This window comes from Prosopis cineraria, unplaced genomic scaffold (genome assembly GCF_029017545.1).
Source record: "Prosopis cineraria cultivar Desert tree isolate PC_DT_omini unplaced genomic scaffold, ASM2901754v1 PC2, whole genome shotgun sequence".
Classification (NCBI taxonomy): Eukaryota; Viridiplantae; Streptophyta; class Magnoliopsida; order Fabales; family Fabaceae; genus Prosopis; species Prosopis cineraria.
The window spans coordinates 40,853,331-40,925,419 of record NW_026555333.1 but is presented as its reverse complement, the minus strand read 5'-3'; the positions used below and the strand labels follow the sequence as shown (position 1 = coordinate 40,925,419).

At 31.0% G+C, this 72,089-nt stretch overlaps 3 protein-coding genes and 2 long non-coding RNA genes across 6 annotated transcripts; 1 reads left to right on the top strand and 4 right to left on the bottom strand.

Moving 5' to 3' along the window:
* Positions 1 to 6,389: 6,389 nt before the first annotated feature.
* On the bottom strand, positions 6,390 to 7,412 carry LOC129298613 (uncharacterized). Its single transcript, XR_008590394.1, has 4 exons — positions 7,199 to 7,412; positions 7,002 to 7,086; positions 6,884 to 6,918; positions 6,390 to 6,568 (listed from the first exon to the last, which is right to left on the bottom strand). It is a non-coding gene; the product is annotated as an uncharacterized LOC129298613 (long non-coding RNA).
* Positions 7,413 to 19,073: 11,661 nt separating this feature from the next.
* LOC129301692 (uncharacterized) lies at positions 19,074 to 20,715 on the bottom strand. Its single transcript, XR_008591072.1, has 3 exons — positions 20,476 to 20,715; positions 19,746 to 19,811; positions 19,074 to 19,196 (listed from the first exon to the last, which is right to left on the bottom strand). It is a non-coding gene; the product is annotated as an uncharacterized LOC129301692 (long non-coding RNA).
* Positions 20,716 to 31,821: 11,106 nt separating this feature from the next.
* LOC129302490 (heat shock 70 kDa protein 17) lies at positions 31,822 to 48,223 on the top strand. Its single transcript, XM_054941425.1, has 15 exons — positions 31,822 to 31,955; positions 32,105 to 32,906; positions 34,584 to 34,816; positions 41,932 to 42,091; positions 42,862 to 43,107; positions 43,225 to 43,361; positions 43,485 to 43,824; positions 43,924 to 44,085; positions 44,554 to 44,628; positions 44,711 to 44,811; positions 44,913 to 44,982; positions 46,612 to 46,668; positions 46,762 to 46,823; positions 47,328 to 47,400; positions 47,511 to 48,223. The coding sequence occupies exons 2-15, from the start codon at positions 32,145 to 32,147 to the stop codon at positions 47,760 to 47,762; spliced, it is 2,730 nt and encodes a 909-aa protein (XP_054797400.1). The 5' UTR covers positions 31,822 to 31,955; positions 32,105 to 32,144; the 3' UTR covers positions 47,763 to 48,223.
* Positions 48,224 to 53,777: 5,554 nt separating this feature from the next.
* LOC129301786 (protein TIFY 5A-like) lies at positions 53,778 to 54,744 on the bottom strand. Of its 2 annotated transcripts, none has more exons than XR_008591095.1 (3): positions 54,632 to 54,741; positions 54,431 to 54,553; positions 53,778 to 54,223 (listed from the first exon to the last, which is right to left on the bottom strand). XR_008591095.1 is itself a non-coding variant. In XM_054940376.1 (3 exons), exons 1-3 carry the CDS (start codon positions 54,679 to 54,681, stop codon positions 53,942 to 53,944), a joined length of 417 nt encoding a protein of 138 aa, XP_054796351.1. In that variant the 5' UTR covers positions 54,682 to 54,744; the 3' UTR covers positions 53,778 to 53,941. The 2 variants fall into 2 exon arrangements, 1 of the variants encoding a protein (XP_054796351.1); XM_054940376.1 differs by having other exon boundaries at positions 54,431 to 54,515; positions 54,632 to 54,744.
* A 12,071-nt stretch (positions 54,745 to 66,815) lies between these two features.
* Positions 66,816 to 67,463, bottom strand: LOC129303657 (60S ribosomal protein L27). The gene has a single exon (XM_054943112.1). The coding sequence runs from the start codon at positions 67,391 to 67,393 to the stop codon at positions 66,986 to 66,988; it is 408 nt and encodes a 135-aa protein (XP_054799087.1). The 5' UTR covers positions 67,394 to 67,463; the 3' UTR covers positions 66,816 to 66,985.
* Positions 67,464 to 72,089: the final 4,626 nt, after the last annotated feature.

Below are 72,089 nucleotides of genomic sequence, written 5' to 3'. Positions count from 1 at the left end.
TTTTGGCTTATTCAAACTTGCTCAGATATCTAAATTGTTAACTATCATTCTTTTTTGAGCCAATTTCAATATTTTCCTTAAAAGAATTAAGATTTTTTTAAGAAACATAACACTACAAAACACCTTTCACATTCATATTAAAGTGAGACCAAGAATAGAGAGAGTAAAAATGAAAGCATGTGTAATAATGACCTCTTGTGTTTATTTTTCCTTAATATTTTCAAAAAATATTCAAAACAAACAGTTGTGAGAACATTAAAACTTCATTGATCAAGAGTATGAAATGTGCAAATTGAGAATCTGAGAAAGGGTTTATAAGTGTCAAGTAATAGCTAGGGTGAAAATTAATTTCATTTTATTAACAAATACAAGAGGATCAAATGATTAATTTTTTCTTAAAAGATTCAAATATCCTAGTCATTCATGTTTAAGCTTGACCTAAATTTTTTTCAAGCTTATTTGGCAACCTAAATAAACTCAAAAGAAATAAAATTGTTTAAATTCTTAAACCCAACTCTAATAGATTTTGGAATTGTTTCAAATTATAAGCTCCAAATATTGGTTTCATTTTGGCCCAAAGTTGCGTGGGGAGTTAATTGTCAAATTCCCAGCAACCCCATTGTACATTCTTGGGCTACTATAGTGCTTTAAGATCGGTGAAAGAATTTTGGTTCTAGTGGAATGGTTCATTTTTATCCCAAGTAATCTCTTTTTGGGCTCTGTTGGTGGCCCATTTTCCTTTTTCTGTTTTCCTTTTTGCCTTTTTTTTTTACTTTCTTTATTGGTTCCTTTCTTACTTAGCCATGAGCTTTTAGCAATAAATGAATGACAAGAAAGTTCTCTTTCTTCTTCTCCATAGACTTTTTAGATGAGCCACTCGAAACCAAGTATTCAAATTTCCATAGAAAAGATATTCATATATAGTATTTGGTGTAGAATTACTTTCAATATAAGAATACATGTGGGTAACCAAAAACAAAAAAAAAAAGAGCTAACAGACTTTATATTTTTCATGATTTTTTTTTTCTTATACCAGGTTTGATTGCATTGTTGATTCTAATATTTGGAGAAATTTTTTTAAACTAGACTCCTTATGATTTGTAATTGCAGAGTCTTATCCATGACTTGTCTATTGAGAAAAAAAATCTTAGGGCGTTTCCTACACTCAGCCTTGTCCTTTTCTTTCTTTCTTTTGTGTTTTTTTTTTTTTTGTATGAGCTTCAATATGTCATATCTTTGATTCAAATTTATCCAATTAGCAATTGAGGGCACTTATTTGGGAGGCATATCTACCTCTCACCAAGAATTTAATTGCTACTACATATCTAAAGTTTAAACTCGAGACCACTAGTTAAGTGAAACTAAATTCTTTACTAGTTAATCCAAGTACTTGGTGGTGCTTGTCTTTTTTTTTTTTTTCCATCTTCATAAAATCCCATTAGTAGTCCTTGTGATTTTTTTGTGCCCGAGGTACTACCATGCTTTTTTTCCCCCTCCAAACTATACCTGCAACTTTTTATATATATTCATTTAAAAAATGAATTTTTTAGTCTTTTAAATTTTAATTCAATCAACATTTGATTGCTTAACTATGACTCAATTTGCAATGACTAAGTCCCTAAAGTTCTAGATATTTAAAAAATCCCTATTAATAAAAGGTTTATAATCCTGCATGAGTAATCCAACATGGCACAAACAACCCTTCAAAGAATTAAAATCACTCCAACTCAACCCTATGTTAAACTCCACATCAGAGTTGGGGGAAAAAACACCTATAGAGACTGGAAATCGACAAGGAAAAAAGAAAGGCAAAGAGCGAGTATGAGATTAGCGAGGAAGGAAGAGAGCTAATTCTTTTGATGATAAAATCTAATAGTAAATGTAAGGCACAAACTAAGATCATCATAATTAGAAGTCTAATAAACCAACCCCAACTTAAATGTTAATTGACGAAAATCAAACAAGAATGAGGGACAGAGCTACTAGTCTTAGTCTTAGATATGGCTAAGAATTTATTTTGAGTCCTCTTCTTGATGGCTACGTGTTTGACCAATAGGCCAAAAACTTGTCATCAAGTTATACAATTTTTTCCTTAAATCAATGTTATTAGTATAATCCATCCAATTGTAGTTGACAACATTAGTTGTTGCTCTTGGTCCAATGTCACGGCCCAAACGTTGTTCATGGAGAGAACGAGCCTAAGTCTGGTCGTGATGAAGCATTATTCGGCCGTGACTTAAGGATAGGTCCAATAAAAGAAAGCCTCAAGGAGTAAGAGTATCCAAAAGCCCACGTGAAAGTTGCGGACTCTGAAGGAGGCAAAAGAGTGATAAGAATGAATGTGTTAGGAATGAAAAGGACGAGTTTGTTATGATTGTATCTTCCTTCTAACAACTTTCTCTCTCTCGCAGGCTACTTGCATTTCTAATTTTATCATTTCTTTCCAGTTCCATTATTGATTTCTGTATTAAACCTCTGTTATGTTAGTTATCGATTGCTGAGTTGATCATTTACCATTTAATTGTTACTATTATTCCTTGCTTATTATTGTGACTATTTGATGCCTTCATTGAGAGGAACATGGCAGAGAATACTCGACTAAAGATAAACAATTCTTGAAGATAGATGGTTATTTGGAGATAGTGATAAAAACTATGGAAGGGATGAATCGAACTTGGCATCTTCAAAATCCAACATTCCTGAATCACAACGAATGATTCCTTTTTCGGCTACTCTATTGAAACAGGTAAAGGTTGAGTTCCCTCATTTCCATGGCATAGAACTTTTGGATTGGTTGTTCATGCAGAACAGTACTTCTAGTTTTTCAAGGCCAATGAGTCCCAAAAAAATGTAATAGTGGGGATACACATGGAGGTGGGGGGTACAGCTATACCCTCATTTCAGATGATGAAAAAGGTGAATCAAATTACTTCATGGTCTATGTTATAGCTCAAGTAATAGAAGCTCATTTTGGTCCTAGCTAATACGAGTGCGTGCATATGCAATTGTTTAAGCTCACTCAATAGGGTTCATATGATGATTTATGTGAAGAATTTCATGGCTCTAGCGAATTGTTCAGAAGACATGATTAAAGGTTCCCTTATTGATTGTTTTGTAGGAGGACTTAAAAACAAAAATACACCAGGATATGTGTTAACCTCTAGAAGGTTATTTTATTTCATCACATTTTCCTTAGATTTTAATCTATTTTAGCTCAATTGTATATGTTTTTATTGCCCAAATTAATAAAATGTGCATTTTGTTTTGGATTTGTATTATTGGCTTTGATTTGATATTTTTGACCTAATTTCATATTATTTTGATTATAGTTTTGATTAAAAGCATTTCTGGAGCTTTGTGAATGTTTTTGAAAAGCTTTTGAATGAAGAAATCAAACACAAAATGAATGATTTTCATGATTTTTGTTCGCGAGTTTTGCCGTTGTCAAAAAAACGTTGTGTTTCATTTATTAGAAATTGATTGGCTAGGATATATATATATGCTGAGAGCTCGACCCAGAATGCATTCTTCAAACTTTTAGACACATGTGGAGTTTGGTTGTGCTAGGATTTGGGCATTATAAGAGTTAGGATCAAGAGATTGAAACTTTAAAGACATTTGGAGCTCATTTTTTTTGGTTTTTCTATTCCACTTCCCTTTCATCTTTTATAATCTGAAATGGGTCCATTTATTTTGTATATTTATAGCTTGTGGATGATTATGAGTAACTAAACCCTTTGTTCTAAGATTATTTAAAACTCTTGTATGGATTAACACTATGTTCCTCCTCTCTTTTTATGATTAATGATATATATGTATTTATTTTACTCTTTCCTTAATGCTTCTAAATGATTGGCTACTATTTAAATATTGGGTTCACTTAATTGATGCTTGAGAAGGCTAGGTTGAGTGTAGAATTTGGGTAAAATAGTGCAAGAACTTGATACTTGCATGTTGAATAGATGATTCTGCTAGTAAGATAGAGATATACTTGCTAGCCTTGCATAGCCACATTAAGGTTGGTATTTAAAATTGAGTTTTATTAATTGTAACAAGAGATTAAACAATTAATTTAACTAAACACTTGTTCATGACTTGAGAGAGCTTGTCCAAGTATTTTTAGAACCCTAGGTTAGCACTTATTTTCATTAAAAGTATTTATCAGAGGAGGTAATTTTGGTGTTATGAAATGCAAGGGGAATAAATAATCCTAGGTCCTAATTTGTGTTTAAAGTTTGTAAATCAATCACTTTTCTTTATTTTTTAGTGTTAGTTTTATTTACAAAATCATTTTCACCTAACTATGTGTAGCTCAACTTGATCGAATTTGCTTAATATTTTGCTTGATCATTGTTTTTTTAAATAAATCCTTGAGGAAACGATACTTTACTCATTTTATATTACTTGTTACAATCCGTGCACTTATAGAGAGCAACAATGTGGTAGGTCAAGCTCCAACTACTCTGTCAAACGTCATAGCTCTCAAAAGGCTACATGCAAATTGTGAAAAATTGTGGAGTATCCTTCTTGGCTTCGAATGGCCTTCTCACCATCTCATAGGGTTACTGTAACTAAGAACACACTGACATTGTTATTTTCAAACTCACAAGTGGGTCCCTCAGGTAGTAAGAGTAACCTACCTCCCTTACTTCCAACACCAAATCACCCTTCAATCTAGCAGAGATGCAAATTAAAAGGGAAAAAGGATTGTGCTACTTCCATGATGACAAATTTACCCCCACCCATAAATGCACCAAGAAGCAACTTATGATGTTAAAGAAGGGAAGATGAAAGGGATGAGCTAATCTCGATTGAGATAGGAGAAAAACAAACTAAAAATGTGACTCTTCATCATTTGTTACTTTATGCGGCATAAGGGTCTTCAGGGATTGCTACAATCCGACTTAATACATTTGTTCATGGAACTAATGTCCAGATTCTCTTAGATGGTAGGAGTTTGGATAATTTTATACATTCAAAACTGTATAGCACCTTTCGCGACAAGTGGAGCCATTTTTCGATCTTACATATGCTGGTGGGGATAAGGAAGATCATGACAAGCCAATGCAACATCCTAATTTGCCTATACAAATTTGTGAGCACATGATTCAGGTTTTAGAGTTTATGCTGCTAGTAGCCATTATCAACATTGCTTTTAGGGCCTTATGGCTAGAGACATTGGCCTTCATGTTTCAAACTATAGTACGGCCACTATTCAGTCTGTTTAGGGTGGAGAATTCATCACTTTCAAAGGTTTCAAGTCTCCTCCAGTTTCAAAGGCCCAATTGAATAATATGACTAGGATTATGAAGTTGGACTCCATGGCTGAATTATTCATAGTGAGCCCATTAGAATTAGTGGAAAATGAAGATGGAACCCTAGCCACAATTTCAATTTCCCTACCTGAAGACTTAGCAGGGTGATAAGGGAGAGAATCTTTAACATTAAAAGATATAATTGAGTCACAATTGAGTTTAAGATGCATAGTAACCCTTCCTCTTAACCCTTTTTTAAATGAGAGAAAAATTAAAAATTGAGTGTTAGTCTGAGTTAGAAGTTAAGAAATTAAGTCATTGTCATACTTAAGGAATTGATTCACAAAGTTATGACATTGAAGATCCAAAGATCAAAATATAAGGTTTTAGGTAGTTAATCTCCCAATAGAAGAACCTTAATCATTTAACAATATTGTTCTTATTATTTAAATAGCAGTTACTTTGTTACAATATTACCTTTATTTTTTTTAAATGTTCAGGCCTATGCACAATTGGGTTTGGACTTAGAGAAAATGCCCTAATACAAACAAATTCATTTTAAAAAAATGTATAAAATATTAATGAATTCTTTAACTTTTAGATTATTTAATACTAAGATACCATATATTTGAGTACATTGTTACAAATATTTATATTGTCATATTTTTATTATTTTTAAACTATAAAATATCTCAAAATAATATTTAAAATGTATTTTAATATTGATTTTTAAATTTTAAGACTCACATATTTTTTTAAAAAAATTGAACCTTCTACATCGTTTAAGTATCCCAAAAAATATATTTTATACTTTTTATAAAATAAAAGTAATTAATTTTAAATTAAAAAATTAAATTAAATTAAATTTTAAAAGTGAAAAAAATTGATAATTTAAGTATTTGGGTTGGCTTGAAGCCCAAAGAGGTTCAACCCGGGCTTGGCCATTTAGTAGCTTGATTTTTCATACATTAGTAAAAAATCCAAGGCAAACGCAATGTATTGTACGATACTAACCTTGCAACATAAAAAAAATAAATGTAAAAAATCTTTTCATAGCTTCCGAATAATTCTCATGAATGTTATAACACAGTTATTTCCATTTGAAATGAATTAAATTTAAACAGGACGAAGTAGTGAATCACAAAGCATCGCCAAAGGGATGCTTATACATTTAATTAAAAAAATGAAATACACACATGCATAAACCAGATCTACATAAGCCAGATCCTTGAAAAACACAGCCTAACTACATTAAGCACATCTTTAGAACCCATATTGATAAGGTTCTGCTCCACCCACTCAGTATATGCAATCTACATTTAAAAAAAAAAAAAAAGTAAACCTGATTAGAGAGCATGTTTATCTATCTTGAAAATATTAGGATCTGTCCTCTGAGAGTAAAAAATTGAGCAAGACAACCCCAAATCCCATTGAAGAATAGGCAGACTTTTAATTAGTTGCCTTCATAAGTCCATATAATCTCTTGTTACCAGATTATTACAACAAAAGTATAGCAAAGAAAAATTAAAAGGAGTGAAAAATATTAAATTTATGCAGTCTGTCCGTTTTCTATACGTAATTTTCAAAACCACAATAGTAAATTGGAAAGTGGAGATGTTACTACCTACCATTACTTCAAATAGTTCCAGCTCTTCAATAATTCCTATAACCAAAAAATTTTACTTTCAAGAAATGAAATAGTTTCATCATATCACAATAACATGTTTGTTTAACAAGGTATAGTACCTAACATGGACTAAATTTTTTAACAAGGCATATCACGATTCTCCGATTTCTTCTCTCCAAGTGCTCGCGAATCATGCCTCTAAGTCTGTTCGCCAAATTCATAATAAAGTGTTATTGATAGGATGAAAAGCGTAATCTAATAGAGTGCTGAGCTGAAAGGCCAAGACTGCAACTGATTAATTTATTAAACAACTTACTGGCATTCGTAGAGGCACGATAGGAGAGAGAACGGTGCAAGCATCATCATAATACCCTTTGGTATTCCATTGATCTGATTTCTCTGAAGAACCAAACCCTTACAAAGCTATCCACTAGTATCATCATTACTTTCTTCTCCGCCACCATTAGATTTCATGAGCAATTTCTTCATGAAACTCAGCAAATAAAATTCGGTAACAATCAATTTGTAAGTTTGTGTCTAAACGCACTTAAGCTAATGGGGTCTCATAGATATAAATAAGCTTTAAGGTGAAGAAAACAATGGATTGTTAAAACAACATGCGCCAAATGTTTCATCCGATATTAAGCTTATAATAAGAAAACATAAGGTTATCAAAACTGTGTGCGCTAAAAGTTTCACCAAATATTAGGTTTATGATAAAAAAAAAAAACAATGGACTCTCAAAACAGTGTGTATTGAAAGTTTCTTCAAATATTACATTTATGATTAAAAAAAAATAGGCTATTAGAATAGTGTGTTTTCTAAGTTTTATAAATGACTTAAATTCCTCATAATGAATGGTTGAGATTCACAAAGTTATTAATTGCATAAGTGGACAAAATGTATTATTTTAATAATCTTAAAAAGTATAATTTACACCTCTAGATGATATGATATATAGCTGTTTTTTGGGTTTCATGAACGGTTGAGATTAAATAACTAAAATAATATCATTTTAAAAGTTATACTAGTGTATTCCTTACGCCTGATGTTAAGAAACTGAAACGAAGAAAGTTAATATAATTGATTTATTGTATAATTATTTACATTTCCTTTCGCACGAACAATGCTTCCCTTTTATAGTCATGGAAATCAATTATGGTCTTTTTCCATGGCTTTAACACGGCAGGGACTCTAGAAATCAGTGGGTTTTAACAATGAAATCTGAGTTGTGATAGTAGCATTTCCATGACTTTAAGGTCTAAAATTTTCATTTCTCTCTAGACCTTTGTTTCAAAATATAAAGTGCTAATAATCTTGCCTTATTATTATTAGTTGGATTACAATTATTTTATTGCCATTATCATTTGAGTTCAATATAAATTGGATTTCAATATAAATTATTAGTAGGATTAGTTTACCATGTTATATTAATAAGTACTTTGAATTATCAAAAATAAACTAAAAAGGAAAATAATTATGATACATAATATTACCAACTGAAATATATATGTTTAGGAAAAAATTGCATTATATACTTAAGATACTTTTTCTCTAATTAAATCATAACATTTATACCTTTTATTTGTTATTATTCTATAATAAATTATTGTTATTAATATTAGGAAAAATATAACTTTGAGTTTTTACACTTTGTTCAAGTTTTGTTATTGATCCTTATATTTTTTTTAAAAAAAACTAAAGTGTAGCAATTTAGAACACTTAAAAAAAGTGTAGGGACCTAAAGTTATATTTTGATTTGATTAGACAAAATTATATTAAGTATACAAAGCAAAGTATTTAAGTCTTGCCTTCATGTTTTATATAAATTTGTATGTGTATATATCGCATTCTAATTATATAATTATATATTTTAATACACCATCCATTAAAAACTATAATTAATCAAATCCTATTTCTTAATAAAGCAGTTACTTATCTTCAAATTAATATCACTTTTTTATATTTATTCTTATTTAATATGGTGTTTAATACTTCAAAAAATGCTTCTTATTTTTTAATGGAGGGAGTAACTATCTATGATATAAGTAAACTATTACAATGTTATGATAGGAGTTCATATATGGATTTTGAGTTTACTTTCAATTAATAATAACTTTTAAGTAAAGTTATGCACTTTCTTACATTATATTTTAATTTTTAATTATTTTTATTTTTAAATGATAATCTTATACTTCCTCTATTAAAAAATATAAGAAATTTTTAATCAAATTTTACCCCAATAAAGTAGTTACCTACTTTCAAACTAACTCTATTTTTTCATATTTATCCCTATTAAACATCTTACAATAAATATAAAGTCATTATTAATGGGGGTACTTTTGAAAAAAAGACAATGATTGCACTTCAAAAAATTAGAAATGCTTATATTTTTGAACATCCAACTCCTCAAAAAATGGCTTTCATTTTTGAACGGAGGGAGGAAGAAAATTATACACAATATTATCTAATTTTTTATATTTATGTCTCAAGATAGTATCAAACAAAAAATCATATAGTATCACATAGATGTATTTCATATATTCTAAATAATAAATGTAGAAATTTTGAATATTTCATTCATTTTTCCCTTTCCTACTAGTAATCGAACTAGGAACCTTTAAACCAACATCAAGCTTCAAAACTTAAAAAAATCTGAAATGAAAAACTATGTTAGTTAAAATATCATTTTATAAACAAATAAATTTAATTATCACAGTTCTTATTATAGACAAGTAGTATTATTATTTAAAATATCAATTTAATTATAAAACATGTGAAAATAGAGGCTTGTTACCACAATATAAGCATTCCAAATTAAAATACCAAACAATAAGTTTTTAAAAGAATTTATTACTTTATATATGGGTGTGCATTGGTCAATTCAGTTAGATTTGATCTTGAATTGACTAAAAGTAATGAACCAAACTGACTTAAATAGTTGGACAAAATGAAACCGAACATTACTTGATAATAAAAACTAACCTAAAATAATATGGTTTGATTTGATTTGATTCTTTAGTCTGCCTCATTAGTATTAAATAATATTTTAACCTTATCTTAAAATAATTTCATTATTTTAAAGTATCAATTTAACTATAAAATATATTAAATGAAAACTCATTACATTATTTTATGTATTCATCATAAAATTACAATTATACAGTAAAATTAATGTCTTAAAATGTTAAATATTATATTAAACAAAAAATAAAAAATTTATGATGATAATATCTAGTTATTATTAATTATTATGAAAATCAAACTTTTAATGATGACATTTAAAGTCACAGTTAAAAGTCACATTTTCTATGACAGCTTTCAACATCAACTTTGCATGTCACTGTTAAAAGTCAAACTTTCAACGGCAGCTTTTTAGAGTTATTGGTGAAAGTCATCGCTAAAAGTCTTTCTTTTTTGTAGTGAAAGCTAGGGAAAAAATTAACCCTTAACCCTTGTAAAAAAAAATAGTCCCTTTGTCCCACATTATAGGAAACTTTTGAAGGAGTTTTTCTATTTTAAAATATAAGATACTTTGAGTAAATTAAGATTTCATTAAATGTGCCAATTCTAATATTACCCTTTCTCTCTATATAATTAATTTTTGTCCCTTCTCTTTTCAATATATTAAATGATGGGTATTTTTGAAAGTTTATATTTTTATTTTGAAAAAGATTATATGGCTAGGTGTATTTAATGAAGTTTATTGATATGTGAGATTTTATTTAAAAGTGTTTTATAATTTAGAACGGAGGGAGTATTTAAAAAAGAAAATGATGAGACCCACATAACGGCCGTTGAATAAGTTAACATCGAGGATAAAAATGACCCATATAATGACCATTCATTGACAAAAATGAACTGGTATCAAGTTCAAGTTACTTGCAAACTTTAATGGTAAAGTTTAGGGGTAAAAATGACCATTTACTCAAAAAACGATACGATATTGGAATAGTATGTTTTCTAAATTTCATCAAATGAATCAAATGTTTTGCGATTAATGGTTAAAATTCACACAAACCCATTAATTGCATGTGTGGACAAAAGGTAATGTTTTAATAATCTTGAAAAGTGTAATTTATACATCAAGATGATATGACATAAAACTGTCATGAACAGTTGAGATTAAATAATTAAAGTGATATCATCATAAAAGGAAATACTAGCGTATTCCTTATGCTTGATGTAAAGAAACAAAAATGAAATTAAATATAATTGACTTATTGTGTAATTATTCACTTTCCTTTCATATGGAACATGTTTTCTTTTTATATTTATGAAATCCAGCTATGGTCTTTTTCCAAAGCTTGAACATGTTATAATTGCAATAAAACTAAACTTGAGAGAATTGGCACCTCAGTGAAGTTCTCCATTATCATGGCAAGCTGGGTGACATTTGGAGAAAATTCTTTGGGTTGTTTTCTACTCCAGCTTACTTTTAAATTGTCTCGAATGTGGGTTTAGAAAAGTTTTCAAAGGATTCAATTTTTTTCCTAATTTTTTTACTTTAATGTTTTAAAAGTACTTCATTTCTATCTATTCTTTTGTTTCAAAATATAAATGTTAACTAATCTCTCCAAAAAGTGAACTTTTAATAATCTTAGCCTTGTTATTATTAGTTAGATCACAATTATTTTGTTGCCTTTATCATTTCAATTCAATATAAATTGAATTAGTATACCGAATTATAAAGTGTTGAGTAATTAATCTTCCTAATAAAAGAACCTTAATAATTTATTATTGTTCATATTGGTTGGATCGGAGTTATTTTGTTGCCTTTATCAATTTAATTAGAATTAGTTTAACTCATTAGAACACTATACACTACAATAAAAGTATGCTTTTTTTTTTTTTACAGTTGTATAATCATCAATTATTTTTACATCATTTAAAATTTGTGTTTACTGAATGATTAAAAAACAGTCAAATAATGGTTGAAAATTATTTGAAACAGCCGTCAAATAATTTTTTTGCTTGAGTTGATGTTTATTATTAATTACGACCTAGATCAGTTTTGTCCAAATTTACTGAATGAAAAGAAACAAACCTTAATCAACTACACCAAACGCTCAAGTCCTTTTAAATCCCAAATTGACCCCTTACATACACAAAAAAAGCCAATAACAAGATAATATTACATAGCAAAACAAGAATAAGTACATTCATATGTGATATTTCCCACTGGCTTGGCTTTTCAATCAAGTTTACTTGCATCAATGGCTTGCTTTTGAAATATTTTTTGTTCGTATGAATGAGTACATGATACACATGAATAGATGGAACTCCTGCATGTTGCACAAATGGAGCAAAATTGTGATCCAGTCCATTGAACCTTAAAATCTGCAATCAACCAACAAAACATTGGTAAGAAACAAAAACATATTGCATTGGCCTCAAGACTATAAATCTAAATTCTTATTATGAGTTGCCATAAAAAATAGCATAGTATGTTGAATTGAGAATCTTTAACTTCAATGGAGAAAATGGTGAACAATTAGATAACTGAACAATTTTAAATGGTGAACAATTAGATAACCGAACAATTTCAAATATATCTAAACCAAGATCACTTTATATGCTTGTCAATAGATAGATAGAGGTAAATGAATATGTACAATAAAATTTTCATTAACATCTACACAATTTTCATACACTACTACAACCTTAGATTTAGGATCATGATCTGAATTTGACAAATTGTGAGAAACCCAAAGAAGACACAATGTATTGTGCAATATTGATCTTACAGTATAAGAAAAGGAAATAATGTGTTAAAAAAAAATCTCTCATGCCCTTTAAAATAATTATTGAATGTTAAAATACAATTTTCCCCTTTTGAAATTCATTAAATTTAAGAAGGACTAAAGGATAGCAAATTACAAAGATTGCTAAAAGGATGCTCATCTATATTTAATTTAAAAAAATACAATACAAATACTGACATATTTGTATACAAAAGTTACCTTTTTTTTGTGAGCTCAAGAACGAGATTTATTTTCTTTTTTTCTTTTTTGTTGAGGAATGTAGCTAGCATATAAACCATATGATCCTTGGACAACACAAGATCTACATTAAGGAAATTTGTAGACCTTAGATTGATCAGATTCTGCCCGACCAACCCAGTGGATGCAATCTGCATAATCAAATAAACTTGATTAGAGAGCACATTACAAGAAGTGCTACCATAATTGCATTTGAACACATTTATCCATCTTGGAAATGTGAGGATATCCCCTCTATCAAGAGTCATTCGATCTTGGACCAAAGAAAAAATAAAGAGTTAGAGAGAGAAAGAGACAATAAAAAAGAAGAAAAAAGAATGAAAAGGATATAGCAGAGAGAATATTAAAAAAAGAAGTACCATATCTAATAATTAAAAAGTAAATTAGGTATATATAAATCGTTAAAAATGTCTAACAAAATGTGTGTTTAATTAGGGCTAAGGGAAGGGAGGGGAAGGCAAATGAACTCTTCTCTTCATTGGTTAAGAAATTTTGGAAGGGAGAGCCATCCTCTCATATTACTCCTCTCCAATTTGGAGTTTTTTTTAGAGGCCAGCAAAATTTTCAGACAAATTTATCCTTCATCTTTCAATAATATCACGTAAGTGCCCATGGTGAAAAACACTCCCCTTCTTCTCTAACCTCTCCCGACTGACCCAGATTGGCACTAGTGTTTGGAAAACTAGATCTCATTATTACCTTTAACACCAACATTCCCTTTCGAGGTCAAACTTCCTAACATGAGTAAGATACTTCAAGAATCCCTATGGCCGAACAAAAAATCAAACTACACAAAAAACATCACCAGCTCAACGGTGGCTCTCGTGGAATAAGATACTCCAATTGCCAAGGAAATTTTGCTACACATTATCTTCTTCTTACCCATCAGAGATGCAGTATCACTATTAGCTTCTTCAAAGATGTGGCAAAATGTTTGGACTTCCCTTATATGATGACAACATCATTCTTGATGACTTTGTCAACTCTAACTCCCTAGGACCTTTGGAAGATGTTGTTGCTCGTGACGATCAAATCCAGGAGCTTTTAGATCATGCTAGGGACTTTCTTGAGAAGATGAAGGAAATGAAGATGGAAGAGTCAATTTTTTCTCTAGAAGAAAAAGATAGTATTGTGGATTTAAAGGCTAAATTATATACATTTATAAATAACTTTTAAAGAGTTTTAATATGTAGTTTTTTTATATAATTACAGTGCCTCTTATTTTATTATATATTTAGGGGAGTTTTAGAAAAACAGTTGCTATTATACAATTTAACCATGCTAGGATGGGAGTAAATTTATAAATTATTTCATTTGAAGTGTAAAATTACTTTATACAATAAAAAATTAAAAAATTAAACTAATATGTAAGGATATAATGGAAAATAAATTAAAATCTCCCCTCCCCTCCTAAACAAAATAATGGATCATTAAAAATTGAGCAAGACAATTCCAAATCCCATTGAAAAATACATAGACATTTAATTAGTTGCCTTCATTATAAGTCCATATAAATCTCTTTTTACCAGATTATTACAACAAAAGCATGGCAATAGAATTAGAAGGAAGAAAAAAAAATTAAATTTACCTATTTTTATACAATTTTCAAAACCACAAAATAAACTAAAAAGTGAAGATGAAATTACTACCTACCATTCCAAACTCCTAGATCCATATGTGCAAGCATCCTTGTGGTTACCGAGCAGAACAAATCGATCGGGTTCCTCCAATCCTTTTGTCTGCAAAAACAATAAGGATTAAAAAAAACCCAAGACATAATGAAACCATGCATATTAAAATAAGCTTCACCAATCACTCTAGTTTGGTTGAAATTGCAAAGAAAGGATGAATCAACTTAATTTGAATTAAAAGGAAAATGAATCATATCAAATAACTCATAAATAGGCTTAAATTTGATACCTTTTAGTATTCCATTGATCTGATTTCTTTGCAAAACCAAGCCCCCCATAAAAAGCTGCTAGTATCTTCACTTTCTTCTTCGCCATCATTAGATTTCATGAGCAATCTCTTCATGAAACCCAAGGAAAATAAAATTCAACAACAATCAATTTGTAAGTTTGTTGTGTCTAAAAACGCTTAAGCTAATGGCGTTTTATAGATACAAATAAGTTTAAAGGTGAAGAAAATAATAGGCTGTCAAAACAATGTGCACCGAAAGTTTCATAAGATATTAGGTTTATGATTTAAAAAACAATGGCCTATCAAAATAGTGTGCGCTGAAAGTTTCATCAAATATTAGGTTCAAGATTAAAAAAACAATTGGCTATTGAAACAGTGTGCGCCGAAAGTTCCATCGAATATCAAGTTTATGACAAAAGATGATGGGTTGTCAAAACAATGTACGCCGAAAGTTTTATTAAATATTAGGTTTATGATAAAAAAATAGACTCAAATTTTATCAAATAACTCAAATTCCTTGCGGTTGAGATTCACAAAACATATCATTTTAATAATCTTGAAAATTGTGATTGTACATCTCGAGATGATATGATATGTAGTTGTTTTCTAGGTCTTATGAACGATTGAGATCAAACAACTAAAATAATATTATTTTGAAAGCAATAATAGCATATCCTTAGCTTGATATTTACAAACTAAAATGAGCATTAATATAATTGACTTATTATATTGTATAACTATTTATGTTACTTTTCACATATAAGTTTGTTGTGCCTAAACACGCTTATGCTAATTGCATTTTATAGATACAAATAAGTTTAAACGTGAAAAAAACAATAAACTATCAAAACAATGTGCACCAAAAGTTTCATCAGATATTAGATTTATGATTAGAAAAAACAATAGGCTGTTAAAACAATGTGCACTGAAAGTTTCATTAGATATTAAGTTTGCAATTAAAAAAATAATGAGATATCAATACTGTGTGCTGGAAGTTTCATCAAATATTAGGTTCATGATAAAAAAAACAATTGGCTATTGAAACAGTGTGCCTCGAAAGTTCCATCGGATATTAGGTTTATGACAAAAAATGATGAGCTATCAAAACAACGTGCACCAAAAATTTTATTAGACAATAGATTTATGATAAAAAAAATTAAACTCAAATTTCATCAAATAACTCAAATTCTTTGTGATTGAGATTCATAAAGCATATCATTTTAATAATCTTGAAAATTGTGATTTTACATCTCAAAATGATATGACATATAGCTATTTTCTAGGTCTTACAAACAGTTGAGAATAAACAACTAAAATAATAGCATCATTTTGAAAGCATTACTGGCATATCCTTACGCTTGATATTTTACAAACTGAAATGAGCATTAATATAAAGAAAAATGATAATAAAATCTATTTAAAATATATAAATGATAATTTGATTCCTCAAAATGTCATAATTCTCCTAAAGTCTCTAGAGACTTTTCTATCATTAATGAATTTATATAAATTACCAAATTGCCTTTGTTAAAAATAAATAATTCACAAGTGTTTTTTAAATATTCACAACTTCTCTTCTTATATTCACAACAATACTATAGCAAATCATAACTTTACATGTTAAATTCTTTATTTGTTGTTACATTGTTATGCATATAAAAAGGAAAGTTGTGAATATTTAAACAAAACTTATGAATCATTTATTTTCAATAAGGACAATTTGATAATTTATATAAATTCATTAATAACAAAAAAGTCTTCAAAAACTTTAAGAGAATTATGACATTTTGAGGGACCAAATTGCCATTTATATATTTCAGAGGAATTTTATTATCATTTTTCCTTAATATAATTGACTTAATATATTGTATAATTATTTATGTTTCCTTTCATATCAAAATTATTTCCTTCCTTCTTATGTATAATCATGGAAATTGGTTTTGGTATTTTCTCCTTCCATAACTTAAAAACATGGTATAAACGATCTATGAATGATATCTTGGTTGTGATAGTAGCATTTTCACTTTGGCAAACCAGTTTTCTTTGCAAAATGAAGTTCAACGTAATCCAAGAGCATTGGTAAACTGTGACTTTTAGAGGAAAATTTTTTGGCAACCTTGGTCACTCATCTATAAATATAATCAAAAGGTATATGATCTAGTTTTACATTATAACATTTCTGATCGTTTGAAATAAAAATGCTTAAGATTATCTACCAAGATGAAAAGGAAAAACTAATTATATTTCAATTAGATAAAACAATTTCTATTACCACATTTCTTTATGATATATATTCCCTCCAACATCAAATTTGCAACTGCAGTTTTTGTTATATCAGTAAAGCATCATCGTCTTCTTATTCTAAGAACCCCTCATCAATTATTAAATGTCTATTAGAGAATGATAGTTAACTCCCAAAAGGTTCAATTGATGATAGCTAGGTTCTTGTCAAAACCTCTTTTAACACTTTCCCTTGCAATTAGGAGCAATATGGTTTAGGCAAAACAAAAATTAAAACCCATCAATTAAAATTCACAAATTAATCATTGGGTTACTGCCCATTTAGTAAGTTCAGAATTTTTGTTGAACCTTAAAAATTCATAACTAAATCTAAAAAATTCATATGAGGATGCTCTAAAATATATTAAAAGCTCGTAAGTTCATTACAAGAGAAAAATATGAAACAAGACTTTTAATTTGTCCAATTGATACATTTTATTGTTTTTTTTTAACTTTCTCTGTTTCTTGGATAGGTCCTGTGCCTTAAATTTAAAAATCCATATCTTGAAATTCAAGAATCCAATTGCTTCGATTTTAAACTTTCTTGAAAGATTAGGATATCTAGATTATAAATAAAAATTATTAAAATCAAAAGAATCCATTTATTGCAAAATTTGCTATGAAACAACAAACTTTTAATAAATCCTACATCAAAGCAGCTGTGCATTTTCTTGCTTTAATTATAACTCCATGAAACTTCTAATCATACATTAATGATCTAGACACATCCAGGATGTATTGATATAATTTAGCGCTAATTTATACACCACATGTGAATTAAATACACTTATGAATTCAATTTTACAATTTCACTTATTGGAACTCAACTTGAAATTTATTCTCTACTTTCTCCTCTTGCTTTTGCTCATGATTGTTCTTGCCAGCTTAAAGCCCAACATGGTTAGTGATTGAAGAGTGAGATTGAACAGAATCTCAGTAGCATATAACTAATTCAAACATTTAATCATGCATGATTAACTTATCTCATGAAACCTTACCAATCAAAATGATTTTAAGTTAAAACATACATGATCAAACAAGGACATAACACATGGCAATGGCATGAAATCCAAGCAAAACATCTCATGAACATATATGATCATGTCAATGTGATTATCATGGGAATGTGCATGCTGTAAAGCAAACAACACAACTAAAATGTAAGAATTAGTAAATGCTACCTGTGTACTTTAGCTTTGATTTCTTCAACCATATTCACTATCGATCATTTGCTTCTCTTGCTCATCACATTCTTAAAGTCTCATTGATCGAATTTTCCATTCCACTTCCTTGAGATCTCATGATCCTAAAGACACCATATACATAATTTATTTTATCCATTATCCATTGATCATTATAAAACTCTTAACTTCTCAAACTTGCTCTTCTTTAACTTAAAATTTCACTTTCTTTAACTCTTAGACTTATTCTCTTGGCCATTTCCCACTCAATGTTTCAGGGGAATCCAAGTATAAACTCATATTAACAGAGTCTCAAAACTACCACATGAATTCTCTTTGCCAAATATGTAGGGTTTAGAATGCAAAAATTCCAATTCATGTTACAAATCATTAAACTCATTCTCTTAGCATTTCCTTCCTCCATTTCACGACCTAAATTTATTGAAATGGTTGAACTGAATGAAATCAAATTCGTTCTCCTGTTTCTTATCTTGGCCGAGCACTATATATGGTAAAGGAAAAAAAGTAAAGATCAACCTAATACTTTGTAACACCCTCAAATTTACAGACCGATTTTTCGCAAATTATTAAAACCATTATCATGGTAGAAAAATTTCTACCACGATACATCCAAGACAATATACCACAGGTCTTAAAATATCTAAAAAAAACAATTAGAACCATGAGGGACAGACATGATCCTCATAGCATGTTATTCAAATTAGATCATAAATCAAGAGGGACAGACATAATCCTCTTGGTCATATAAATACTTTTAATAAAAAGGATTAGAGTTTACATGCTTCACAAAGAAGATATGTCCTAAGTTGGCACAAGACACATTGTATAATCTAAAATAAGAGGCAACGTAAAAGATGGTGTCTCATACACCACAGTTACACCTCTGGTGCTTTCTCGGCCGGACTCGCTCCTGTAAAAATATTAACCACGGGGAATGAGACTTAAAAGTCCCAGTAACCAAAAATTAATATGTTATGATACATGCGGATGTAACTAATCATGCGATTGCTAAGTGGGCACACAAAACATTTAACCGAACAATACTTTCAAACAAACCGAACAAGTATTTAATTTGCATGACTGCACCTTATATCCTCCTTTCGCCATGCTCGGACGCCAAATCACCCGGCCAAAGGTGAGTTGGACCAAGCGACACGCCACTCATTGGGTCCAATGAGGGCTTACCACGTGGTAATAATTAACCGAACAGAAATTTTCATTAACACCATACATTAAAATACCCTGACAAGTCATGCATCATTCAAATATCCAAACAGGAATATATCCGAACAATAATATCTCATCATGATAAACAAAAATAAATTTTTAACCCACTTGGCAATAATGTCAAATAAGTATATACAGTATTTATTTTCAATAATTCATAATTTTTCCAAATAACAAAACAACACATAATCATTCACAAACACACTCATCACAACACATTAATAATGGTTACCTTGTGTCTTGAATAACAAGTTCCCCTTCACAACTCCTTTTTCACCACTATCTTTGTCAATATAATCTACATAATTATTTCACAATACTATATATTAATTTTACATTAAAATAAATAACTCTAATTTAAATAGTTAGAAAGTCTTAGATCTATAATCCATATTAACACTAATTTAAGATTTATGCCTCATTTAACTTCCCAAATTCTTTTCTAAAATTCTCGTACCCTAATAAACTATTTTTTTTATCCTCAAATCACTTCTAGTATCACAATTTCATCCTTCTATATTCTAAAAATTCGTCCAAAAATAAATTAAATTTTTAAAATTATCCTGAAGCCTCAAATCACCTTTCTATAACCTCAAAAATACCTATTCATACTTAAATAAATATTTAATAATCATAGGTTTATCCCTACATCTCAGATTCCACATAAATTCAACCATATAGATCTAGATTTTAACTCAAAAATTCTTAAACATGAGTTTCAACCTCAAGAAAATATTCTATAATATTTATTATATCCCTAAGAGTTTTAACCTATATTTTTAATCCATCATATCATCAGATTTACTATCCTATAGAAAAAATCCTAATCAAAATATTTACTCTATCCTACAAAATAATCATATCACTAGAAAGCTAATATTATTTAAAAAATAACTATAAAATTAATTTTGTAATTAAATAAATTTTTAAATGCTAATCTAAACAGGAAAGTTAGAACATACCTGAAGAAAAAAGAAAATAATCCCCCCTTGCGAGAAAACGCCGAGCAACGTGAGAGGAAGAGAGAAAAATAATATAAAAATGGGATTGTGAGTCCCAAAATTATATTAAAAAAAAAACTATAGGTTTGAATTTAATTATTCAAACCTTTGGGCCCAAAGTTGCAATTTTCTCTAAATTGCATCTTAGCCTCTCATGCTTCCTAATGCACACACCCCCTCCTTTTTATACATGAAGGCACCTCTTCTCTTCTCTCATCTAACCAATGTGGGACTTAGAAACAACAACCTTCCACCCCCCCTTTTTTTTTGTTCCTTCTACCTTTCTTTTTTTTTTAACACACACATAAAAAAAATTATTTATGTATTATATCTTAACTAAATATTGCTTATGTGGTTTTAAATTTAAATTTTTAAATTCATAATTAAATAGCTAACCATAATATTATTTCTAAATAACCTCAAATAATATAAATTCCTATTATTATCATTTTTTTTCTCAAAACCTAAATTCCACAATTTCTTTATTATATAAAAAATCAGGATGTTACATACTTCATTCTTATAGATCCTTTAATTTTCATTATAATATATTCCTTCAATTTCTACCAAAATTTTGGTAGAGTTTCACCTTATTTCCCTATAGTTTCTGTAACATCCCAAAAATTGAACTAAGATTAATTAAGCTAATTAAGAATTAAATTAATAATTTTGGAGAAATATCTAAAAATAAATAATTTTAATTAGAGGATTATTATTAAATTTAATGTGAAATAAAATTTAAATCCTGAATTGTGATTTTTTATAAATAGAAACAACAACAACAACAACAAATTAAAAGAAAAGAAAAAACAAAGAAGAAAAAAAGGAGACGGTTACTCTGTGTATGTGTGTTTGATATATATATATATATATGTATGTATGTATGTATGTATGTATGTATGTATAAAATAAAGAAAGAGAGAAGGGATGTTGGTGTGCGTGTATGTATTAAATTAAAAAAAAAAGGAAGCCACTGAATTCATTTTGAAAAGGGCCTTGGTGTTTATATTATTATTATTATTATTATTATTATTATATATAAAGATATAAGAAAAAGATGTGGGATCTACACCCATTTTAAAACACACTTCATCCCTTTTCATTTGTCCTAATCCCTTCCTCACCTCTTCATGTGTGCAATAGAAAAGTGCAAAAAAGAAAAAGAACAGAGCAAGAGTGTCGCCGGTGGTAGGAGCTAATTTAAGAGATAGAGCTCTATAATATAATACTTTATATGAGATTTCAATTATTCTAAAACTAAGTAAGTATTCTAAACATTTTTTTAGTCATATTTTTCTTTGAGTTGTAGATTTTGAGACTATAAAAAATCTAAGGTTTGAAAGAGGAATGAATATTTGATGAATAAATCTGATTATTGAGGTTATTGGTAGTATAAAAAATATTTTAGAGCATTATTTTGTTTTTGGGTTAAACCTTAGACCTCTTTGGGTAGATTTTTTGTTAAATTTGAAGATATAAATTGATTTGTTGATGTCTAGATGATTATTTGAGATAAGAAATAAATTATTATGGCTATAGAGTAATGATTTTAGGCTTAAGACTAAGTTTGCAATTTTTGAGTATTTTTAGGTGCGAATTTTTGAAATAAAAAATAAAATTTTGATATTAGAAAATTGTTTAAATGATGATTTTAGCCAAACTTTAATAAAATTATTGTAAAGGAGGCTATTGAACCAAATAGTTGGGTTCAAATATATGAAATTAAATTTTAGAACTTAAGAGGTTAAGACTAAGGTCTTAAAAAATGAAATAAAGTAAAATAAATACTTAAGTGTTAGAATATGAGTGAAAATTATGTTAATAATATTATTGACATATTGAGATATGATTAATTATAAATTAATTTCCTTTTGACACCATTCAGGCTTTGAAAAACTTTGAAAGTGTTGCAACTTAAGGGATAACTTTTGATTTCTCGAAGGTTGAGGTAACCAAGGGAAATTTGTTTCATTCATTTGTGTGTTAATTAATTATTTATGTTTGTAAAACAAATGAATGTGTGTGGGTGTATCTAAATCTTGAATTGTTATTTGTAATACATATTGTGGCTTTATTGAGATCCTATAATTTGTAAACTTGTTAATTGTGACATGATTTGAGTGATGAGATTGAGGGTCAGTGTTGATGTGCATACTCTTAATTATAAATTGTGAATTATGCATAGTGATAAATTGTATATGAGCATGTTGAGTTTTATATGATGCTATTGTGATTTATGTAATGATATAAAAATTGATACAAGAGGTATGATTGAAATATAATGATTCTTGATGCTTGTTGAGCAAGAAAGTTGATGAGCATGTGGGATAATTGTACATTATATGAGTTTTTGAAATGCATTTTCTTATGAGCATGATCATATAGTGGGAGTTTGTCTCAGTGAAGGAGTTAGAGATTGTGCAAAATCTATATGGTACTTAGCTATCAACCAATAATCCTAGGGGTTATAACCGCTACTTACCTTATCAGGTACTGTAGCATTGTTTCTATTAAGGGACTTGACCCTACTAGCCTCCTTAGAGTTTTGAGTATGACATCCTATAGCGTGTGATTTAAGGAAAATCATGTTCATAAGTGAGTTAGGTAACCCTAATCTGGTAGCTTCTCATGATATGATTAAGGCCTTAGGTAGTTTCACCCCATAAATGATCCCTTCTGGTTGTTGGCCCATGGATTTCATGTCAAAGGAATTAGGGGGATATAAGGAAGAGATTGATCATGCATATTATTATTATCATGCCTTTGAGTGATTGATGGCTACGTTTGAGATTATAATTGTAATTGTGAAAATGAGAACATGTGGTAAATATGTGAATAATGTCTATGTGGCCACTTGTGCCAATTTTGTATGAATATTCAGTACTTGTGGGCAATCATGCTAATTTTGTACTCAACTTTACTCTTGAGATTATTCATATGAGTTAGATGTTAATGTGATTAACATATTCTTAATATGATTGTTTATATGGTTACCTTGGTGAATTTATTAGCCACTTGCATTCTTAATTAATTATTATGCATTTGTATAACTTAGATGTACCTTGGTTACTGAGTGGTTGTATTCACCATTCTCTTTTAACATATTGCAGGAGCTAACTCATTTGAGAAGAATGGAGGAAAGGAGTATTAGGCCAAGTGATAATAATCACTTCTGTAGGCCTTTCTCTTTTTACTTTGATATGTGTATTTAATTTATGATATTGCCAACTAGGATAATATATTCTTAATCTACTTGCATTACGGGTTTTATGTTGAGTGGAAATGTATTTTGGGCCCTTGGGAACGTGGTTTGATAATTGTGTTTATATTAATGGACTAAAATATTTATACAAGTAAAAATAGTTATTATATGTATAATTTAAGAACTTGAATATTATTATGGTCTCCCCTTGTGTTTTGTTGTCTAAGAATGAATGGTTGATATTAATTATATATAAATGAAAAGGAAAATTCATGCATATGATGAGCTATTGATAAATGAATGATATATACATATCTAGTATGAAAGCTAGGTGACAATTATTATGATAAATGTGATTGAGACTTTGGCTTTCCGCTGCCAGTTATGAAAGAATTTGAGTGGTCAAATGTTATGTTGGTAAAAATATATATTATGTGGAGTAGGACATAAAGAGAAAATAAGAGAGAAGTTTTCCATCTATCTTGAGATGTGTTTTTTTTAATCATGCTTCCACACATATTTAATTGAAAGATATAAGCTCTTGAAATACTTTAAAGACTTGGGATCCTTTTGTTTTAAATAGTTTGTGAAAATACTTGTTAATGACTTGTTTAGGTTAATCTCTATAGGATAACTTTTTTGAATTAGTCCTTAATTAACTATGATTAGTATGATGATTTAAGTCCTAATTTAGGACACCCTTTTACAGTTTCCAAGTGTTTAAAACACTTTCGAATAACAACAGCAACATTCAAAAATAGCCCCATCAACCAACCCAAAAATTAAATCATAACCTTATTCTTAAATGTTTCTTCTTCTTGTTCTTCTCCCTTCTTTCAAACCCATGGCCTTACTTTGTTCAAGAGGAAGGCAAACTTCTTAACTATAGAGAACAAAACTAAGAATATAAAAGAAAGGATAGAACTCACCTTAACTCCTTGCTTCCTCTCCCACCTCGTACCTTCCCTCCTTCCCTTTCTTCTTCCTTCTTTTCTCTACCTCATTTTCAATCTCCCATTGTAACACTTGCCTCGAGTATTATTCAAAAATTACATAATTCAAATAAATTAAGTGTGGTTAAGGAGTTGATCCTCTAACCAACTTAAGAAATAAATCATTTAAAACTTAAAAAAAATTATAGGTTCTACCTATAGTACACGGAAGCAAGCTAGATGAAAATGGAATAAAAAGATGCGGTCATGACAGCATTAAATTGCTGTCATGACAGCTCTCCTAGGCCAACTTCCGGAAGGTGCTGTTCCATCATTCGACCTCTGATCGAAGTAATTTTAAAGTTCACATGTCACATCTAAAGGGTACTATAAGTGTACCAAATTTCAAAAAGATCCAACAGTCGGATTAAAAATTAGACATGTAAAAAGATTAGTTATTTTTATTGTCATGACAGCACCTCCGAACTAACTTTCGGAGTGCACCATTTCATCATCCGACCTCCGATCAGAGCAATTCCAAATCCCACATGTCACTTTTAAATATTACTATTAGCATACCAAATTTTGAAAATATCTAATGAACGGATTAAATTTATTGCATGTTGCAACATTATCAATTATGTTATGACAGCACAGCTCCTTCGGACCAAATTTCAGAGTGCGCCGTTTCTCCGTCCGATATACAATCGACATGATTCTAAAGCCCACACGAATTTTATAAAAGGTTTTACTTGTGACCCAAATTTTAGAGAAATCCAACGGTCGGATTAAGATTTGAAAACCCAGATGCAAAAGTACAGGTTTTTGGTAAAAACCATTTTTAAAATTGTCCAAATCTCATCCTAATGGTCACAAACTTGTGAGAACACTTTGGACACATCAAATAGGACTAAAAACACCTCATAGAATATTTAAATGGTAGAAAAACCCTTTATGCCAAAATTTGACCACTCGAGCGCCATTTCTTAAAATGGACCCTAAACCCCCTAAATGCACAAATCACACAAGAGTGGCCAAAAACTATTCTAAATATCATATACACATATGAATACACACGCTAAATATTTTCACTTGGCTTAGAGATCTCTGTGGGGCCCACGCACCCACTCTCTCTATCTAAGGTATATGTTTGCCCATAATACACCATTTGCAATGCAACCACTTTGCATTTGTTTGTGGAATCACATATATATCAAAATAAATATTTGTTTGTAGTGAAAACTTAGTCTACTAAATAAATCCATCAAAACCACATACCATAGCCAAGTTTCCAAGCCACAAATCTATAAGCAATCAAAAATTCATACACAAGCATATAATCCACACATACTCACGCATATATACATAATCATATCCTACTGACACCCTAATCCTAAATACATTACAATAGATTTGTTCAAAAGAAAGGGGTTGCAATTCTTTATAATTCACAAACAATCCCCAGCTCTGCTTCTTTCCCCGTCCTCCACTAGTTCCTTCGCCTGGACCTAGAATATTGAAAAGAAAAGGGTGAGACAACCAGAGTCTTAGTAACAGAGAAATCTACATTGATTATTATAAAGTAAGCCGTAATCAAATAGATGAATAATAAATTCAACATAGTATATAATTTAGCCATTTAAAATGCATAAATGCATGACGTAGGCTGGTATGGCCTTTCATGACCAACAGAATGTCCCCTGGCACTCTTTAACTCGCAGGTAAACCTTATACCAACTTGTACCTCCATAGGTACAAAACATAATCTAAGGTATGATCTAATCCACTGAACCGCCTATGCCCCTTCAACGTGAATCCTGAGCAGTCAAAGCTAACTCCTTCCCAGAGCCAGCCCGACTTACTCTCCATGTGAGGGCTACCATGGCCTAGGCACTCAACCTCACACTTCATATGTTGGATTTTCTCCCCCACTGAGAGGTGTCAAACACTCAATACAATAACCACTTTAGTGCACTGAGCCCATAATACGTAAGGCAACATTGAGTACTGGCAGTGTGCCATAGAATATTAAAAGTCCACACTTTCTCATTGGTGAACTCCCACCGAGATCATGCCTTTTATTCGTGTCTACTTTTCCCGAGTATTGACCAATTCAACACTCTAAGGTAGTATAACATTTATAAATCTCCCTTAAATGGTTCCTTAGTCTATCTAAGGTACCTTACTTAGTTATACTTCCTTAAGTGCAACTTCTATTCCTTATGATTAAAATACATGTAAACAAATCTCGTTTTCATAAAAATATTGTTGTTAAACAATTAGAAAATATATTTGCACTATGATCAAAGTAGTACCCCATAACCCCTTATAAAACACATTTAATCTTTTAAAATATGTAATGCATGATAACTAGTAATATTTATTCAAAAATAGCTAAAACAAAGTAATAAGAAATATAAATTTCCCTGTCACCTCAACCCTTTGGTATCAAAAGGGTTCCTCTTGTACAAAATAGGGCTCGGCTTGTTCCTTAACTTCCGAACAAATTGCACCAACAATTCTTAGAACATATAAGTGATCCACATCACTTATCATGTCAAATAGTATTAATGAAGACGATAACTCATACCACACAACTTGGGTCTATGAGCCATAATCCATTCTAATGGTCCATATATTAAACCAACCATTCACATAGTATCACTTAACCACCAAAACCATTTATTAGCCATCACTAAGCTAATTTCCAATTTATATAATTTTTAATCAATTGAAAACCTTCACTTAGTGTCACCAACTTTCACCATTAGCCCTTATAATGAAAACCAAACCTTAATTTAAATCTTATTAGGCTCAAATAACAAAATTATAACTAAATCAATAGGCTTAAACCATTGAGGAGAAAAACCCAATCTCTCAGGGTTTAATTTGTGTCTAAAACACCTTTTTTCATCCAATTATCCACATAAAATATTAGATCACTATATAAAAACACAAAACATCCTCCCTAGGATCCAAAGAAACAATAGCTTATAAGAATAAAGCCTTTGGGATCAAAATTCACAAATTTTCTCTTCCAAAAATTGAGAAAAACAAAGAGGAAGGGAAGAGGATAGAAGTAGGAAGTTTACCTATTACGTAGCCGAGCTCGCAATGGCCGCAGAGTCTCCTAGATCCAAGCCTAACTCCCTCTCTTTCTCCTTTCTTCTTCCTCTCTCTCTCTCTCTCACACGTTTCCTTTCTTTTTCTTTTTAGTTTCTGCGTTCTTTTGCTCTTTAAATTGCTGATCTAATGCCTTGGGGAAAATTACAAGAAATGGCCCAATATTTTTTTATTATAGCACAAAAGCTCTAGTCAACTTTGGTAATTTTTTTCATAGTTAAAAATCAAATAAAACCAAACTTTTGCTGAGAAAAATTCAAACTCTGAACTTCCATCAAATTATTCTAAATTTTAATTTACTTATAGTATTTTATTTTATTATTATTTTTTACATAAATTTGAATCTTAAAATTTTTGGGATGTTACACCCATTCTTTCTCTAATTTGGCCGAGGACTCCACTCTAACTGTGAGGAACAAGTGAGTGGAATCGAGCATCTATAGGGGAAGGAAGGTGGTGGAATAATGAACAATATTAGAAAGTGTTTTGGAGTCCAAATTAAGCCATTTACTTAATGTTTTTGTTAAAATTTCTGTCCACTTATTTAATAAATTTAGGCCATAAAATTCTATCTCAATCTGCTCATCTTCATGCCCTTCATGCTCTCTAAATGAGCTTGGGGTCCCCTTTGATTAATTGATAATACATTTCATAAGTAATGTATGAGCAGTACTAAACCAATAAAAGTTGTATAGTTACTTCAAATATTTCTTCCTTTTATATACTAATTTACTATAATGTTTCCAAGTTTTGGTAATTTTTTATAATTACAATTTAAGACACAAAACTTTTGAAAATTACATGTTGACCCCAATTGAGCTTGATATTTTTGGGATAATGTTCACTCTTGTTCATATTTAACTCAGGAAAATTTCTCATAATCTTATAGTATTCATCTATAATTAAGTACCCCTTGCCTTATAATAATTATTATTTAGTCTAGGATAGGCTTTTACTCTTAAATGTTTCTCTTCTCTTTCCTTTTTAGCCTTGATAGTAGTTGGGATATTTAAAAAAGAGTCAAGGATACTCTTTTTATAATAGTTAGCCAAACTTAAGAAGTCTATGTTTATCCTAGGCCATTTTCTTCCTAAAGAATTACCATATACTTTATAGCTCAATAACTTTCTACTTGATCTACTGCGACCATGAGATCTAACTATAATTTTGAGATCTAACTACGATCTCATTGAGCTCTTTTTGAATCTACTTTGATCCTTAGGATCTAACTACAATATGTCTCTAAAAGATTTAGGATAAGGATGAAATTGTCATATAACTATCTTTATTTAATATGGCAACTTTACTAATTATTCTTCAAAACTAATATTAGATATTTCTATTACCCTTTTAGGCCTTATTTATTCTTTTTTGCTTGTCCTAAACACTTCTGAATTTTAACTTACTCATTTCTCAATTATAGGCACTTCCTTGAAATCTCTAAAAATATTACACCTTTGCCTAAGAAGTCTTTAAAATTATGATTTGGTCCTTAAGAACTATCCCATCTTTTTTTCAAGGCATCTTTAGAACTCTTGATTACTTAAGCATAGCAACTTGCTAAATTCAAGCATACTCTTGGGCTTCAAGCTCAAATTTCAAAATGTTATAGTTCTCAACACAATTTTCTAAAAAATAAGTTGTAAATATTGATATTCAAATAGTTATAAATATAAATTTATGTTACAATCTAAGAGTTACATTTGATATTTAAGTACTTATTTATAATTAAAATTTTTAAATTTGCAATTATTTGATATTTCTAACTGATTTTTCAAAAAAACTTGTTGGGGATCTAACTATTATTAATTTAATATTTTAAAATCTAACTATCATTCTCCCTATATTTAATATATCAATGCTATTTCATTTTCTTCTCTGTCATATGAGTCACGCCTCAAATTGATTCTTTTCTCATCACTCATATTTTCATCTTCTAACCAAAATCTCATCCAAATAAGCAAATAATAAAAGAATACCATGAAATAAGATAATTACTTTTTTTAATTTTTTAATTGGGATAGTTACTTTTAATCTATGGACTTTTTTTGACATAAATATTTTTGGAGAACTACATTTTTGACTCCCTACAAAATAATAGAAAGTTTAATTGTCAAAATCCAAACTGAAATTGTTAATAACCTAGGTGAAATTGCTAATATAGGAAACCTAGTTGATAACTTTTATTTATTTTTTATCCAAAAAAAACTTTTATTTAGTTATGCAATAACAATTACATATTATATACCAATAATTTTATCTTTATTATTAATAACTATATTTTTTTATTATGTCAGGTAAGTCTCTAGGCTCTAACCCAAAAGGCTGGCTACCATAAAATTAGTCTTTTTTTCAAACTTGGCTTTATTTGGGCTTGCAAGCTCTTTTTATTTGCATTTCTAAAATTTAATTTTTACATAATAATATTACATGTTTTTTCTCTAAAATAAAAATTATAATATTTAAAAATTTAAAATAAGTAATATAAATTTTAATTTTAAAATATATTCTAAAATCCAGATTTAATTAAAAAATTGAAAAAAATATTTTTTAGGGGTATAAAAAGGGTCTAAATAGGCTATTTGATCTTATTTTTATAGAGTTGAGCTTAGAAACTTAGTTATACTAAAAATTTTTAATTTTTTAAACTCAAACTCTTATAAAAATAGACACAAATGAACAACGCATCAAGTCTAACCTTATTCCTAACTCTAAACATCATAGTAATTATCCCATTTCTTGTTTTTTTTTATTTTGTTATGATTTATTTGTCATTCTTTCCAGTGAGTGTGCCTACATGAAAAACTAGAGTATTCATGACTTTCCATACACCAGCAGATTTAATAACGCCAATATAATAATTTTGGAAAAAAAAATAAACGACAAGAAAAAATTAAAAGTATATTTTTTTGGCCAACAATTAAATGGATAAATTTTAAATCTTATGAACTTTATTATATAATTTAATGAAATATATATTTTATAATCTATATTATCCTTTACATAATTTCTTCTTTTAAATTTATGGAACAATAAATTTATTGTTAATGTTGGTAAACTTATCTCTTTATAATTCAAAAAAGTTACTAGATAATTATTGATTTATGCAACTCTTATTCTATTGTGAGCTAAAGATATTATTTTTATAGTTCTTCTGATAAATAGTAACAATTAAATTCATTACTAACATAATGTGATAGATTAATTAATGGATAAACAATATCTCTTCCAATCTAAACTAAATTCTACATAAAATTGCTATTCATTCACATTTTAATGGGTAAGCATTTGAATTTTTAAAGTTATCATCTAGTCTAGATGCAAGTTTAAGAAGGAAAAAAGAGAGTAAAAAGTCTTTTAACAAAAACAAAAAGGACTTTCTTTTAAATCACTTTATATCATCTAAAATTTAAATCATCGGTTCTATTTTTTTTTCCCTTCTTACATGAGATCGTGATTTATTTTTTAAAATAATTTGTTATTTTTTTATAGTTGGAATCGTGTGTATGGAATTATACAAAAATAATCCTTAGAGATACACTCGATGAGATGAAAAATGCATGATTGTTATTGTTATTATTGGTATATCTGAAACAAATATATCTTCGGTTTAATAGATAAACATTAAATTATATTCACAAAAAATATGTTAAGTATATTATTTATTTAAGGCAAGATCATAAATAGATACTACTGAGTTATCCCAATTTCGGTATCAAGATAAATAAATTGGATAGCATATGAATTCAAAATTAAATTACACAATTTCACGACGTATCACGATATGCCCATGGATCATCGCACATAGACCAGTGGGTCAACAAGTCTTTTGTGACTTTTTTTTTATTTAAATTAAATCAAAATTGTTCTACGCGAAGGATCTATTACAACGTAGGCACAGCAACACAACTCATCTAATTTTTCGCCACGTATTAATTTTGCCACATGGCTTCTTCTCATTGGTCCAATGCTCTCACCCTTCCCCACTCCCATTGTAGCACGTAAGCGCCACTTAATTCAAAGTCATGCACCTTATTTATTTTTACCCTTCACAACTTCACGCCTTACTGGAGATTAGCGGAAAAGCCACGGATTCACTTTTTCCCTCCGAATTTTCTCGGCAACCAAACGCCTAGAGTTTTCTCAGTGATTGTCTTCCTGAGAATGCGATCTGCACAATATTGGTATATATATATATATATATATATATTATTTATCGAGATATGAGAAATATAGAATGAATGAGGATATTTCCATTTATTTCATCGGTATTTAAATTGAATTTTAGTTTCAACTCGGGCTGAATTTTTCTTCTTTTGTTTGTGCTGCACAGAAGAAGCTGGGAGTGTACGAAAATACGATTGCATTCCAGAATGACGTCGTTCCTGGTGAAGCTTGGGATATTTGTCTCTGTTCTTTTGCTTCTGTTTTCTCCGTCGCAATCTGCAGTTTTTAGCGTAGATCTAGGTTCTGAGTGGGTCAAAGTAGCGGTCGTAAACCTGAAACCTGGGCAGAGTCCAATATCGATAGCGATCAATGAGATGTCCAAGCGAAAATCCCCGGCCTTGGTGTCATTTAATTCGGGTGATCGTCTACTAGGCGAAGAAGCAGCCGGTCTGGTGGCTCGGTATCCTCAAAACGTCTATTCCCAGATCAGGGACTTGATTGGCAAACCATATAATTTCTCTAAGAAGTTTTTGGATTCAATGTACTTGCCATGTGAAATCAAGGAAGATTCAAGGGGAACTGCCACTGTCGTAGTCGACTCTAATGGCACAGAGTATTCGGCCGAGGAATTGGTGGCGATGGTTTTGACCTATGCTGCTAATTTAGCTGAGTTCCATTCAAAAATTCCGATCAAAGATGCTGTAATCACGGTACCGCCTTACTTTGGGCAAGCTGAACGAACCGGGTTGCTTCAGGCAGCAGAATTGGCAGGAATTAATGTTCTTTCTTTGATAAACGAGCATTCTGGTGCTGCATTACAGTATGGGATTGATAAGGACTTTTCGAATGAGTCCAGGCATGTTATATTCTATGACATGGGTTCAAGCAGTACCTACGCCGCACTTGTATATTTCTCGGCGTACCCAAGTAAAGAATATGGCAAGAAAGTATCAATTAATCAGTTTCAGGTAAACGTAACTCGAAGTTTGCGTTGCTAATTCAATATCATATGCTATTTATGAACTAGCTTAATTCACACAGTTCTTCTATCTAATCTAAATAATTTATATATGTTTTTTTTTGAAGTTACTTGTAAATAAGTCGTGCCCCCCCCCCCTGAAATCGTTCTAACTAACATGAATTTGTGAAATTGTTCACACAAGTCACTTGTATTTTTAAATTTGAATTGGTAGTCATCTAATAACACGATTTATATATATGGACCGTAGCATTCAAGGATGATTCTGGTATTGACTTGAATATAGGCGTCTTGAGTAAGTAATTAATATTTTCCATGACATACAAATCATGCATCAATATAATGGAAAGTGACAAGAAACAGAAGTTATGAAAGTAGTAGGTTATCATCTCAGAAGTTGTCAAAGTAGTTAGTGTCATTGTGGCATTTATTAATTGAAAGACATTATGAATTGGGGATAGTGGAATAAGTATAAACAGATAAAATATTTCCCTGCTCTTCGGAGCGGTTTCTCATTATCGGCTTTAAAGCAATTATTAAGAGCAAAGAGGCCATAATTCTATAGAAGTGTGCTTTTATGCAGTTCTATGTATTTGGTTGGCGTGAAATACCTGTATTTTCAAGACTATCTTCTTTTCTTGACTTATGTTATTTAATAGGATTATCTTATGGCTTCTCTGCTTCTTTTCCCTTGGTCATTTCAAGAAGCTTTGCTTCTGAAACGCAGAGAGAACAGATAGCTTTATCACATATTTTCATCCTTGTTGCCTCGTTGTTTTCTATTAGCATGTCTATTGTGGAGGATACCATATTGTGCTCTCTAGTTGTACTTCCCTTTTATTTTTGATGACACCAATTCCTTTATCAGGAATATTAAATCAGTTTAGATCAATGTTGTTAAAGAATTAAAGGTGAAAGGCATGCTCGAGGCACAAGGGTAGTAAAACACCTTAGGCACAAAGTGCTAGAAAGGTGCACACTCGATTGAAGCAAGGCACTACCATGTGAAAATGCATAATATATAGACAACACATCATATTTAAAATGCTAATTGTAAATTTTGTTAACCTTCATATAAAATACTCTAAACTTGTGTCATATGAAGGAAACATAGATAAAAGTAGCAATCATTTCATGCATTATGAATAAATACTCTAGGAAATATCAACCAAGCACCAAAGGCGCTCGCCTTTTGCTTGAGAAAGCCACACATGATGCCCAAAGGCGAGTGCTGAGTGAACCCATGGCCTCCTTTCACACAAGAGGCTATGAGGCTGTTCTGCCCCTTGCCTCAGCACCTAAGGTGCAAAGGCACTCGCCTTTAACAACATTGGTTTAGATTCATATATTGTTGTAAGAATTTTAAATACCTTGATACCCAGTTGCTGTGATTGACATATTTAAAATTACAGTAACTAAAACGTCTCAGACATGAAAAGTTAACCTTGGTTTCCTCTATTTATGTTAAACATGAAAATAGAATTATGGAAGACAGTTTACTTTCTATTATTAATACTGGAGTGATCTCCATTTTAAACTCAACTGACTCCCATATTGTTCTTGTCTATGCAACTTAAGAAAATGAAATGACCATGACTGTGTGTGTGTGTGTTATCATGTTTTCCTGTATTTCTTAATGATCCTTGTTACTTCATAATTCATGAAGGTTAAGGATGTCTATTGGAATCCAGAGCTGGGCGGTCAACATATGGAATTGCGATTAGTGGAGTACTTTGCTAATGAATTTAATAAGCAAGTTGGTGATGGATTTGATGTGAGAAAGTATCCCAAGGCTATGGCTAAATTAAAGAAACAGGTTAAACGAACCAAAGAAATTCTTAGTGCAAACACAGCTGCACCAATTTCAGTTGAGTCACTTCATGCAGACACGGATTTCAGGTTGGTGAATTTCATAGTTTCTCCTCAGCTCCTTTCATCTTTCTAATTTCCTTGAAATTCATGTAATAATTCCTGTAAATATCAAAAAAGTTTTGAGCACTATTTCTATTCAAAATATTAAGGTTTTCTATGAAGGCCTGTTAATAGTTTTATTGCAATCTCTTGTACAAACAGAAGCTTTTAGCTTATTCTTTACAAAACGTAAGGAGACCCTACTCTGTAGTTTTACAATGTACCCTAGTACTCTGTATTCCTGATTTTTACATTATGGTTGACACTGTTATGCAAAATGCTCTCTAAAAACTGCATATGAATAATTCTTAGAAGATAATTTCAATTGAGAATATTTTCTTGAGACATTCTTGGTTGAAAATATTTGAATAATGCATCATCCGACAATTTTCTGGTATTTATTTTGTTCATTGATAGAGCTCTGCTCTAAAGTAACTAATAGAACCAAGCTTTCAATGCAAAGAGAAATAAATGAGGGAAATTCTAAAGTTTTTGATATTAATGCATATGAACCGAATCAGTGTTACAAGAGAAACTCACTGATTTTAGCCAAAACCCTATTCCCTATGACTGAAATTACAAACCAAATGGAAGAACACAGCAACAAGAAAAGGTCTCTCACTGGTGTTCGAGAGACCAGCACTCTCCTCACTTCTGTCTAACTTCTCTAAAACATCCTTGAGTGCCAACAAAAATAATACAGCCAAATAAAGCAAGCAAAAAGGTGGCTTCAATATCGAGACTAAATCTAAGCCACCCTATCAAAACATCATGGCATAATCCTTCTTTTCTAGATCCCCAGGATATTAATCCTAACCTAATGGGTATTTCCTTTCTACACCCAACTGCCCCGTTGATCTCCTCTTATAAGTCTGACCATATCTCACGGTCACATCATTTCCCGCCTCTAAGAGTCTCACCTTGTCCTCCAGGGGAAAATCTGAAAATTGGAGAGAAATGGTGTCAGCTATCTCCCATGAATTCTCAAACTCAGGTAAATCTCTCCATTTCACTAAAACCTCTAGCTGGCCTATCATAAGTTTCCGAACCTTGCATATGTCTTGAGGCTGTACTTGTAACTCCAATTCTGCAGAAAGTGCTGGTGGTATAGTAGGAGTGACAATAGCTGAACAAACTGATTTTTTGAGTTGAGAAATGTGAAAGACTGGGTGAATGCGAGCTGTGGAAGGAAGTTCCAGCTTGTATGCGACCTTTCCAATCTGCTCTATGATCTTGAAGGGGCCATAGAAACGAGGGCTGAGTTTCTCATTAAGTCTTTCAGCTAAAGATTTTAGCTTGTGGGGTCTGATTTTGACATAAACTAAATCTCCAATGTCCAGCTGTACCTCTCGCCTATGTTTGTCAGCTTGCTTCTTCAATCTTTCTTGCGCCACAGTGAGGTTTTCCCTTAAAATGGCAATAATGGAATTTCGGGGCTGAATTTGTTCATTGACAGCTTCAATGCCTGACGGTTCCTCATTCAGCTTAAAAAAAGTAGGAGGGTCCCGTCCGTACACCGCCTTAAAGGGTGTCATTCCAGCAGCCCCATGATGAGATGTGTTGTAACAATACTCAGCCCAAGGTAACCATTGTGCCCATTGGGTTGGTTTCTCACTGGTGAAACAACGTAGATAAGTTTCCAAGCTCCTATTCAAGACTTCGGTTTGGCCATCAGATTCCGGGTGGTAAGCAGAGCTAAGACAAAGCTGAGTGCTTGCTTGCTTAAATAATTCCTTCCAAAACTGACTTACAAACACCCTATCTCTATCTGACACAATTGTTTTTGGAAGCCCATGCAATTTAACAATGTCATTAATGAATCTTTCAGCAACTTCTTTTGCTGTAAATGGGTGGGTCAAAGCCAAGAAGTGGGCATATTTTGTCAACCTATCAACAACAACAAGTATGACGTCATGTCTTTTGGATTTTAGAAGTCCTGTAATGAAATCCATGCTAATATCTTCCCAAATTTGTTGAGGAATCGGCAAGGGTTGTAACAGCCTAGCTGGAGTTAATGCTTGATATTTGTTCTTTTGGCACACATCGCACTGTGACACATATTGTTGGATATCTTTTTTCATGCCTTCCCAATATACAATAGTAGAAAGCCTCTTGTAAGTGTGCAAATAACCTGAATGGCCTCCGGTTGGTGAATCATGAAATTCCTTCATGAGCAATTGAATCCTGGTAGACTTCTTTGGTAGCACCAATCGTCCTTTATAGTGTAGACAACCCTTCACAAGGCTGTATCCCTCCAAATTTCCTTGCTTGGTAATGACTTTTTGCAGTCTATCATTTAACTTGGGGTCAGCATGTACTTCTTTCTCCCATTCTTCAAGGTCACCTTGCTGCCATAAAGAAAAACCATGTATCTCCAGATTTTCTTCTTTCCTTGAAAGTGCATCTGCTGCACGATTTTCCTTGCCCGGCTTGTAAGCTATTTCAAACTTGAACCCCATTAATTTAGTGATCCAGTGCTGTTGACTTTCTTCTACAATTCTCTGTTCCAGCAGAAACTTCAAAGCCTTTTGATCTGTCTGGATGACAAATTTCTCCCCCCATAAGTAGTGTCGCCATTTCTTGACCACCATAACAATTGCCATAAGTTCCCTCTCATAAATGGAACATTGTTGAGCGCGGTTAGAGAGCTTTTGGCTGAAATATGCCACTGGACGGCTATTCTGCATCGGTACTGCTCCCATTCCAGACCCAGAAGCGTCTGTTTCCAACTCAAACGGGATGGAAAAATCAGGCATAGCTAGTACTGGAAGAGAAGTCATGGCTGTCTTGAGATTTTGGAAGGCTTCTTCAGCTTTTAGGGTCCATTTAAAGGCATCTTTCTTAAGTAAATCGGTGAGAGGACTAGCAATTTTTCCATAATTCTTGACAAATCTTCTATAATACCCTGTCAACCCTAGGAACCCTCTTAAGGATTTCACATTCTTGGGTTTAGGCCACTGCACCATACTCTCAATTTTGCTGGGATCCGCTTGCACTCCCTCCTTGGAAATGATATGCCCAAGATATTCAATTTTTGGTTGGGCAAAAGTGCACTTCTTAAGGTTGATCACTAGCTGGTTCTCTTTCAGGATAGACAAAACAGCTTTCAAATGTTTCAAGTGAGATGTTAAATCATGGCTATAAATAAGTATGTCATCAAAAAATACAAGCACAAATTTCCGAAGATGCTCTCGGAATATCTCATTCATTAAAGATTGGAATGTGGAAGGAGCATTGGTTAAACCAAAGGGCATTACCTTGAATTCATAATGTCCCTCGTGGGTTCTAAATGCTGTTTTATGTTCATCTCCAACCATGATTCTGATCTGATGGTATCCGGCCTTCAAATCCAGCTTGGTGAAGATGGCGGCTCCTTTTAACTCATCCAACAACTCATCTATAGCTAGTATGGGAAACTTGTCAGGCACCGTGATTTTGTTCAAGGCTCTATAGTCCACACAGAATCTCCAGCTTCCATCTTTTTTCTTAACCAACAAAATTGGACTTGAATAAGGACTTTGACTGGGCTGGATGATACCTGCTCTCAACATATCTTTCACCATCTTCTCAATTTGATTTTTGTGAACATGAGGGTACCGATACGGCCGTATGTTAGGAGGTTGTTATCTTGGTTTGGTTGCTATTGCATGATCATGAGAATGAGTTGGTGGTAACCCTTCAAAAGGTCGACAAACTATAGAGAATTGGTCCAGGAGGTTCTGAATTTTAGGTGTCAATTGTTTAGTTTCAGCTGTTGTTTCTTCAATATTCATCCCATTATATTTGATCATGTACCCCACCCTTCTCTTCGGGACGGATCAAATAAATGACTTAAGGGAAACCAAGGCCTTGGTTAAAGCAGGATCACCTTGTAAACACACCTTATTTCCTTTGTTACCAATCTTCATGGTCAGTTGCCCCCAGTTAACCTTTACTTCTCCTAAAGATTTTAACCATTCAACTCCTAGTACAGCATCCATGCCACTGAGTGGAAAGGGGTAGAAAGTTTGAATAATGTCCAGGCCTTGTACCTGTAACTTGAGGTCATTACAGCATTGCTTCCCTTTAATACTAAACCCATCCCCAACAGTGATAGAGTAGACGGCAATGTCCTCCACTGGAATTTTTATTTTGGTGACTAATTCCTCAGCTATGAAGTTGTGGGTAGCCCCACTATCAATCAAAATCACAATCTCGGCTTCCTATAGTCTCCCACGTACTTCATAGTGTGATTTCCTCCAAACCCAACTATGGAGTTTAGTGATAACTCCATTCGAGTTTCATCTTCTTCGGCTTCTTCACTATCTTCAATGCACATTGGTTCATGGCCTTCGGTTCCCTTCTCGGACTCTAGCTCCAGCAACATCACTTGCAGATTTTTATTTTTGCAGATGTGATTAGGTCCGAATTTATCTGCACATTTGAAACACAAATCGAGCTCTCGCCGACGAGTTAATTCTGCGTCTGACAGTCGCTGGGTTCGTCCCCCTGGACTCGACGACGCTGTTCCTGTCGTGTTGCTCGCCACTTTTGAGTCTGCCGTTTTTGTCTCAGCCCGTTTCTGGAGTCCCGAGTGTATTGAAGAGGTGTGCATGCTTTTACTGGGCTTAGCTACATGAGTGATCCGTGTGAAAGGAGTTTGGGCTGATTCATTTTTAAGCCCACTTTGAAAACGCTGGCCTCACAGAAACTGAGTCTTTGGCCTTCTCTATTACCTAATTCCTCTCATCCACCCTAATAGACATCTCCATAATTTCTCTAAGGGTACTGGCGGCTGTGAGCTTTAATTCAGCCCTTATCTTTGGTTTTAGTCCTACACAAAATGCCCCAACCACACACGGTTCTGATGCGTCTCCTACCATAGCTGATACGCGTTCGAACTCCTCCACATACTCGTGCACAGAACGCTCCTGTTTGACTGCAAACATCATCTCATATTCATCCCCAAGCTGTGAGGGATGGAATCGATGCAGAAGTTCTTGCTTGAACTCTGACCATTCTCGGATAGGTGCTCGAGTTTCCACCCATTGATACCAGTTAAGAGCTTTACCTTCGAGGCACACGATGGCTGCTTCCAGTCTCTCCATTTCAGCCACAGCATTGATTTGAAAATACCTTTCCACTCTGAAAAGCCGCCCGATAGGGTCATCTCCATCAAATATTGGTAACTCCAGCTTCCTGTACTTCCCTACTTCTTTTTCATGATCTCCGGTGCTTCCTGTAGTCTCTTCATGGCTGGGTTGATCTTGTTCAGGAGGTTGGTCTGCACTTTTTTGTTTCTCTGCTATTTGCTCTAATTTATCTTGCATCGTCTGCATCATCTCCTTCATCATGGTCATTTCTTTCGATAGTCCTCCAACAGATTCTTTTAACTCTTGTACCTCGGGATTGGAGTACTGCACTCTTTTGGCCATCTCTCTTGTGCTTATTAGAGGGTCCGAGGATTGCATGGCTCTGATATCAATTGATAGAGCTCTGCTCTAAAGTAACTAATAGAACTAAGCTTTCAATGCAAAGAGAAATAAATGAGGGAAATTCTAAAGTTTTTGATATTAATGCATATGAACCGAATCAGTGTTACAAGAGAAACTCACTGATTTTAGCCAAAACCCTATTCCCTATGACTGAAATTACAAACCAAATGGAAGAACACAGCAACAAGAAAAGGTCTCTCACTGGTGTTCGAGAGACCAGCACTCTTCTCACTTCTGTCTAACTTCTCTAAAACATCCTTGAGTGCCAACAAAAATAATACAGCCAAATAAAGCAAGCAAAAAGGTGGCTTCAATATCGAGACTAAATCTAAGCCACCCTATCAAAACATCATGGCATAATCCTTTTTTTCTAGATCCCCAGGATATTAATCCTAACCCAATGGGTATTTCCTTTCTACACCCAACTGCTCCCTTGATCTCCTCTTATAAGTCTGACCATATCTAACGGTCACATCATTCATCAAGGAGACTGTATTGTGTTTGGTAAGAGACATTTGGATTGCCCTGAAAATTAGTTTTTTCTGAATGCAACACCATAAAACGAAAAGTTTTCATGCAACGAAAGGTGGAACATTTAACACACAAAATTAAGAAAAATATCGTCTAATATATTTGTTTCTTGCTAGAAGAGTAGAATGCTCTTTCTTTGGTTTACTAGGTGATGAATATCGCATACGCTTTGATATTATGGTGTAGTGGTGGATAAATTTCCTTAGGTGTTAATATCTTGGGTTTATTTTATATGACATGTAATGCCTGATTTTGCAAATCTGTTGAAAGTGGTTCTTGGGATCGTGTCTTAAAACTTGGGTATAGCTCTTTGCATTTTGAAGTGTAGGTTTGGCTCAACTCATTCTGTAAGGATGGTAGTACAAAACTTTTGTCTGTCTTACTATACCCTCTTAGCTAGCTCCTTTTATATATAAATTAGCACTACCATTTCAGTAAAATTGCTGACATGCTATCTCCTCGGCTTCCCATTATAAGTTATTTTGCCTCTTACTCTTCTAATTTTTCTACACTAAGATTTATAACTTTCCTCTCCTGACTATGGTGGCCTGAGATTCCTGAAAAGGAAACTTTTAGGACCAATCATTAAGTTTAGCAACAGAAAAAACTGAAGTTTAATTGAACTTATACAGGTGATGTTGGAAAAAGAAATGTGTAAAATATGTAAAATACTATTAAAAAAAAAGGGCTTTCCTAATAGCTCAAGGTTGAATTTTCTCGGAGGTAATTTATAAATTTTGGCAATGTTGAAGTTATGTATAATTCAGGGAGCATGCCTTGTGTTTTTATGAACATGCCCTGAGTGAGAATGCTGCATGTCATATATTTTCTTGTCAAATGTTTGAGCAAAGCTATAGGATTTCCCATCATGGAAGATTTACAAATTACAAATAAGCAGTAATAAATAAGAAAATCACAGAACACTCGTGATGACTGATGTGTGAAATTTTTTCACATGGTTATGACACACGTTAGTCAAAATGCAACCAATAACAATTGATGAGGGATTTAAACATTTGGTTGATGATTAATTTATAATATACGTAAGTTTAAATGTTTATCAGTATTTTTGTTCATCAAAGTCTTGTTGCCTTCCAGGAGTACTATTACACGTGAGAAGTTTGAAGAGCTCTGTGAGGATATCTGGGAAAAATCTCTTTTGCCCGTGAAAGTGTTGCTTGAGAATTCAGGGTTGGCGGCTGACCAAATATATGCGGTGGAGTTGCTAGGAGGTGCAACCAGAGTTCCTAAACTCCAGGTTTGAATTTCATTCCTTTCCATTACTTATTTTGGTAATTGTTGTGTGAGAGGGAATTATTCTTACTAGCTTGTCCATTAATTTAGCTAGCAGTTGCTAACTAGGCAAACTGTTTGGGTCCTATACTTACCTAGTCAGCAACTGCTTAGTAACTTCTTTGACTAATTAGTCATAATTATTCCCTCACATGTAACATTGGTACATATTTAGGCAAGGGTGGGATTACTTTGATATATAAGCCAAACTCTTGAGCTCTCCGCATTAGCATATCATCTAGACACAATAAGTTTTCCATATGATATGACTTTGAATACAGAAGTTAATCTATGAGCCATAACTCCATGCAGAAATTTAATTTGTTAGTTGTTACTGTTTAATGTGCTAGAGCCTAGAGTGCTGGATACTATTTTGGTTGAATTAATTTGAACTATTAACTTGTCATTGGTGCCTTCAAGAGGTGGCTGCTAAGTATTTTCCAGAAAAAGCAAATGAAAGAGCACAGCTCTTTTGTTAGCAAGATTGTATGCAGAAATAGGTGTTAATGAAAATGACTATGTTTATATGTCAACCACCTCCCTCACATAGTTCAAAAGATATAATTGTTGCATAACTATTGTTACTAGAAACCGCAGTAATGTTTTTTTTCTTTTAATCTGGCTCAGATGTTTCAAAATTTCTTGTTGTATGCAGCATTGGCAGTTCACTTTTACTGGCGGTGTTTTGGTAATGAGCCCAAAATATTCCATTATCTTCTATTCCTTCTATTTCAGGCTAAGCTTCAAGAGTTCCTTGGGAGGAAAGAACTTGACAGACATCTTGATGCGGATGAAGCTATAGTTCTAGGCGCATCACTGTATGCTGCAAATTTAAGTGATGGAATTAAATTGAACCGGAAGCTGGGAATGGTTGATGGTTCAATGTATGGATTTGTGGTTGAGCTGAATGGTCCTGATCTCTTGAAAGATGAAAGCACTAGGCAGTTGCTTGTACCACGAATGAAGAAGGTCCCAAGCAAGGTAAATCAAAGAGGATTAAATTTATATTTCATGTGACAGCATGATACAGAGTTGACAAAGTGATTAGTCGCTCTCCAACTCAGTTAATAATCCGTAGTTACAATTTCTGCTCAACAGATGTTCAGATCAATTATCCATAACAAAGATTTTGAGGTTTCACTAGCATATGAGAGTGAAAATCTTTTGCCACCTGGCATTACCTCTGCTGAAGTTGCTCAATATCAAGTATCTGGTTTGACAGCTGCAACTGAGAAGTAAGGATAAACATCTTTCGTGAATTATGGACATAATTGCTGATTTAAGCTTCTTACTAGAATAACTTTCAAACCTCAGATGGTTTGATAGTCTTCTGCATCTGCTTTTCACTAATTTTGTAGGTACTCATCTCGGAATTTGTCCTCTCCCATAAAAGCAAATCTGCATTTCTCTCTTAGTAGAAGTGGAATCCTTTCTTTGGATCGGGCAGATGCTGTTATTGAAATAACAGAGTGGGTGGAAGTTCTTAGAAAGAATCTGACCATAGAGAATGCTACTTCTGATTCTTCAAACTTGACATTGGAAACTGGTGGGAGGAATAGTTCTGAGGAAAATGGTGAAAACTTGCAAACTGATGGAGGGATTAGTAAGACGTTGAATGCTAGTACAGAGGAGCAAACTGCTGCAGATTCTGGTATAGAGAGAAAGCTGAAGAAGCGAACCTTTAGGGTGCCATTGAAGGTGCAGCCTAGCTGACAAACAGCTTTTAATTTAAAAATGCTATATGGAACCTCTTAGCATGTGTACCCCTTGCTTAAATTTCCAATTTTTTTTCCCTAGATTGATTCAAAGCTGATGGGACCTGGAATGCCTCTGTCAAAAGAGTTTATAGCTGAAGCTAAGGACAAATTAGAGGCATTGGACCACAAAGATGCAGAGAGAAGAAGAACAGCAGAATTAAAGAACAACTTAGAAGGATATATATACACAACTAAGGAAAAGGTTGGTAGATAACAATATGCTCATGATTTCCTTTTTCTTAATATATTTGTTTTCAGTGATACAAGGGGTTTCTAAAATTTTATTTTGTATGATAGTTCATGTTCTCTTTTGTTTGAGATTTCCATTATCGTTTTAACTTCAACCAAAGGCTCACTTACTATGTTATTTAGTTTTCTGCAGTGAGTATCCAAAGGTCCCCTTTGGAAAGAAAAACATTCATTGAAGGAAAAATATGAATTTACAACAATGAGGCATGACCAAGCCTCAGAACTCTTTCTAACTTAAATTACTGTTGTTCCTTCTGTTGACTTTTGTTTAATATCTTATCCTTGCACTTTGTCATCATCAATTTGAGGCAGAACTCTTTCTATAACTCTAATTTTATTAACCTTTTTGAAGTTTGTTAAAAATAAAACTATCTAGCTATACATATAAAACTTCTAATGCTGTTATTCCTCATTGTACCAGATTGAAACTTTGGAGGATTGTGCAAAGGTTTCTACTAATGATGAACGCCAATCATTTGTTGAGAAGCTTGATCAGGTTCCACTTTTCTCCCTGGACAATTCTTTATTTATTTTTTCTGGTTTGAGATTGTTGACTTAAGTTTCTTGGAATGTGTCAGGTGCAAGATTGGTTGTATATGGATGGAGAAGATGCGAATGCCACAGAGTTTCAAGAGCGTCTGGATATGTTAAAAGCAGTTGGTGATCCGATTTTCTTCAGGTATGTTGTTTTCTTAGTAAGGTGCTAGATTTGTTGATTTTCGCTTACTATGCCTTTATAGCATGTTGAAATTTGTCTGAACCAATTAAAATCCTTTGCAGATTGAAGGAGCTTACATCTCGACCAGCAGCAGTTGATCATGCTCATAAATACCTTAAAGAACTGCAACAGGTACCTTTACCAGGCTTCTAGTGTAATGTGATGATTAGAAGTTATCTTTGTTTTCTCTAGGAATTGTTTGATATGTGATAGTATCTGGTTTGCTTTGAAAATATATAATGACTAAAATTAATGTTTCTATGTACTAGAGTGATCAATAATCTATAATCATTTGTGTCCTTGTGTGTAGCACATCCTTTTCCCTTTAAAATAAAGGTAGGTTCTGGTTATGTGACAAGCCTCATTGTGCTAGTGTGGTGTGACTTGAACAATGAAAATAAAAGAATCTTGAATCATCGAGCTTGCTCTTCATAAAATACTTCCCAAAGAGCCTGCAAGAATGGTAATGAACAAATCAAAGGACACATATTCATGGAAAAGGGGTAGAGTCGATAATTCGAGCAAGGCAGGCTTATTCTAGTCGAGCTCAATTCGGGCCGGGCTTATTCAAATTGGGCTTGAAGTATCCTACTCTCTTAAAAATGCCATATAACCAAGTATGGCCATAACTTTTTTTAGTCGGGTTTGGGTTTGACTAAAATTACCAACTCTATATACATATAGAGCTGAAAATTCTAGTAGTTGGGCTTATTCGAGCTAAGCGCAATTCGAGTTAGATTTAAAATATCATACCCTATTAAAAAAGCCCCATAATCAAGCCCAACCTTAATTTATTTGAGGGCGGGTTTGGGCTAGCTCGAATTACAAACTCTAAAAATGGGGTAAAAGATTGCAGCACAATGAAACATTGCCATATACCATTATCTAATTTAAATGGCAACATTTTTCTTCTTTTTCTATTATTTATCAAGTTTTCATTATGTTGGCACTCTGGCGCGGATCTGCCCACTTCCAGATTTAAGTCAATATATGTGATCCTTTTTAAAGTGTATAAATTATATTATTTCTGTGTTTCTTATTTGAGCCTATTGAATGCCTTAAAATAGACCTTTAGTTTATTGGCGTGGTTTTCGAAACTGGACAGATCTTCAATGTACCGAAGTTATCAAGTTCTTACTAGATTATTGGTTCAACCATTGAGTCACCAATTAAACCATTTGAGCAGGGTCATATTTAGAACAATATAAAATATTGTTTTTGATATGTAAACAATATAAAATAAAAAAATCATATATTTTATTTAAAATGCAAGCATTTCAATGAATAGATCTGCATAAAATATAAAATTTATAAAAAGCCACATTATTTATAAACCATGAATTGTTGAACTCACCTCAAACTCTACAATCACAGGCTCGGAATCTAGTTCTCCTTAAAGGACTCTATGTTATTTAATTAATAGATGGAAAAGTAAATATTATATTTGACATAGACATGTAGTCTTCTTTTGTATTATTAATTTATAAGTATTTAAAAACAATGTTTATATTAAGAAACCTGATTAAGAAAACGTTGATAAAAGTATTCTTTAAACCCCACATTGGAATGCATGTTGAAAAAATGATGATAATTTGCCAGTGGACTGTCCTAGTATGAGGGTCCCACATTAATCTATGGCATCTCAATCAGCCGTTAGTAGATGGAGATAGTAGTCTCAAACCTTTTTACTTGAAAGTCAGGCCGTTGGCTTCCACGATATGTTGTATTGTAATATAATTAATTGTTTTCTGCCACATGCAGATTGTAGAAGGGTGGAAGAAAAACAAGTCTTGGCTTCCAACAGAAGAAATAGATGGGGTATTTGATTTGTATTGGTTGTGCTTATTGGTTTCGTGAACTTGAGCATATGAATGCGGTGCTTACATTAAATTAATATTTTTTATCTGGTAGGTTGTCAGAGATGCTGAGAAGTTAAAGAATTGGTTGGATGAGAAGGAGGCTGAGCAGGCTAAGTGAGTTCCTGTTATTGTTTTCATGTTGTTTTGTTATAAACTTATTATTTGTTTTTTCCTTGATAATTTGTGCATTGAGTATGAAATAATATGTATGTATGTATGTATGTATGTATGTATGTATATTAATTCAAACATGAAAATTCCAGACATGCTTTGAATGCGAGATATTCTTAACTAACACTCGTTTGTATCATCATGATTAAATCATATATCGCATGGCTAATTTCAAACCTTGCACCTTCCCTTCTCTTTTATTTGAGGTAAAAAGAGGTAAAAAGACCGAGTGGACTTGCCTAGTTCAGGCATACATTTTACTTTGAGTTCAAGTAACCATATTTACTGTGTCCGTCTGAACATTTTCGAAGATTTGAATTTATGTAGCTCTTTTAAAGCACTTATTTATCGTTTTAGAGTCTGAACCTGCTGAGGAAGTTTCAATTTTCTTACGTTAGCTTTGGTTTATCCAGTCATTAATTTCCAATTCTGTAATTCCTTTGTTAGGACTTCTGCATTTAGCAAGCCAGTATTCACTTCCGATGAAGTATATCTGAAGGTATTTGACCTGCAAAGCAAGGTATTGTCTCTTACCTTTCATGATTAAGATGGAATATGGTATTAGCATGTGATTGAAGGTCCTCGGAAGATTAGTACAACTTTGGTTGAATTTTCTCTGTACCTTTACAGGTTGCCAGGATCAATAGAATCCCCAAACCCAAACCTAGAATCCAGAAACCCCCAAAGAATGAAACTGAGAGCAGGAACAACACTGACACTGCAAACAACACGTCAACAGATGGTGCTCCCCAAAGCGATCAACCAGAAATTGAGAACCCAGAAGCCCATCATGCTCCTCAAAGCGATCAATCAGGGGATGACACGGAAGGCACAAGAAAGGAATTGGTTGATGAGGAACCCCAAGGTCATGATGAATTATGATTGAGGCTCATTTTTCCTGGCAATGCATGTAGACCTATATCCAATCATCTACATGCAAAATTTGAAGTATAGACTGGCAATGATAAAACAAAAGGGAAGATGCGGCAATATCAGTTTTCGGTGTGCCTGCTGCCATGGAGTTTTGGCAAATATTGTGCCGCTGGATGATTTTGCTTATCATTTTTGGGCTTAGTTCTAGGAATTGGTCCCTCTGGTGGAATTTTACGGCCATTTGAAGGGGTTATATTTGGTGAACTGCTTTAGGTGATATATAGGGAATACTAATTATCTTTGCACATGACATGCAATGTGAGAAATTTTGCTAGAGCCATCAGCTTCCCTAATAGCTTGAAAGTAATTATGTTCTATTATACTTAACTAGAATTTTTACTCCATTGTACGTTATAGATTTCTAATCTTACCACTAAATGTGATGATTTTGTCTTGGACCATGCTTAAAATTGGGAAGACAAATTATGCTACCCTTTAAATAAACCTGCACATTTTCAAGGAAGTTACAAATAAATCGTTAAGTTGATGCTATTACCCTTGTTAAGAATGGCGGAGCATGATGGAATATCTCTTATTTGTGTGATTTATTTTCACTGATTTATCAAAGTAGGTTTTAAAACTGTCACAAATTAGCTGCATAAACTTTGGTCTTTTTCGAGCACAAATTAAAAAAGGGGGGGGGGGAACAAAAATGTCTGGGAATTTTTCCTCCAAAAATGCCTAGTATTTTAAATTTTTTTTAATAGTAATGGCACTTTCAAACTTTCAAAAATAGTAAGCCATTAGTCTGATCATGTGTTGACTGTTAAATTGAAAGTTTAATCAGATCAATGTCTATCTGGACTAACATGTGAACTATTCATGTAGAATGACTTATTTATATTGTTTCTATCATTTATTTATTTCTGAAATCATTTATTTGTTTCTAAAATGTATTTACTCTTGATTAAATACCTCACCAACCCTCAACATCTCCATTGAAAAAGTTCTTGAGCAATATGAGGGCTAGGCGAAGGGAAGTTGAGGGAAGCCATGGTTGAGTCAATGTCGTTCGCAAGCATGGATTCTCAAAGGAGTCTTGCTATGCTTAGGAGATGTCAAGAGGTTCGGTGTGATAGTCTGACTAGGTATTGTCACTGTGATGTGGTGGCTCAGCAATGGATGTCTTGAAGCGAGGAAAATCCAAAGAAAATGTTTATGGGTGCCCAAACTATCAACAGGTTTGGGTGTTGTTCTATATTCTCCTTTGGACCCTCTTCTTCTTCTTATTGAAATGGGTTGGCCGTGACTGTGTATAGGGAGGATGTGGGTTTTTGGTCTTGCACAATGTTGAGATGAGGGAGAGGGCGAAGGAAGTCATTAATGAGTTGTTTTGTCTTGTGGATTATTTGTCTGATGAGCATAGCGGAAGTGCAAGGCATGAAGGAATCAAATACACTAATGCTAAGGGTGATGCTATGTTTGAAGTGAAGAAGATGCAGAGGAGGTTGAAGAAGATCTTGAATGTAGCTGTGTCATGTGTGGTGATGTTGTGGGGTTTTTTTTTTTTTTCTTGTTTGAAAATACTCAAGTGTTTTCAGTTGCAGGAAGCAAAGGTCGTGGTCTTTTTTTGTTACCCAAAGTGGAGTGTTGGATGAAGCTTCTGGGTTGTATTCCTGTGTTAATGTTTTTGAAAGGGTTATGCATTGTGAAGATGTATTTATTGATCATTAGTGAATGTTGATATTTGGTAACATTCCCTTCGTATTAATGAGTAAAATGAATAAAAATGACTCAAAATTGACGCCATTCTCTCTATAACAACAACCTGTCTAAAAGTAAATTGTATTAACAATCACAAATGAGAACATGAATTGCAAAGTAAAGTGATAAGTAGAGCTGATAATTCGGACCAAGCCTGACAAGGCAACCAAAACCTGCCCCAAAAAAGTTAAAGTCGGGTTTGACTATATAGACTTTTTTAAAATGACATGATACTTTAAGCTTGGCCTAAATTGAGCTCCATCCAAACTAAGCCCAATCCAAATAATTCTGACCATTGGAATTATTGACTTTATATGTATGTATAGTTGGTAATTTTGGCCAAGCTTAACGAGCCAACCCAAACCCAATTGAAAAAAGTTACAGCCGAACTTAATTATATGAACTTTTTTAAAAAGGTAGAATACTTTAAGTCCGATTTGAATAAGTTAGACCCATCTGAATTATCGGTTCTAGTGACAATTATAGCAATAAGTGACAAGTTGTATCATGATGAAACCTCACCACTTTTAACAAGTTCTCTAATTACCAAACCCTCACCACCTTTAGCTACCATCCCCTTATCTCTCTTTCCCTTACCCTTTCTACCATCATTGGCCAAAATGGCCTCAACTACTAAGCTATGTGTAAGGTTACCCTCATTAATCTATAATTAACTCTAAAACCTTAGTAATCACAGGGTTAACTTAAGAGAATTACCAATTCATTTGCAAAGCCAATTATCTAAGTAGTAAATTCATATCATTAGGACCCTAAATTTTCAAACTTTTAAAATTCTATAATATAATTAACAAAAATCATAGTAAAATACGTTCACAAAAGCATAGAATACCAAATTGTATCAAAGCATTTGAATTCAAGTTGAAAAATAAGGGGTCACTACAATAAAGTAGAGGCGTGTTGCGGCACATTTATCATTGTGCTATGCACCATGACATATTACACAGATTTAATAGCAATTAGGGCAAACTTCCAACATGTTCCATCTTTGTTTGAGGTCTAAATAAAGCGATGTAGGTGTCTACAAACAACTTGTTAAAACCTCTAACTAATGATACTGGTTTTACTTACAAACTATTTTACAATCAAAGTTAAATACGTAAATGCAAACTCACTCTTTTTTGCTTTTAAAACATAATTAGGGTATCTAAAATCACTATCAAGTGCCATAAACATACAGTTACCATTTAATCACATTCAATAGACTAAAGGATACATGTGCAATACATTATAGCACTCCTATAACATACACAACACACTTGATCACAAAAATATAAGGGGAGTCAATTTCATATGAGATATGAATATACTCTTTCACAATCAATTTTATAATCAACATCATAATTATACTAATATTTTGGCCCTACTAAGTATCACAAATCACAATTATAACCTAGAGCCCAAAATACAACTTCCATTGACATTAATAATAGTGTAAGTAAATTGCAAAAGAATGCAATCCCCTAGTTGGCAATATCAATTGTGAATACACATGGTCATTCAAAATAGAGCCCTACTATTACTAACGAAATATCCTAGGCCTCAGGTGCTTTTTCCTTGTTCTGGCTTGAGCTAATTCCTATAAATATTATAGAGAGAGAAGTAAGTACAATCATTCAATAACTAAAGTTAATCTAGCCTATATAAATACATGTCAATTAATTATACTGATACAAGTGCATTTACAACACTTTCACAAATTTATACTTTTCTTTTAAAATTATTAGCCATGACCATAATACTAACAATTATATGACCGAACACAACATATGTCATATTACATATTGATATTAATCATCAATTCATACAAGAGAACACAATTATAAAAACCTGTGCCCTTTATTATTATGTAAGACTACAATAATAATAACCATATGGTCATATTATATTATGCATGATTAATGCCATCTTTATACCCTTTTAATACCTTTGACATAAAACAATTGGCTATAATGGGATTCGTCCATGTAATAAAACTACCCAAGCCTTTTCTTGTGAAGAGTTGCTCTGCCAAAGATACTACATTCACTTATGAGTCACAGTTTCTCTTAATACTAACAACTATAAAGTGTCATACCACTGAGCTAACCTCTTCTTAAACAAGTGAAAATTAATTAGGTTTAAGTCTTTCATTGAACAAGTGAGATAATATAAATAAAGAGACAAGCCATCAAGCTTCAAATGACGATCATACCACATGAATTTAGAAATCTCTACTCCTCTCCTTAGGTGAACTCTCACCTCAATGATCATGCAATGCACATATACTCAATTCATGATATGCATACACTTATACATCAATTCTTCTCATACAAATTCTCAAGTACTACATTCGTTACATGCATATTCAATTATCAAATTTACTCACATAATTTTCTATCCATAGCATTTATTCACTTTTCTCAATCTCAACATTTTCCTCTCAGCCTCATTGGCATCACATCATCATTACATCATATTTCTCATGTATGTTCTCATGTTTATGCTCAAAAAAATCATTTATCAACATTTCACATACGTCATATCACCAATACTTAAATCAATAACGTATGCCACATTTGCATTTAATACATGTTCAAAACATATTCTTCTTTTTCAAAATAAGTTATAATTGTTTATAACTAATAAATGCATAAACTAATTTTTTTTTCAGTTATTTCAAACTTTTAAGAGGTTAAAGGTTTATCCCTCAATATAAATACTTCCAAAGCACTAGTCAAGCTTTAAAAAAATATGACTTTTAGTTCTTAAACTTATTCTAAATTATTGATTTAATTTTTAAACTTATGACTTAGAATAATTCAGTTTCTACATTTTCTTGACTTAGAACAACCCAGTTTTTATAATTTTTCTAGTACAACTCATTTCTTATAATTTCTTAACTCAATAAATTATAAGAATTGAGTTGTTTGAGTTAAAATTTGAGGAATAATTAAGAGAAAATTTGGAGATAAAAGCTATATTATTCCTAAAAATTTTACAAAATACAAAAGAAACTTAAAAATGTCACTCTCAAATACGGCATTCAATTTCAACAGGCATTTTGGTCACAACACTTTTTTGTAAAAAAGGCCCAAGGTCCTTAAGAGTAATTTCAATAATTCAAAATTTCTATTTATAGTTAATTTCAAAATATACAAAAAATAGAGCCGTAATGTAATCTTGAGCTAGCTTTTCATCTTAAATTAAAAGAAAACGTTTTTAAGTTAATCGAGTAACTAGAACTTTAATACTGTATCTCCATTTAAACTTTGAGGGAGTTTCTTTTAGTGCTTCTCCTCTTTAATCATTGTAAGCCAAGGCTACTATATGTATCCTTTAAAGACAAATAAAAGATGAGCTATCTTTGTTTATCCCAAAAAAGGGGGGGGGGGGGTAAGGTGTCTCTTGGTAGAAAGAACTCTTGTTGTTACACAGAGTGAGATTGTAAAATAATTTGATTAACGATTAGGCATAGGCTCAAGAATAGAGTTAAATCATTATAAACCTCTAATTTGCACTCTCTCTATTCTTAATATCTTTATATTTCCAATTGATTATTTTGAAGGTCCGTTTTATATATATGTTATTACTATGCTTGTAGAATTGCATACTAGCTGCATTTTTTTCTCTCATAAGGCACTAAACATGATTTTACAAAGCATTAAGATATACAATACCTCAAAACACAATTTTTATAAAGCAATGATAAGTTGAAAAAAAAAAAGAATAATTTCCCTTTAGTTAATTATTTTTGTGCGTCACATTGAATTTTTTAAATTAATTATAAACAAAGACCTTGGTACTTTTCCTTTTAAAAAAATTACAAATCATAAAAAAGAAAAAATTGCAAATGGCACTCTCAGATTCAGCAATATTCAATTTCAACGGTAGGGAGCTGAACAAGTTCTTTGTTTTCTTAATAGAAAAATTATGAGCCCCACAAAAGAAATTTACAAATACCACTTCCAAATTCAGTGTTCAATTCCGAGGGACATTTCGGCCAAACACTTTTTTCCCCAGAAGACGACTAATGTCTTTACTCTTTATGAGTAATTTCAAAAGTTCAAGATCTCTTTTTTGTAATTCATTTCATTATAGGGTCCCTATTCATAATTACCCCATATTCCCTACTAGCCTCATTGCAATGGTGAAGCCAGCTAATGAGAGTAGAGAAGAGGTGTAGGCAGAGACATATTTATTAAATTAAAAAAATAAAGTTGAATTGACAAAGTCAAAAAGTGAGAAAGTGTAAAGCTGAAGTAAAAGCAATAATAGGTAGCAGCACATGAAGAATTTCACCGGATGGGGATGAACATGCATGGGGCCAGGAATGATCTATGATGCAAATCTTTAACTAAAAATGGTGAATATTTGTGTGGTTGTGTGAAAGAGGAATATTGTTTTAGTTTTAGTTTTTTTTTTTTTTATTCACAGTGATCACATTGTGACTTTGTCTCTTGTTGTGTCCTTTTCTTTCTCTTCTGCAGAAAGCTCTGAAGAGATTTCTTCAGAGAGAGGCCTCCATGACCATGACCACCACTTCCATACATCAAAGCTTGAGATTGCACCCAAAATGAAGATGATAATGATGATGATGTTGTTGTTGTTGATGATGATGATGATGATGATGAAGTTGATGATGATGATCCTCTCCTTCCCACTCTCTCCTCCATTTCTCTATTTGCCAACCATATTATCACCCTTGCCTACAATCATTAATTATTTCCAAAATTCACATTATTTTTCTCCCACAAATTCAGCAATAATACAGATAAAATTATTTTTCTCTAACACAGTGGCATAGTTTGATTTATAAAATATACATAAGGTAAAAATTAGGATTATTGTGTTATATGATTGATAACCAACGTAAAACTCAGTTGAATAATCTGACACGTGTGTGTATAGAGTACCTGAATTTCTGTAACATCGATGAAGCATCGGCGTCCATTGTGAAGAATCTGGGGATGGTGGTGTGTTATGTCGAAAGGCTCGTTACTGTGGCATTGTTGCAAAAAATTGCGAACACACACAAACTATATTAATTATTAGATGAATGAATAATTATTAACAAATTAATTAAATCAAAAGAGCAGAGATTAGAGAATGCTTACATCGAATTGCGACGTTGAAGGCCAAGCTCTAACTCGCAGTTTCGCTTCATCGTCGATCGACCCAAATAATAAATTTCTTAAAAACCGTCAGAAAAATAAAACCAGTAGAGAGATATACAGTGGAAGAGACAATTCACTTTGAAGAGGTCGTATATAAAGTGTCAGTTGGGGCAAGAAAAGAACAAAAAAAAAAATTATGATAATAAAAAATATAATTTGACTTTGCACGTGTAAAATGAGTTACATATGCGGCAAGCTTATGAGCCATTTACTTTCTTTTGGGGCAAAAATAATAATAATAATAATAAACAGATTTTCTTTTACAATCCTAAAAAGTGAGAACAGTGTTAACGGCTTGGGAATCGGGTGGTTATTAATTTGTTATAATTATTTTTTATTTGATAATTTATTATTGTTTATTTATTTTGTAAAAGCATAATATTATTTTGTGTACCTGATACTCGTTGAAATTAATTTTATAGTTTTAAAATTATAATTTTAATCTTATACTCCTTCCGTTAAAAAATATAAGATATTTTTAATCAAATTTCACCCCAATAAAGTAGTTACTTATTTTTAAATTAATTCTATTTTTTTATATTTATCTTTATTAAACACTCTATAATAAATATAAAGTCAGTATCAATAGAAACACTTTTGAAAAAAGACAATGATTACACCTCAAAAGATTAAGAATGCCTTATATTTTTTAACATTCAACTCTTCAAAAAATACCTTATATTTTTTAATAAAGGGAGTATATGAATGTCATGATGTTATTTTCATTAAAATAATATTAAATTTTAATTTTTTTTAATATTGAGAACATTAAAATAGAACTTTTGAAAATAATAATAATAATAATTTCTGAAAATACCGATGATGATTAATTTGAAGATCATTATATACTTTAATTTTTTATTATTCTTCACTATCATCAGTATATAAATATACAGCGAAATTTATAGCCAGCCATAATATTTATATATGATGAATAATGCAACTCATTTATAAAATTTTATACATGGTATGGTAAACCATGATTTTTTTTATATAAGATAAAAGGGAGTTATTTACAAATAGACTTGACAATATTTGAATATGACCTAATTAGATAGATAGTCTTGTCAAAAACTTAAGAACACTATGAAGATAAGTTATTCATATATTGTATGAACAATTCAGCTCATCTTTTATATTCTATGCAACATTAATCATCAAAGGTATTTAAAATTGAATCAATTATTGAACTAGTCAAGACCAATATTTTCATAATCAGACTGAATATTGAATAGGAAAGGCCAGCAGTTCAAGGTTCGCATAGTTAAACCAATGACATAATAATTAAATAAAAATAATATTAACTTTATATATAAAATAAATACAAGAAAAAACTATAATATGTTAGTAAAATGACATAACATGACTGTAAATTAATAATATTATACCTTGTTAAATATAGGTAGATCTTGATTAAATTAGATATAAACAGATTTAAAAGTATCAGTGTTTGCATCCATAATTGTCAACAACTTTATAAAAAAAAAATAGCCTCAAAACATTTACACATGTGAATTGTTTTAAAATAAAATTACCTTTTAGTAGGATCTAATTTTTAAAGTTTTCTACTTTTTTAAATTTCTTAAGTTTTTTCAATGTTATGTTTAAAACTGTCTGTTTTTTAAAACCGCTCCAATCTTTGATTTAACTTTAGTTTTCGGCTCAATCATAAAAATAATTTTTTATTCAAGATTGAGCCATTAACAGTTCTAATCAATCATCCGACTGTTTAGTTCAGTCATGTTTTTAAATAATTGGTCAAGACACATGTTTAAAAGTTAATGGTTAAAATTATAATCAAAAGTAATTATTTGAAATCATAAACAAAATAATTTATTAAATCAATCAAAATACTATTTCAACTAGCTAAATTTACTTGAATTCCAATACTATATACATGCTAACCGCTCATCCTGGTCCGTGTATGTAGAAATTAGAGGAACTTCATGACTGAATGTGAAACGGGATGTTGAAATAGCAAAGGCTGCAAATTGAATCACGTGGGTTTTAATGAGTTGCAGCTGCCACTGTTGGCTCATTTATAGTGGGAAACTTTCCATTTTGGGAAAGTAGGTCTTTTGAATAATGACTTGTCACCCAACACTTGCCTGTTTTAATTTGCCTCCCTTCTCTATGCCTCTCTCTCCATCAATGTCTTCCCGTGCTTTTAATGTTCCATCCTTCACACGTGATCACATTGCCAACCTCCCCATCAATTTCATTATTTTTTTTAAAAAAGTTAAACCTGAAAAAAAACACAATTCAATTTTTTAAAGGAAAATTTTACAATCTGAGACCCAAATGTTAAAATATTTAAATTGGAAAATTTTAGAAATAGATCACTAAAAAAACCACGTAAATTCATCTCTCATATCATTAGAGTTTAACTCATTATCAGAAATTTGGCAGGGTTTTATGTTGGTTGTCGATGATCTAATATAAGTATATAACCCTCCTCCATTTATCCAAATTTTGGACTAGCCAAAATTGTTTTTTGTGTATGATACTCTTTTCATCCTGAATTATAAAATACTTTTAAATAAAATTTTACATGTCAATAAGTTTTATTAAATACATTTAACAACTTTATCTTTTCAAAATAAAAATATAAACTTTCAAAAATACTTATCATTTAATATATTGAAAAAAAAATAAATGAAAATTAATTATAAAAAGAGAAATAATAATATTAAAATTGATGCATTTAATAAAATATTAATATACCCAATATGTCTTATATTTTAAAATGGAGAAATTTCTTTAAAAATATTTTATAATTTAATACGGAGGGAGTACAAAATTAGTTGGTGAGGTAGACCTTTTTATGTAATTTAAGATAAGCCGCCTATGACTTGTAAATGGTGTGACTTTATATATATGGTTAAAGCATAAATAATTTGTCTTTGAAATTTTTCATTAGGTATAACTGGTTTTTTTAACTTTTAATTAGCACAATATCACCCACAAAGTTTCTAAAATAATGCAATGTTACCTAATAGTAATGTTTGATCAATATTAATAATTAGTTGAATAATTATGAAAGTTAAAGAGCATTTTTGTCTCAAAAGTTTACCTGAAGAAGCAATTTTGTCCCTTGTTATAGACTTGCTCATAGATATAAAACAAGGCAAGTTCGAAAAGTGCTCTAGTAAAGTTAGTTTTGCACTTAGTCAATTAGACAAAGCATATATAGTTAAAAACTAGCAATACAAACTATTTTTTTGAATTAAACATTAATAACCCAAAAATATTGTATTAGTTAAAAGTTTAGGATATCAACCTATTCGTTTGGAAAAACTTTCGACCAAAATTTTCCTTTAACCCTTGTGAGAATTGTTCAACTAATTATCAACATTACATTAATATAAGACAATATTACACTATTTTTTAAACTTTCAAGATAATATTACACTAATAAAAAATATTGGTTGCACCTTGCAAAAAACTTTCAAAAAAAAAATTTGTCCTTTGACCTTTATATACAAAGAGAGTGGGGAGGAATGTACATATAAGTGCAATTTTTACTTGTCAATTTTAAAAGTGATAATTTAACTTAAAGTATATTATACAAATATTAAGTTTTAAATTATTCAAATTAAATCCAAATATCATAAAATGAATGTAGACGCCAAACATTTCTCTCCGAAAGTACATACATTTTGTATGTTAAATTTGATTGCAGTGTTATATGTATTTTTTGTCCTAATATATTATTACATAAGTTAATAATCTATACAAATAGAAGCTATCATCCACAGAATTCGAACTCACGATTTTGTTTAAGGTTATCAAATCTCTTTAATTCTATTCAATTGCCAGTAATTTGAACTTATTATAGCAAACCTTTTTATAGATGAGAAAGAAGCAATTTTCTTTATGTGTGGTTAAATGTGGAAAGCACACAAGAGATCATCCCACTACGCACATATTCCATAATTTAGAAGTAATTAAGGTTTCCCTAATTAGCTTTGAAATTTTTAGAAATATAATACTCCAAATTTAAACTAATCATAATTGGATAAGTTATCCATTCTAAGTAATATCTAATGGATAATGAAATCAAATCTTTTGTTGCAAAGCTAGCATTTAGTTTTTTGTGTAATTGTTGGTCTCTTCTTCGAAATGTCCTAAATGACTAGAATCGTTAGTCTCCCTTCGGCTTGAACAAAATAACATGCATTGGTCACACTTTTATGGGGAGAATACATTTAGAATAAAAAATTATATATATGATAGAAAAATTATATTTTTTGATTTACTGTTATTCCTAACATTAACACGAATATCAATGGACTGCACAGGAAGGATTGCGTTACGAAACAGCCACGTGTCACATGTCACGTGCCACGTGGGTGGTCCTCCTTCGTAAAGAGCGGCGTGATGTGTGTACTCTTTAGCAACCACGTGATTAATTGATTGAAAAATATAGTTAGAGCGGATTTATCATATCATTCACGGGGGATTCAATAAAAATATACTACTCTCTTTTATCTTAAATAATAAAATATTTTTAAATAAAATTTTATATATTAATAAATCTCATTAAATACACTTAACAACTTTATTTTTTTTAAATAAAAATATAAACTTTTAAAAATACTCATTATTTAATACATTGAAAAGAAAAGAAATAAAAATTAATTATAAAAAGGGAAATGATAATATTAAAATTGATACATTTAATGAAACATTAATCCATCTAAAGTATCTTATATTTTGAGATGAAAAAACTCTTTTAAAAATGTCCTATAATTTGAGACGAATGGAGTATTTAAATAGTATTAAATATAAAATTAATTTTGATATTAATGATAGTAAAGAGAGAAAGGGCAAGAAATCAAATGGACATTCTATTATAAAAATAAAATTAATTTAAAAAATATAACATAATATTTTATTTAAATTATTTTAATTAAACAGATCATAAATAATATAATACACTCAATTTATCTAAATATTTTTCTTAACTGATATCCCCACATACACCATATTCTTAGCTAGCTGTCGCATGTCTGTTGTTTTTGGCTGTAGATCTGTCAATGAAGCTCCTTGGATTACCTGTTTAAGTTCGATATATATATTTTTTATAATGTAATATTTAGTCTTTTAAATTTATATCAATTATTAATTTTATTTTTTAATTTAATTTTTATTATTGTAATATATTAATTTTATTTTAATTATCAATTTTTTTATTATTATTCAAAATTTGCCAACTTGAATGATAGAATATTAATAGCAACAGTGTATATTAATAAAAATAAATATAATTATTTAAGTAAAAAAATTTGAAATTTTAAAAAAAAATAACAAAACACATTGCTAGGATTATATTGATTAAAATGAAACTCATTTGAGGGCTAATTTATTCTCATTTAACTATATATATGTCAAATCATTAATATACTTTACTCATTAAATTATTTTGAAAGTCAATTTGTGTTTTAAAATTTAAATCACTCACATGATAATTTAAGAAAATAAAAAAGATCAAATTAATAAAAATTAAACTTAAATAACTAAATCGATAATTGATACAACTTTAAAGGATTAAAGGTTTTATTATATTTTTTTTTTAGTTTGAATTGGGAAGAAAAGGATACTTTTTGCATAAATAAATTTTAAACATAACCTTTATAAGCCTTTAAAAAAGTTTGGACTCAAACTTGGACTAATTTTTTAAAGTCCTATATTTTTCTCTTGTTCTTTAGTCATGTAATTGAAATTATTGATTGTTTGATTGAAATTATTAACATTGTAATGACATGGTTGAAATTGTGTGTTTATTTTTATTTTTGAATTAATCTATGAATTAAAATGAGACAATTTTTAAAATTATGCATTAATGTAAGGAAAAATTAATCATTTAGTTCCTATAGTTTTGACTCAATTATAACTCAATCCCTAAAGTTTTAACTTAATTATAAATTAGTCTCTAAACTTTGCCTATTAGAATTTAATCCTTGAAGTTTCAACCTCTTAAATATTGATCCCTATATTTAAAAAATATATAATTATAAAAATTAAAAGTATTTTAAAATTTATTACTAATATCTTAAATTACTAAACCATTTTAATATTTATAAATATTAAAAGTTCAAAATATTTTTAATTTTTATAATTTTATTTTTTAAAATATAGGGACCAATATTTAAGAGTTTGAAATTTCAGAAACTAAATTGCAAGAGACAAAATTCATAGACTGATTTACAATCGAGTCAAAGTTTTAAGGATTGAATTATAATGAGTCAAAATTTAGGGATTGAATTACAATTAGATCAAAACTACAAGGACTAAATGATTAATTTTTTCTTAATATAATTAAAAATTTAAATAATAATGATTGTGCCTCGATTACCTTCAATAATAGATAATTAAAAATTTAAGGAACTAAAATGAAATAGTGTACAAATTTAAAAGATTAAAGGAATATTTTAGTCAAAGATAATTTTTTGTTATATTTCAGATTAACAAAATACTCATTTATTTTCTATAAGGAAGCCAGAAAGAAGCATTTTTTTAAGTAACATTGATAATTCAAATTAGACCAACATGCCTTAGTCCTAGTGTTAGTGGAAGAAAGTATAGCAATATAAGTATAAAGTCTCGAATTTGAGTCCATGTAAATATAGAAAATATGAAGAGTTATTCCCAATTAAACTCAAGAATACATTAATTTGACCCAGTTAAATAATCATATATATACATAATTTAAATTCATAAGTTGAATTAGGGATATATAAAGATCATGTAAGATTGAGTTGACTATCTAACTCAATTCTGAATTTAGGTAGAGGTGGCTGGCATTAAGAAAATCACGTTTTGAAAGAATTATTTTATAATTAATTTGACTCTAACAAAAATTAAATTTGAATTGATGATAGCAGCCCTTATCAGATGGCATACAACAAGTGATTATTCACAATATTTATATTTCCTTAAAATTGAAATTTGAACAAACGTTAAAAACACAAACACATGCCAACGAAGCAAGTATGCTAATTTTGTGAAAAGAATATAAGGAAAAGAAGAAAAGGGGAATGTGAAAGATGTGTGAAGCGTGGAGTTGTATGGAAAATGTGCAATTTCCGAAAGTGGAATGTGAAAGATATCTATGAGGACGAAGATGGTTGTGTCGTCAAGGTGATGCCAATTTATGGAAACCAAAATGTTGTCTATGAGTTGGCCTAATTCACGTGGGAGCAAATTTCACCCCCCCCCCCATGTGATTTATAAAGTGCCTAGTTGGTTATTTAGATTCTATAATTTTAATTTAAAATATAAACATTTTTTCTCATGTAATATTGGTTAGCTATTATAGTACATGAAGACAAATTTTCTCATTCTATCCCTTGAATTTATTAATCTAGATATTTGTATAAATATATAATATATTGTTAATTGAAATTAGTTAGAGGTAAAAAGAGAAAATAATATATATTTTTATGAGAATTATGACTTCATTGATATGCAATTTTTTTTAAAAAAAAAAAAACTACTTCTATTTTGGACTGGAGGAAATATTTATTATTATCTTAGTTTAATTTATATATAAAAAATTTAATTTAATTTTGGGAATAATTTCAACTCTTAGATTTATAAATAAAAAAATTAATCTTTAAATTTTTTAATTTTTAACTTACTTGTAATTCAATCACTTAATTATGACTTATAACAATTCAGTCCCTCAATTTTTGATTCATTTATAATTCGATCCTTATTTTTTATTTTTTTAAATTATCCTTATCAAGTAAGAGGGATAAAAGAAATACTCATATTTTATTTTAAAATATCCTCCTCTTGTTATTTGATGTGGGATCTAAGTTAATATGAAAAAAGAGAGCTAACAAAATTTGAGAGATTAAATTATGGACGAGTCAAAAGTTGAGGAATTAAGTCATAAATAAGTTAAAAGTTAAGAGATTGAGTCGCAATAAGTTATAATTAAAACAATAAATTATAAGTAAGTTTTTAATTAAATGACTACCAAATTAATTTTTCCTCGTAGAGGACGAAAGAAGAAAACGAGTTGCGGCGGCGCCGATAAATGGACGATGATCGTACGAAAACAAGAGCAGCGACATCAATGAACTCTCTCTCTCTCTCTCTCTCTCTCTCTCTCTCTCTTATATCGTCTTGCTCCAGCGACCTGCATTCAACTCACTCCCTATCATCTAACCCTCACCACTTTGATTTACAACTTTAGAAGATTAAATCTATACATAGATTTTAATCATCATTTCTAAGCTCTAATTATTCGAATTAAATATCAATTAACAATTCGTGTTCTGAAGAAGATTTCTTTCTCACCTTTTTTGTCCTAGAAGTGCTTGTTTCATCAATATCAGCATGAAATTATCTAGGTCTGACATATATATTTTTATGTTAATTCAATGAAAGCAAGTTGTTACTTGTAGACTTTTTGTTATGCAATTTCTTCTGTTAACTTATGCACCACAGATGATCAAATATTTCATTGAAAATAATTGGATTTTGATTATTATTTACAGACTTCTATTTTTTATTTGAAGAATATATATCAAAATGAGTTCATGACACGGGATATTTCTAAACCATTATAATTTAGGAGTAAATTTTCCCATTAACTCTAAATTAAAACAATAATAAATTTTTTCTTGGCCCAGGAAGAATAGTAGGCTTAATTAGCTCCATATATAAAAGGCTAAATTATATTTTTAGTCCTTTAACTTTATATAAAATTTTAATTTAATCCTTTAATTTTGTAAATTATGTTTTAGTCATTTAACCCTAATATTGTTACTTTTAAATGATTATTTTTTCTGTTAGTCATTGTTATTTAAAAAAAATTAAATTCAATATGTCAATATTTCAAAATGTTTTGTCAATATTTAAAAATTTAATATAAAAATTTATTAGGATAAAACTAACATTGTTAGAGTTTAAGGATTAAAAAGACACTTTATAAAGTTAAGAAATTAAAATAAAATATTGTGTAAAGTTAAAGGACTAAATGTATACTTTAACTTATATAAAATAAGTTTTATTTTGCTATTATGGAAGCTTGACAGTAATCATACAAGTCAAAAGAATAGTAGCCTTAATGAGGTCCATATATAAATAAGTTTTATTTTGCTAAGGTCAGCAGATTGTCCGGAAGCTTGACAATAATAATACAAATCAAAACTTGAGCCTTCAGAATGAAAATACAAGGAGATAATCTCCTTGTCTCAAATAACAGCCACCTCCCGGAAACATAGGCATAAATTGAGCCTTATAGTAGCTATACTACGCTGAAGCACAAGTACATTGTGTTTTACAACATGTTTCTATATATATACACATATATTAGAATGCAATCAGATATTTAAACCAAACGCTGAAGATTTGACTTTTTCCCCTCAGAGATTGGAATAGAGAATTGGAACTTGGAAGTGGCTTTGAGTTTTGATGGACGGACATATCTTAAGTTACTTATAGTGATGGAAGGAAGTAGTTAGATTTTCTTGCTTTGATGATGCTGGGCTTAGTCTACCCTTGATGGCCTTACAATCGACCTTGAGCCCATTAGGGTTTAAGCAATTCTTAAATTTGCTCTCCTTGAAACACGTCATTCTTTATCCAAAAAAACAAAAAACAAAAACAAAGAAAGAAACACAAGTCATTTTTCGGAATCTTTACCGAATGCAAAATATAAACTTTAAGTGTTATATATATATATATATATATATTTTTTCAATTATACTCTTACTCTATTGAATAATTAATTTTTAATGATATTAAAATGATGTAAAAAAATTTAAAAAAATTAAGATTTTAACTTAACTTCTTTTAAAAAAGACGTAAATTAGTAATAATTGATGTTGTGACTTGAAAAGAGTATTAATTAATTTCTAACTTGTTTAAATTTAAACCACCAACTAATGTAGCTCGCCTGCATTTTCCTTCGCTTTAGCATGATCTTAAAAGTTATTTTCCAGCTCCAATCATAATATTAGAAACTAAGTTCGTGGCTTTAAAAACTACATTATCAGCTATTCGCCACCGTTCATCATGCTCTTTCTTTGTAGATGCTCCTGGTAAATGAAATTGCGATTCAAACTTTTTTTATAAACCCGTTGACTGGGGGAAAAAATGATTAGTGGGTAAGTGCTCATGAAAAGCGTTTGGTTTAAAGCTACCTAGCAAAGGAAGAGGAGAACGGCAAAGAACGTGGAAGGAAAAATAATTCAGGAGATGTCAACTGAACTCTAGTCTTGCTCAAATTAATATCACCGCTAACATAAATATGCAATATTTAGTAAGTAAAAAAATTAAACCACCGAGCACCCGAATCAAGTAATTAAAAAAGTCCCAAGTTTAAACTGGAATATGTAGTAAAGCTTAAATTCAGAGTAAAAAATATACCCTTTAAAGAGATGCCGTTAATTACCAATCAGAGATTAGTTCAGGACAAAAACTTGGAATTCCAGAGCTCAAATAAAAATAAAAAATAAAAAGGGAATAAAAAATATAGCCACCCATTATTTTCAAAGTATTTAGACCAATGGTTTTCTAGTCAATTCAGCTCGCTACAAGTTTATTTGGGGGGATTTATTTATTTATTTATTTTTAAAAAAGAAGACAACTTCAAGACATAAGAAAGCGAAGAAATTACAAAGCACCGTTGCAGATCAGAAGGCATTCCCACAATCAAAATCTCAGGCACATCTACCACAAACATATCAACCACCCAAAAACAGAAGATCAGAAATTATCAGTCACGAATAATCCCAAATGATGTAATATTCTCATCCATCACAGATGCAACATCCAAAAAATAAGAGTCACAAGATTACCAATTCCAATCAAAACTGAAACCTCACATGAATGAAGAAGAATGCACGCATCTTAGAGATCACAGAGAAATGCAAACAAATTATTTATGAAAAGAACAGCCACACGCGACTGAATGACAAACGATGAATTCCTACAGTAACAAATAACAGAATATAACAGTTCAACATGACATTACAGATTCATGGTGATAGTTTGAGACATCACACAAGCTTTATCAGCCCTTGGATTCTATAATTTAAATCATCCAAAGTGCACAACACTACCATTTACATTAATCTATGCTGCATTCATCAAGAAGTAAAAACTGTGAGTATCTTGCAAGTTCCATGAGGATAATGTAATCGATGCAAGCTTAAAGCATATCGTGATGAATCAAGGGAAACCCAACCATATTAGGGCCACTCCGATAAGTGGAGTCAGAAACAGCTTTCCCTGGAAGTCCTCTATTACACTGTTTGGGGCTTAGAAACAATGGTCCTAAATTTAATGCACTCTGACTAATGAAAATGCGTGCATCACAAAATAAAACAAACTCACACAAGGTAATGGGAGAAAAATGAAATTTAGCACGAACAAAATTCCTATGGGGACTAGTAAGGTTGATTATTTAAATTGAGTCAAATCCACAGGAAAGATACCAGATTTTCGAGCTTTGAAGTAATTAGAAAAAACTCACAACAAACAAGACTTGCAGTAAACAAAAAAGCATTAACATATTGAAAATGAGAAAATGAGGCGCTAAAAATCCTAAGACAAATGACAGGAAATACTCTGTTCAGATTCTAAATTGTTTCAAAAGGGGGAAAAATGTAAAAACAGCTATATAATTCTATTTGTTTGCATTAGCTAAATTAGGCTTCAAGACTTTCGAATTCAACTCTCTCCAATTAAAAAAAAACAAAAATAAAGGATTAAATAATCATCAGCTGGATTAGAGATTAAGCTGGCATTTTGAATTATGGATGCAGCATATATAATCCAAACAGATTCAAGAATAGTTCACAAAACACTGGACAATGACCCATATTTTCCAGCGACAAGACAAATATGCAAGAGAACAAAAAAACAAGAAAAAAAAAGCACTTCACCCAGAATAAGAATGCTGATTTAATACGAATAAAGCTTATAATCATGCCAAAAATACCAAATGCGTTCTAATACCTCAAAGATAATTAGATAGCCAAATCAAATTTATTTAAGCATGTCTAAGCACAATCATTTCCTCACGAAAAAACATCAAATAAGTAAATGCTAATAACTTAGGAATACTCACCAAATCATCAAAACGGTGAAATAGACATGCGTGTTTGGAAATGACATGATTAGCAATTCAACTAAAGAAAGTAGCACATAGCTCAACAGACCCAAGAATAATTCGGTAAACGATAACAATATAATATCTATCCAAAATTCCCTTAACAAGACTAGTACAGAAATATAGTATGAAACAACGTCGTTGTTCCCGGAGGAAAAAACTCAGAACCTAAGCTTGGTAAAGAACCACCTGTTCTTGCCGGTCTTGAACCTCTCCTCGAACCTCTTCTTAGTCTCCTTCAAGGCAGTGACCTTCTTGTCCTTCGATTGAAGGGCATCGATGGTCACTACGTCCTTAAGATCCACATCTAGGGTGTAACGCGTGGGCATGAGATGCTGGTAGTTCACGAGCTTGACGAAAGCCTTAACCCTAGATTTCTTCGCCGTCTTCTTGGCAGAATCCTTCCTGATGACCTTACTCGGATACTTCTTGATTCCGGCGACCAAACAGTGGCCGTACGCGCGGTCACGCGTGCCGTCATCGAAGGTACGTACGATTACAGCTTTGCGACCGGCATAGCGTCCTTGAAGGACAATAACGGCCTTGTTCGGCTTCAAGAACTTCACCATTTTCAGGAATTTCTGCCTTCTGTGACTGACGTCTTCTTCTCCCTCTGCCTCCTCGCTCGAAGTGATGAAACCCTAGCTGGTTTGTATGCATATATTGGCTTGAAGAAACCATTGCTCTTAGTGGGCTTGTTGGCTTATTATCGAGTCAAGTGGGCCTTCATTCTAACCAACTTGGGCTCGACCATAATTCACATTTTTCATTGCTTTGTTATTTCTTACTCTTTTCGGACAAAATGAATTAACCACGTTTTAGAACCTTTTTTTTTTTGGTAAGTAGAGTTAACGATTTAGAAGTAAAAAAATTTAAATTTTTATATTTAAATAGTTAATTTCAATTATTTAAAAATTATATTTTCCTTGAGACAATTATCATAATAAGTATTTTGATTCAAAAAAATCATATAATTTAACAACAACAAAAAAGTCTTGTGTGTGTAATGTTTTACTACTTTTATAGCCTATGATGGTAAGAATTTACATATATTTTCAAAATGAAATAAAAGGATAGAATAGAGCAACAAAATGTTTATGGCTTTAAGCTCGAAAGGGCTTGAGTCCAAAAGTTTTTGCTCCCTTAAAATATAATTTTTTTCAAAGTATGATCTGAATTATAAAAGCTCAATATCTTGCTCTCAAGCTCTTTTATTTTTTTTTTAAATCCAATTTAATTCTGAAATATTCAACAAAATTCAAATTCAAATTTTATCACTTAAAGTTTAAATAAAAATAAAACGTCACACAAATGTTCTAAAATGTCACTAAAAGTCTAATAATAATCAATAAGCAAAATATTTAAACTTAAATCTTGAGTTGAAGAAAGTTCAAGTGCTAGGCTTGCTAATGCAACACTATCAATATCTTCATCATCTTCACCAAGATTAATATTGAACAAATTGTGTTATTTTTATATTTTCATCCAAAATAAAAATATATAAGAGATGATAAAACATAAGTAAATTGTCTTAAACAAAACCATGTATCTAATATCTAATCACGTGTACAAATTAGATATCACATAATCAAAATATTTAAGATATCTCATGCCCTATTTGCAAGATTGGGAAATATTTGTTAATTAGCACAATACTTTAATTGTTAGAATTTGTTGAGTGTCCTGCACATAAATTCTACAAAATATTTTCATTGATTCAAAAATAAACCCAACTAAAGTATATTGAATGAATAAATGTCTACACTCTACAACTGGACTGTCAATAAGTAATTAATTATATTATAACAAAACGGTATGCTCAGCTTATACAAGAGATATTAACAATACAAACAACACTAAACTATAGAAACTATGCAAATGACATTTACACCCTATGTTCTACACTCCCCCTTCAAGTGGGAACCATATAAATTTATGGTACCCAACTTGGCAAGAAATTCCTCATGTGCTTTTCCCCTTAATGCTTTGGTGAAGATGTCATCTTCTTGATCTCAGAATGAACATGTTGCAAGCTTATAATCTATTTCCCATAATTTCTTCCTAATAAAGTGGCAATTATTTTTGATATGCTTTGTCCTCTAGTGAAAGACTAGATAAGTAGCGATGTGTATTGCTACTTTGCTTTCATAGTAAACTTTTACTGCCTTGTATGACTTACATTCAGATCCTTGAGTAGATCAATGGTCACCACACAGCTTCAAACACAGCCATACTTAAGGATCTATGCTTGGCTGTAGTAGAAGATTTGGAGACCGCGTGTTTTGCATCTTAGTCTTCCATGAAAATGGTCCATCTCCAAGATTTAACAGATAACCAACAATTGAGCTTCTTGTAGTGTTGCACGAGGCCCAATTCAAATCAGAATAACACATGAGATCTGTGTTTCCTCTTCCATGTCATGTGACTTCTGGTGGGTGTTTGCATAAATTGACTAGGCCTGGTCATTGTTAGATATATCAATGTCCTTGTCAATCTTCTATATTCTCTAGGGTCTTTCAACAATTATTCTTGTTTGTGCTTCCTTTCTTCATACACCACAAACTTCAAATTTTATGGCATCAGAATTGTGATTGGCTTGCAACCAATCATCCATGTGTCAGATAACAAATCCAATGTGTATTTTCCTCTGACTCATAACCATTCCCTTCATAGATCTAGCTATCTCAATGCCTGAAAATTATTTTAACATACCCAAGTCCTTTATTTTGAACTTGCTATTAAGAAAAGCTTCAAATTTCTGAACACCCTTTTGGGAACTACATACCAATAAATCATCAACATAAATCAATACAAGAACTATACCATCATCAACATTTTTAGTGAATAAAAAATAGTCATGCCTACTTTGTCTAAAACCTCCCTCTAACAATGACACAGACAACTTTTGATTCTATTGTTTGGAAGCTTGTTTTAGATTAAATAAAATAATATAAAATTATATTATAATAAAATTAAATAAAATAATATTAAATGTATATATAAAATAAATATAAGAAAAAAATTTCTAGTATGTTAATAAAATGTCATAAATTAATAATATTATAAATTATGATTTTATAACTTATCAAATATAAATAGATCTTAATTAAATTAGATATGAATAAACTTAAAAGTATATACATTTACACATATAACTATTGACCGGAGCCATTATTAACGACTTGATTTGAACCAAAAAATTATTTTCATAATTAAGCTAGATTGGGAAAGAGTTAAGTTGCTATTAAACTAAAAACTGAAGTTGAATTGGGAACTGAAATAATTTTCAAAAAACTGAACGATTTTAAATATAATATTATAAAAAAGCTTAAAAAATTTTTAAAAAATAAAAAATTTAAAAATTAGATCCTACTAAAAGTTAATTTTATTTTTAAATAATTCACATATATAAAATATGATTTGAGACTATTTTTTATAAAGATGTCGATAGTATAGGTACAAATGTAGATACTTTTAAATCTGCTCATATCTAATTTAACTAAGATCCACTTATATTTGACAAGTTATAAAATTATAATTTATATTTTTCTTATATTCATTATATATATATATATATATATTTAATATTATTATAATTTAATTTTTATTTAATTTTATAATTTTTAAATAGTGAGGGTAACATTGCTCATCTGAGAATAATTTAGAAATAAAATTGTACCTTGACTAATGAAAAGTGAGTCCTACTAGCTATAGTAACAGACGTTTAAATGATGGGGGCAATATTACTTCTCCAAGAATAGTTTAAAGGCAAAATTATACCTTAACCCTAAAAAAAATAACAGTTCAGATTCAATTATTTTATAAAACAATCATCATAATATTATATTAAAAATAAATAAATAACCATTACAATTTAATCCACATAGTTTAAAACTGCAATAAAATAAATAAAAAAGTTTAATTTATAAAAAAATTAATAACAGTATACAACTATAAATTGTGCAGGTTAAATTTTAACAATTTAAATTTATGTTTATTTTTATATAATAATATGATAATTATTTTATAAAATAAAAAAACTTGAACCATTCATTCTACTATTTAAGGGTGGAGATGAGATGAGGATGATGAGAAAAAAAGGAGAAAAGGGATGAGGAAAGGATTCGGGCTAGTTCCTAGGTATTTTAATTTGTCTACTAAAAAAGCCTAATTAGATTATTGCAGCAAAATTGTTAGCTTTCTCTTGCATCTTTTCCTGTTTTCTCAGTTACCTCTCTCTTTTTCTTTCTCTTCTCCTTTCTCTCTCTCTCTTCCCCTCTACCCATTCCCATTTCATATTAATTAGTATTAGAGCCAAGTTTTCACCTCCTTTCCTTGTGTTGTTTTCCTCATTTGAGATCCATTAAAATCTCAAAACCAAACAAGGCCTAAAGAAACTCCACCCATCAATATCACCGCCATAATTTGTTTGCAACCATCCAGATGCCAGCCACCACACAATCACCATTACTTTCAATTCCTCAATTCTACCTAAACTACTAAGTTTCATCATCAACTATCACCTAACATGCTCTATGTGCTACTGTCTCCTGCACGTGGGATTCATGTGCAACATGCATAACACACATTTGAAGTTCTGGCATGTGGGCCCCATGCACTATATGCCTTGCACTCACCAAGACATGTCAAAAGCTCCATATTAATGTCCCATGCAAAAATTCCTTTTGGCCCTCCTTATTTGTGCCTCCAATTTCTTATTTTATCCGAGACATCTCTGTAGCTAACAATTGTGAGACTAATCCCTCAAAAAATTTGAGTATCATTTAAGGGATTGTCTTCTCCTCATCAATACTTTTTCATACACACCTTTAGAAAATTGAATCCTAAAATGATATTTAAGGGATTCAAATTGCTACCATCTGCGCCCCCAATTTAACTCTCCAAAGGGGATTTCTTCAAGTGAGAGAAAAATAATGGAATATGATGAGAAGGAATTAATTTTATTTTAGTGATTTAGGATTATTTTATTATGATAATTTAAGTAAGGATATTTAAAATATCTATTAGATTATTTAGGAATTAATTAGATTTTGTTTATTAGTATCTTCTTATGATTATTGTAGATTTTATTTAAATATTTCTAAGACGTTATAAATTGTCCCAGGGTTTCTCAATTATATTAAAAAAAGATTTAAATATTGAATAATAAGAGTTAGTAAAAGTAAACCGAAACTAAAAATTGAATGGAATCAAATCAAGTTTGATCTATTTGATTTGCTCAGTTTTTTATTTTAGAAATTTTTG

Excerpts from the sequence above, each read along its gene's own strand:
- LOC129302490 (XM_054941425.1), top strand. The coding sequence starts at position 32,145 with ATGACGTCGTTCCTGGTGAAGCTTGGGATATTTGTCTCTGTTCTTTTG. Across the intron at positions 34,817-41,931 it reads CATGCAGACACGGATTTCAG|GAGTACTATTACACGTGAGA; the intron begins GTTGGTGAATTT and ends GTTGCCTTCCAG. Across the intron at positions 47,401-47,510 it reads TATTTGACCTGCAAAGCAAG|GTTGCCAGGATCAATAGAAT; the intron begins GTATTGTCTCTT and ends GTACCTTTACAG.
- LOC129303657 (XM_054943112.1), bottom strand. The coding sequence starts at position 67,393 with ATGGTGAAGTTCTTGAAGCCGAACAAGGCCGTTATTGTCCTTCAAGGA.
- LOC129301786 (XM_054940376.1), bottom strand. The coding sequence starts at position 54,681 with ATGAAGCGAAACTGCGAGTTAGAGCTTGGCCTTCAACGTCGCAATTCG. Across the intron at positions 54,516-54,631 it reads CTTCAACGTCGCAATTCGAT|TAACGAGCCTTTCGACATAA; the intron begins GTAAGCATTCTC and ends ACAATGCCACAG. Across the intron at positions 54,224-54,430 it reads TCGATGTTACAGAAATTCAG|GCAAGGGTGATAATATGGTT; the intron begins GTACTCTATACA and ends TAATGATTGTAG.